This window comes from Tiliqua scincoides, chromosome 2 (genome assembly GCF_035046505.1).
Source record: "Tiliqua scincoides isolate rTilSci1 chromosome 2, rTilSci1.hap2, whole genome shotgun sequence".
Classification (NCBI taxonomy): Eukaryota; Metazoa; Chordata; class Lepidosauria; order Squamata; family Scincidae; genus Tiliqua; species Tiliqua scincoides.
In genome coordinates this window covers 269,548,696-269,611,148 of record NC_089822.1, presented here as the reverse complement: position 1 = coordinate 269,611,148, position 62,453 = coordinate 269,548,696, and the positions used below count along the sequence as shown (strand labels likewise).

The window sequence follows — 62,453 nt, the reverse complement described above, 5'->3', positions numbered from 1 at the left end:
TGGGGCAATGATCTTGACTTGACAGTTCATCTCTTAACTGCCACCCAGCTAGGTCCTAGCTGACACTGCACAGTACAAATCCTCCATCCCTAACAGACTGGCTAACCCAGCAGTGTCAGGCAAAAGGCCAACAGGCTGGACGCAGCTCCTGGAAGATTTTTGTAAACATCTTTAGGTTTTACGTAAAAATTTGGCCAGAGCACAGGGAGAAGATCAGTTACCTTCCAGCTTCATGACATTTTCAACTCTTAGATTCATCATGAAAGGATTATTGAGCCATCAAATGTAAAGTTCTTTCCTTCTAAAGCATGTGGGGGAAGGAGATGGCTTTCACAGGTACTGCCTGCACCTGGTTGAAAATGTCATTGTGGGGGGACTGGAGAATTATGGGCACTACCAGGCTTTGGGGCAGCAGCTTCCACTGCCAGGAAACCCCATAGCACTAGCATTTCTCCACCATTCATTTCTATGGCACCTTCTTCAAATGGGATACATAAGACTATAATAAGCACATAGGTAGAGCTTCTCTGGCTCTGGCCAAAGGCCCATCTAGTCCAGCTTCCTGTATCTCACAGTGGCCCACCAAATGCCCCAGGGCGCACACAAGACAACAGACACAACCTGCGTCGTGGTGCCCTCCCCTGCATCTGGCAATCAGAGGCGGCCTGGCTCTAAAACCAAGAGCATGCACATACCTTCTCTGACCTGTAACCCATGATGGACTTTACCTCTAGAAATTTGTCTAATCCTCTCTTCACAGCATCCACAAGGACCCCAAGATCTTTCTCCTGATCTGTCACAGACAGCTCAGAACCTATTAGCCTTTATGTAAGGTTTTGTTTCTTTGCCCCAATGTGCAGGACTTTCCATTTACAAATCCTCAAATGAGAAGACAGTTTCCTGTCGAAGGGGTACACAAATGGCCCAACAAACGAATTCAGAGAACTACTTACTGATGAAGAACAATTCCAGCCACAAGCAAAACAGCAACCAGGACCCCCAAGCTGACTGCCACAGCAATGAGCCAATCAGGCACTGAGGCTGAAACAGACAAGCACAGATTTACTCAGGAAGGAAGTGGCTTTCCAAAGTCCTGGGCAAAGATCCTGAGATTCTTCAACTGGAGATTTGGGGCACTAAAGCTGGAACTTCATGCGTGCAAACCATGGAACTCATACAAGCATTTGCTTTTTGGGCACTCTCAAGTCATTCATTCACAGCAATGAAAGCAGAAGTTTCAGCCTCTCACTCCCCAGGGTCCCTCTGCCTGCCAGGTTTCCAGCAGCCATATCCTTCTTCCAGCCTTAATCAAAGAGTTGCCAGCAGCTCTGGACCCCACAACATGAACTGGGAAAGCTGGTGTGTTTCTCCTCAGAGTCCCTCCTTGTGTGAAATTCAACCTTCCTGAATCTACCCATCACTCTACCCCCCTCCTCACAAAGACCCGAGGCCCCCCCCTCCCCTGCAGCCTCTCACCGGACTCCTTCATGGCCACGTCCAGAGGTTCCTGCAGCCCATCATGTTCCACATGGCACAGGTAGCGGCTCCTGTCCTTGGGATCAATCTCTATGCTGAGCCAGGTGTAGTAAGTTCCATCTGCATTGGGGCCAACAACTCCACGAAACGTGTCCCCTTCCCTGACCTCCCCATCCTTCCTCCAGGTAACATCAATCTCCTTGGGGTAGAAGCCGTGGACCCGGCAGAGGAGGGTCTCCAAGCCCTCATGGCTGTCCTTGCGGGTCACCTTCACCACTGGGGGCACTGCAAAGAAATGGAACATCACTGAGATTCTTGGCTGGTTGCCAGGTTGACTGTTGTAATTTAACCTAAGGAAAGAATCCCCCACTTCTACCGTGACTCAACCCCCACATCCCAGCACTGATGTCCCACACTGCAACATCCTCAGAAGATGAATGGGAGCCAACTGGGAAAACTCTCCAAGACAATAACTGGCAGTTCTGGGACTGCCCAGTGAGCTCCTTTAGGGCTTTGGGGCAAATATCACAAGCCCTCCTCTGAAGCTGAATTGGTTCAGATCCAGCTAAACGGAAGAGTATCAGGTGAACATCACTCCAGGGATCTTGGCAGGACTTTCCATTTACACTTCACTTCAAGGGAACTTCAAGGGAAGGATTTTGAAACTGTCACTATTGGTTGTTTCAGAACTATCAACTTTCCTGCATTTTCTTTCTTTTTATGAAGTGCAAGTCATGTCCATGAGCTGAGCAAACACGCACTAAAGAATGACCAAGACTTTTGTGTACTTCGACTGGCTCCTCTGAGGTTTAAATTGGCCACCCCAAATTTTCCACTGAAAAGCTACTGAGAAGAGAGGCAACCCAGAGTCATAAACAGCCTGGTTGGCACTTGAGAACTAGAAATACTTCTTACAGGATATCATTCTGGAAGAAGAGAATATTCACAGGGTTCTCTGCACCTGCTCCAGGCTCTCCTTACATGACATGGATCTTTTCTTCCCAATCTGCTTCCTGTCAGAAGGGGAAAGATATTCTACACAAGGTGAGATGCATCAGTGGAAAGTGTCTGAATTTTTGACCCAAAGGAATGAGAACCCTGCTCAACCTGGAGGGGAAAATACCTGCAGAGAAGAGAGAAAAAAAATCACCTGTTCCCTTCCTCCTCCTCCACTTTCTGGAGTACCCAATTTAAAGTGGGGGGAAACCTTAACCTGCCAATCTTGGGAGATGGAGAGCCACCATGGGGAGGGGGTGTCCATCAGCTCAGAAGCAAACAGTACAAGGCAAATGGAACTTTCCAGATGCATGGAGGAAGAAAGGTTTTTACTTTCCACGTGCAGTATGTCATTGTCCAGTCTAGCAAAAGAACTGCTTGTGGGACTCTGAGCATTGTGTTTCTTGCCATCCAGCATAAAAAGGTGGGAGGTTCCCACTTCAGGAACCACTACAGTGGACTGTATCCAGAGGTGTTTGTTTTTATTCATAACTGAATAAAAACATAACACTTTTCAAACATCACAGCTAATGAATAAGCAACATGGTGTGCTCCCTGGGGCATTTGGTGGGCCGCTGTGAGATACAGGAAGTTGGACTAGATGGGCCCATGGCCTGATCCAGTGGGGCTGTTCTTATGTTCTTAACTACAATTCCCAGGAGGCCTTGCAGGTCTCTTGTTATCTGGTGTGCTCCCTGGGGCATTTGGTGGGCCGCTGTGAGATACAGGAAGTTGGACTAGATGGGCCCATGGCCTGATCCAGTGGGGTTGTTCTTATGTTCTTATGTTTGTTATGGGAATCGTGTATTCAGTTGTGAATAAAAGCACAAAACATCACATTTTGCATTTAAATTCAACTTTAAAAAATAGCACTGTTTTCGAACACCTCTAAGGATATCACTTCATGCAACAGCAGGGGAGAAGGACTGTTGGAGGATGTTTCAGTTCTCAGTTAAGGCAATGAAATAGCAGTGAAAACAAGATCCCCAAAGGGCCATCTCAATCTCATACAGTGACTGGTGTTGATCATTGTCCTAAAGGGTCTATATTTTGTGCATTTCTGGGTCTGTTTTGTCTATTTTCGTACGTGAGAACCAGCTTAAAAGTCCACTCTGTCATACAGAGCTCAGATGCAAATTGCAGACAGCTTGGAGCAGAGGAAATGCACATTTGATTCAGCTGCTAAGATCAGCAGTAGTAGGAAGTACATACCTTATGTCAAAACTATCTTTGACAGCTGGTCCCGCCCCTTTTTACTGGAAATCCCGCCCCCTAAGGGGGTTCAAGTGACCCCTCAAGTGACCCCTCAAACAAGTCAAGTGACCCCTCAAACAACTCATCCCACTGCCCCCCACCACTGGGGAGGGTTTTTGGGGCACCCCGACATTTGGTTTGGCAGGAAAAGGAGACCGCCAATAAAGTGTGGGAAAGGGGGTTCATGTGACCCCTCAAACAACTTGCCCCGTTCCCCTCGACCGCTAGGGAAGGGCTTTGTAGCACCCTGACATTTGGTTTGGCGGGAAAAGGAGCCCGCCAATAAAGTGTGGGACCGCTAGGGAAGGGCTTTGTAGCACCCCGACATTTGGTTTGGCGGGAAAAGGAGCCCGCCAATAAAGTGTGGGAAAGGGGTTCATGTGACCCCTCAAACAACTTGCCCCATTCCCCTCGACCGCTAGGGAAGGGCTTTGTAGCACCCCGACATTTGGTTTGGCGGGAAAAGGAGCCCGCCAATAAAGTGTGGGAAAAGGGTTCATGTGACCACTCAAACAACTCGCCCCATTCCCCTCGACCGCTAGGGAAGGGTTTTGTAGCACCCCGACATTTGGTTTGGCGGGAAAAGGAACCCGCCAATAAAGTGTGGGAAAGGGGTTCATGTGACCACTCAAACAACTTGCCCCATCGTCGCCGACCAATAGGCGCAGGTTTCATAGCTCTCGGACCACCGTGTGGAGCCAATGGGAAAAAAAGGGGGAGTGGGAACAGGTCCGGACATGTCCTTGTATTTAAGGCACAGGTCCTTTGGGGGGGAGGGAGAAACCCATTCAGCCTTTTGCTGTTGCTGCTGTTTCTGCCATGGCCTCCCCTCTGAAAAGCTCACCCGCTTCGCCTTCTGAGACCGAGACTCCCCAGTTGGAGTGCGAATCCCCTGCCGGGGAGGAGAGTGAAAATCACACTATGGTGGTGGTCAAGATGGAGAGCCCCGAAGAAGAGAAGGAGAACGTGCCGCCTTCTGAGTGGGGGGAGACACCGGTCAGACCCGTGGATTCTCAAAACTACGTTCGCAAACTGCTCAAGATGGAGAGCTGCGATGAATCAGAGACCCCAGACAGGCCCACTGATTCTCAAAGCCTACCGCAGGCACCTATGAAGAAGAAGCAAAAATGTAGGCATTATGAGGATGAAGAGGATGATGTGTTACCGTTTCCATCTTTGAACCTGGTTTACCAATTTGCAATGGAAGAGCCACCTGTACCTAGAGAAACTGAAGCAGAGGTAAATCACTGTGCTTGAGTGCATACGTGAGTGTGTTGCCTGAAATGTAAAATCAAAAAATACTTATTTGTGTTTTTTTGTAGGCTATTCCAAAGAAGGATGTGAACCAAGACGCTTTCAAAACGCTACGGAACATTTTAGGGGTTCTCCCGCTGGACAGACAGAACAAAAATCTGACATCACAGACAAGGCAGAGAATCACAAAGAGTGTGCTGAGAGCAAGTTTGTTCACCATAGTGAAGTATTGTGTATCAAAATTTCTCGAAGTGTCCTGTGACGGATGTCAAACGAAGGCCCCAAACCAGGACGCCCATGTCTGCTTGGACTGGACTCAGGAGTTTATTCGAGACATGCTGCGCAGGGTTATGAAGAAATTGGACATTAGAAGTCTGTTGCACACGTGTATCTGTATTGCATTTTCATTAGGTTGTCTGGAGATGAAGCAGGAATTTCCTGAATACGTTATGTCATTATTGGATCATGTATATAAATTTGAATCTGAACCCCATAAAATAGCCGCTAATCTGCTTCAGCCGCAAGATCGTGTTTTTCTTTTTTCTGTTGAAAGAGTGGTCAAAGCCAAATCTTTTTGGTTTTATCTGATGTAATATTATTGGAATAATAATGGAGTGGAATGGAATATTAATATATGGATCTTGCATGACTAGGGAAAAAAAGTAGAGAGAGAGAATGCTTATTTAAAAAAAAATGTGCATGTTTAGGAATAAATTGCAGATCTTGCATGACTAGGGAAATGATGCTTTCAATGGAATTTTAGAAGTAGAGAGAAGACAAGTGAGAGAGGGGATTGCTTATTGTTCTATGTATGGAAATAAAAAATCAATTTTTTTTTACAAGGTCTTGTGTGTTTGTTGCTTACAAGGGGGGGTTTATTTCAATTGAATTTTAGAAGACATGGGCTTGGGGGAGCATGGGAGAATAGAACCTGCTCACATAGGGGTTACACTAAAAAAAAAAAAGGACTGAAAATCAGAAGCTGATCAGACACATTTTTATATGGGAAAACAATTTCAGCTATTTTATATTCCATGAGACTGGGAATCAGAATCTGTGTCTGGATTTTTACACGTGCAAAAACCAGATACAGGTCAATGGGTTAATCCTGAATGATTGCATTCCATTAACTTGGAAATATATCAATTTTTTGGCCTGTGTCTGGATTTTTACACGTGCAAAAACCAGATACAGGTCAATGGGTTAATCCTGAATGATTGCATTCCATTAACTTGGAAATATATCAATTTTTTGGCCTGTGTCTGGATTTTTACACGTGCAAAAACCAGATACAGGTCAATGGGTTAATCCTGAATGATTGCATTCCATTAACTTGGAAATATATCAATTTTTTGGCCTGTGTCTGGATTTTTACACGTGCAAAAAACCAGATACAGGTCAATGGGTTAATCCTGAATGATTGCATTCCATTAACTTGGAAATATATCAATTTTTTGGCCTGTGTCTGGATTTTTACACGTGCAAAAAACCAGATACAGGTCAATGGGTTAATCCTGAATGATTGCATTCCATTAACTTGGAAATATATCAATTTTTTGGCCTGTGTCTGGATTTTTACACGTGCAAAAAACCAGATACAGGTCAATGGGTTAATCCTGAATGTGCACGGCACAGTTTAGTTCAGACAGATGTGCTCCCCCATGCAAACAGGGGGACTCACAGGGGAAGTGATGAGGATGGGGAAGTGATGAGGATGGGCCAGGACAGAAGCACTCCATGACCAAGCCCTGCCACATGGGGGGGGGGGGGGTCTGATCCAGCTGGCTGTTATTGTATGTCATGAAAAGAGGGTGAATTGTTGGGTCCTCCTTCAGTGTGAGGTGACACCACCTGAACTTTTCTCCTCAGTGACCCAAATAGCCTCTTGCTTTGCTTCCAAAATACGAGTACTGATGCTTTTCGATGAAGTGACTCTCTAAAGAACTGACATTAAAACGAACAGAGGAAGATCAAGAAAACATCGACCGCCTGCCCTGGTCTGAGAGCAACAGGTGCAGCCCCTCGGCTGATGCTCAGTGGGGCAGGTCTGGTCAGGGTCTGACTGGGGGCCTAGCTCTCTTCCCTCTCCCCACAGGCTGCAGGCAGATCCACAGCAATCTCTGAGCAGCACCTGGGGAGAGACTCTGGGGCTCCTGCTTGACAGTTGGACCTCTCGCTCTGAGAACGGAGGAAGCAGGAAATGCGGGGAGAAGGTTTCAAAGGACCAGGGGAAGCAGGCCTCGGACCTGCCTGGCAGTTGGAGAAAGATGGTGGCTGCTTCAGCAAAAGGGTGCAGTCAAAGGGGGGGTTGACACTCCACTTTCAAGGAGGAACACCAGCACAGGGGCAAAGATGGGTGGAGGGAGGAAACACAGTTGGTCCTACAGCAAAATACGTCCCCCCACTCTTCTTTGAAGGTGCATCTGCACCATCTGCATTGCTCCCCTCTGGCACAAAAGAATCTGATGCACTTGTTTATCAGCACTGACGCCTCACTCCACACTTTTGCATGGACACTCAGCCAAAGCAACTGGCCAGAAGAGGAAAGAGCACGGAATCATCCTCAAAGCAGGTCCAAGTGCAGCCAGACCAGACCCTTCTGGAGCAAACTGCGCACAGCTCCACACCCAACAGCCGAGCCCAACTCTGGAGACGCAGGTATCAGCCCACACTGCAGGGGGATCCCTGTCACTCCCCCCTCCCCCCAGCCAGAAAAGGGCTTCATGGGACATGTTGGCTGCTGTGTTGTCCATGCGCTGGGAGTACCTCCGTAGCCCAGGCCAAGCTGTTGAGCCCCACCTTGGTTGGTGCAGGTGAAACCAGTGGGCCATTGGCACACTGTCAAGTTCTGGTGTAGGAAGAATGCCAGGAACTGTGGCTACTGCTTATTAGGTAGAATACACTCTTTGGACTCAGGTAGTAGTTTGGGGGAGTCTCAGGTGAACTCTTGCGGAGCAGTACTAATGTAGCTATTCACTATCAATCACTGTGATTTATATTCACAAGTATTGAACCTTACACCTTTATTGTGGGTATCTGAAGGCTGTGTGTGTGAAAACAGCTGCCTGAACACTGGATGCAGTCAAATCAAATCAGAGTCTTGGGATGGGGTGTGGCGATCACTGCTAACAAGAAAGCATCCCTTCCAGTAGCTGCACAGAGCAAAAGCTGGAATGGAAAGATGCAGCACAAATTCAAAGACAGAAGCCGCTGCCACATCAGATTTAAAGACCTCCCTTTCGGTACAGGATCCTTCACCAGAGACAGAACATGCAAAACTCACACTCTGGTCTCCATGGTTGTCGGACCGCCCAACCCATTCCAATACATGAGCAGTTGTGCCCTTCAGCAGTGTACTTCCGAGTACACTATCACTGTCACCGATTGCCTCTGAAAGAGCCTTTGGCTAACACGGTCCACTGAGGGCCTGGAGGAGGGGTAGGAAAAAAGCAGCCTCAATTTTGAACTTGCAACCAAGGACAGCAAAGGATTGTGAACTCTGTGGAAGCATTTGGTCTTCTTGAACCTGACAGATGATGGAAAGGGGTGGGGGGGATTCTGTCCCACTTCCAACACAATGACATTCCAGTCCCACCTTTGCTTTTGTACTCTTTCACCCCATGAATGCCCTGCTGGTGCCTCCAAAGTCCGACAGGAGAGGAGGCTGTCTTGAAGAAACGAACCCTCAAATGATCCAGACAGTCCTCAGAGTTAACCAAGAGGACTCTGTACACGGAAATGTGTGACTGCCAGAAGGGGAAAGGATGTGGGAGAAAGCAAATAGCCAGCAAGCCAAGGAAGGGGGGGGGTCACGAGCTCAGCAGGCAACTTGTTGCCATTGGCCGCAGCTTCTGAATGCTTTTCAAGGGCAGAAGGTGGCAGAAACCTTATCTGGAGGTGACCTGGAGCTGGAACTGGAGCTGGCTGGACCTGCCTTTTCCAGGAACAGCTGCTGGGACAGCTGCAGTTGGTGCAGCAGCCGGCTCAGGGGACTGCAGGGGCTTGGGGGAGGGGTGCAGGGAGCCTGGTGTGAGCTCCCCACAGCAGGGCTCTTCTTATGTCCTCATAGTGCTTCTTCAGCTAGGAAAGCTTCTTTGTGGACAGGCCTTGTTTCTATTTTCTTACCTACTGTATTTCTAGGCTGCCTTCCTCCCCAGCAGTCATTGGAGACCACTGATAACAGAAAGGTGCGGAAGGGACTGCCCGGAAAGCACCCAGAAGGGACCCCCCCTTTTAACACCTCCATTTCAAAGGTAGCACAGAAGCCGGGGTGGGGGTGCGTGCATTGCATGGGAGGGTGCAAAGCGCTTCAGCCCTGCAACAGGCGCTGGGCTTGTGCAACATCTGTAGCGGGGGAGGGGAAAGTCCATCACTCCGACGAGGACCCACTCCAAGGAGGACAGGCGGGAGGACTTGGGGGGAGGGAGACGTCGCTGGGTTCAGGCGGGCAGCAGCAACAGAGGAGCGCCTGCCCGACATTCGGGTTCGGAGCAGGGCTGGAGCCCGGAGACCCCCCCCCCCAATGCTAGCCACCCTTACCTGGGAGTAAGTTCCCCTGATTATAATGGTCCTTGCTTCTGAGCAGACCTGCCCAGGACTGGGCTAGGTTCCGCTCCCTGCCAGCAGGGGGGGGGGCGTCGCCCTGAAGACACTCACCGGAGCACCCTCCGCTCAGCAGAAGCAGCAGCGCCGCCAGGAGCCCCACGGGCCCCATCCTCGGTCCTCTGCACTCCTCTCCTCCCGCAGAGAGACAGGAGGGGCGGGGCAGGGGGCGGGGCCTGTGGGCACGGTGGCTCTCGCTTCCACGCAGTACAATTGAGTAGCCCCACCGCGGAGCCACTGGATTGACCCGGGTAAGGGGACCCAAGCCCCCTTCTCCCGAGGAGGGGCAGCGGCTGCCTGGAGCGCACTGGACGGGGCAGCAGCCCGCAAACAGGGCAGCTCTGGGTTAGGCTGCAATCCTATCCACACTTACCTGGGAGTAAGCGACATTGACTACGGTGGCACTTCTGCTAAGTCGACATGCATAGGATTGGGCTCTCAGGGCCCAATCCTATCCACTTTTCCAATGCAGGTGCAGCTGTGCCAATGAGGCATGCGCTGCATCCTGTGGTGGAGAGGCAGTCCCAGAGGCCTCCTCAAGGAAAGGGAACACTTGTTCCCTTACCTCAGGGTTGCATTGCAGCTGCACTGGTGCTGGAATGTTGGATAGGATTGGGCCCTCACTCATTGATCACAGCAGAAGTTTGTCTGGATCATGGTCCACTTCTTCAGAAATCCTTGTGAGCATCTACAGAAACATGTGCAGAAAGAAAATTCAGTTGCACTGAATGGGGCTGGACTAAATGACCTCTAAGGTGCCTTCCCACTCTAACATTCTTCAATTCTATCAATAATCCTTAGGTGGGGCCGGAGGACTCTGGGGTGGAAGAGGAGCTGTCAGTCACCCTTCTGGTCATAGCTCTGCTATGTGGACAAAGAGATACCTTTCCAAGTGGTGCTCCTCTTACGTTTAGCAGGAGGAGAGTGTCTCTTTTCACCCCAGTGCAAGGTCTTGTCTAGTGGCTGTTCTTCTGCATATTTATAATTGTGAACCCTTTTGGCACAGGAGCCATTTAGGGCACAATCCTAACCTACTTTCCAGCACTGACATACGGGTAATGCAACTTTGAGATGAGGGAACAAACACTCCCTACCTTGAGGAGGCCTCTGACTGCCCCCCAACTGCAGGATGCAGCACATGCCCCACTGGCACAGCTATGCCAGTGCTGGAAAGTTGGTTAGGATTGCGCCCTTAGTTATTGGATTTTGTCTAAACCGCTTTGTGAACTTTTTTGTGGAAAACAGTGATGATGATGAGATGATGATGATGATGATGTCGGGTTCAGAGATGATTCACAACAAAGTCCTGTGTGATGCTTGCAAATCTGTCTTTGACCTCAGTGTAATACTGGCTGTTGGCTGCACCTCTTCCATCCTGAGCCCTTTAATCCTCCACCTCTCACCAGTGTTCCTTCTTGTTCTCTGGGTCCAAACATGTCAGTGCAGCGGAAGAAAACTTTTTGCAATGACGTGCAGTCAAAGAAAGGCCTTCCAGGTGCCAGACTGCAGCGAGGGAGGGGCCAACTGCATCCCACAAAACAGAGAGTTCCATAAGGGGGACACCACTGAGAGACCCTCTTCTGAGTTGTCATCAGGCAAATGTCAGAAGGAGCCAGAATCTGCACAAGGGTCACTTGAAAGAGCAAGGCAGATGGGGGGGGGGTTAGTTGCCTTCACCTCACCTCCTGCCTAGTTCCCTCAGGAAGACGCAGGGGGCATGGGGGCAGATGCCAACTGCTGATCACAAGGCACCACCCCTGGCCTGCCCGCATCTTCCCCTGCAAGGCAGGAGACCTGATGCCACAGCACTGATGTTAGGGTGGATGTGTCCAAGTCACATTCAAGGGCAGCCCCACCCAGAGTGTGCTGCAGCTCTCAAGCCGGAGGCTGCCAAAGCCTGACTCAGCACAGCAAGATGTCTTTGGCCAGAGATGTGGAAGAAACACAGGTAGTGAAAAGCACCCAGCGCCCCACTCAGATGTTCCCAGTGCCCCAAAAGCCCCATGTGACCTGCAAATGTAATGCTGTTGAAAGGGCTAGTCAGGTCAAAGGGGCAGGACTGCCTCTGCTGTCACTCTCTAGACAAGGAGCAACCATTGATTGGGGCAAGCAGAGCCCTAACAAAACCTGAGAGCTATTGGCTGGCATTGCTCTGTGTTCCTACTGCTAGTTAAAGCATTCTGAGTTCCTGCACTCCCTATTGCACCCTTTCCCCCACTCAGTGGTGGTGCATTGGGACAGATTGATAGGTGCAGTGGCATAGCTAGAGGGGATGCAAAACACTAAGTTTTGCAGGTGCCTGAATGTGCTGTGCAAGCGGACCCTCCCCCTCCCATTCCAGGTGGGTAAGCAAAATGGAGGCACCCAGAATGGCTTTGAAGGGGAGGGACCACTTGCATACTGAGGTGAGGCTCCCTGCAAAACTTAGTGCTTTGCACCCACTCTAGCTACACCACTGAATAGGCCAGATTCTCCTTGCCAGGGATGGGCGGGTCCAGCACGGCTTGACCTGAGTTGAGTCATGAGTCTCCAACCCCCCATGAAAACAAGTCTTAATGGGCAGACACTCCCCCCCCCCATAAGAACATAAGAACAGCCCCACTGGATCAGGCCACAGGCCCATCTAGTCCAGCTTCCTGGATCTCACAGCGGCCCACCAAATGCCCCAGGGAGCACACCAGATATTGAAATGAATGGGAATCCACCTGAAATTGGCTCATGACCCACCTAGTGGGTCCTGACCCACAGTTTGAGAAGCACTGCTTTAAAGTAAACAGGAAGTGCAGGACATACTGGGAGTGTTTCCAGGGTCCTCTGCACAGAGAACGTGCAAAGATGGAGCAAGGTGAGGGAGCCTGGATACATGGATATTTTGCCAGCTGTGGCCCTGCCAGCAAGTGGGTAAGGGGTTTGAGCCACTGCCAGATTGCTCCCCTTGTCCCCATCCTGGCCAAGTGGGCTCAGAGGAGGAGGTACAGCAAGAGAAGCAGGGATGGGGGTGGTGGGGGTGACAAATATTTCATGCCTCAGTCTTGACTTGCTCTTGGACCAGGCCTGAGTGTGCGAGCATTTCTCAACCTTTGTCCGCTAATATACCACTTATTGGAAGTACCACTGGAAGTAACTGGTAATGATGTTATTAACTGGCAATTAACTTCTGGGTTGGGAGGCCAAGCACGGCATGACAAACAGCAGTAAGAGGCTCAGGGCGAGTGGATGGGCTTTTTCAAGTGTGCAAAAACTGTACCCAACTAGAGCTCTGCCCGCCAAGCCAGTCCATCAACCGCTGTTTGTCACATTGTGTTGCAGTTCACTGCCGAGCAGCTTGTGTCCAGGGGTGCTGCGTGTACCACTGGACACCACCTCACATACCACCGGTAGGGAAAAGCTGTCCTAGAGGGAAGCACACCAGGGCCAGTTACTTAGCAGAAGCACATACCCCCAGCAAACAGAGCATGATCAGAGCACATTCACTTTCCACTCTCTGCACAAACAGTCAGTCATCAGGAACCTCAGTAGGTCCCACACCCCTGACAGATTTGGGAAGTCCACACTCTATTTCAGGGGTGGCTAAATTGCAGCTTGCGAGTCTTATGCAGCTCTTTGGCATATAATCAGTGGCATCACTACAGGGTGCAGGGGTGCAGGACGCACTGGGTGATGTGCTGGGGGGGTGACACCACTACTGGCCAAAATAGTTAAAATTGCGACTCTCAAGACACCTGAAGTTTATCATATGGGGCTCTTATGTGAAGCAAGTTTGGCCACCCCTGCCCTATTTCTTCTCCCCGCAGACTGCAGGCAGACCCACAGCAATCTCTGACCAGCAGCTAGGGAGTGGCAGGGGACACAGGAGAGAGATCAGTGCATTCCTCACAGTTGGTTCTCTCTGCTTTGAGAACCGAGGGAGCAGAGAATTAGGGAAGCAGACTCTAGAGGACCAGGAAACAGACCTTGGTACTAGAAGGAGCAGAAGAGCCTTTTGATGGGGGAATGACGGACACAGGTGCTTCAATGCAGAAAATGAAGCAGGGAGTGTGTGGTCCCGCCCCTCCCATCCAAGTCCTCTGTGGCTTTCCAAGGCTGCTTTCATCTCCCTCCCCAGCTGGCCTCCTGGGAGCCTGAAACCATTTCAAAGACCCCTATGCCCCTATGAAACTTACTGATGGTTTCCTCCTGCTTCAACACATGAGCTTGTACCTAACAGCCCCTCATTGCATCTGGGTGGAAAGCCTGGGAAATAATTCTTTGTGGCCAGGAGACAAAGACCCAGGAAGTTGGTTGCAGATGTTCCAGGTGAGAAATCTCAGGATGTGCCTGTTCCAGGTGCCCTGGGAACTTTTGAGGCCTCCTCTATGCTGGCCATGTGGTAGAGTTGCATCATTTGCATTGATGTGCTTTGTCCACACTAATACCTCACACTGCACTTTCTCATAAACGCACCCCCAAAGCAGCCGACTAGAAACACAAACAGGAAATCCTCCAAACAGCCTCAAATGCAGCAAGACAGGACTCCTTAATGCGACCCAGTGGAGTACAAAATGAACAGGCTCTGCATTTTTCCTGCAGACTCTGGTGACTGGGCACTTGAGCTCCAGCCTGCCTCACAATTCTGGTGCTGCGAAGGTGGGCAGGTGATTCTTGCTTCCTCCTCAGTTGAAAGGCTGGATCTCCAGACGGTTTGGCTGCTGTGTGGCTGAGATGCTGGGGGGACCACGCTGGGCTCTGCTCCAGTGGAGCTTCAGCACATTGTCCAGTTCTGGAGTAGGAAAGGGATACTGGGAGCTGGGACTGCTGCACCACCAGGGGTGTGAAACCGAGAGGGTGGGTGGGAAACAGGTGACCAGTTTCTGGCATGGAGTCTGAGGCCAGCCAAAAGTTGGGAACTACTAAAAAAGCTTTTGATCTCCGCTCACCTGATACCTGACAAATCTGAAAGGTGGGGGGGGGAAGCCTCACACTATTTAACCCCCCCCAAATTGCAAGTCCCTCTTTGCTGTACACTCTCTAACCCCCAAAACAGCCTGCTGGCGCCTCCAGAGCCCAACAGGAAAGAAGGCAGCTATCTCACAAAAACTCTAACCCTAAAGGGTAGAACGTGCTAGAGAAGAGAGAAAAACCCTGCAAGGAGGTATTTCAGCAAGGCGTCAAAACTAACCACTGGAGCCCTGCAGCTAGAGCAGTGTTTTTCCAACCACCAGTGGTACTTGAGGTGTTGTCCAGTGGTAAGTGCGGCTCCCAGGGGACACCTGCCACCAGCCAAGACTGTGATGCAACAGGACAAACAGTGGCAGCACAGCCTCCCACTTGTAGCATCATGTCTGACCTCCCAACGCAGAAGTAACTGGTGATGATGCTGTTGCCACAGTACTTAAGGTAGACTGTGAGATGTGGTACTTCAGGGGACAAAGGTTGAAAAACACTGATCTAGAGCAATAAAATTAACCATGGAGTCCACCCGGTCCTGGGAAGGTAGTGCAAGAGTCCAATTCATTGGGGGGGGGGGCTGGGGGGGGAGCAAGGTGATGGCCTCAGAGGTGATCCAGGGGAATTGGGCAGGGGGTGGTGGCATAAAATGGTAGATTCAGAAGGCTGGTCCATCTCTGGTTTTGCAGGAGGGAGCTGGTCGGGTCCCCCTCCCCCAACAGTTTGTACACTTCTAGTTTAAGCCACCTTGGGTTTCATCTCAGGATAGAAAGACCAGGTTGAAATGTCTACCGTATATACCTAGAGTACATTCCCTCCCTCCTTTAGATAACATTCTCATCAACCACAACCAGCATCATCAACACAGCACCACTTTGAAGGAACAGCCACAAATCCAAACTGCCAACAGTTGTAAAACAGCCTTGAAAAGCCACATCTTGACATGGTGCTGAAATGTGTCTAGGGCAGAAGTCTACCAGGTCTGGGGGGGGGGGGGAGCATTCCAGCACCTGATGAAAAGCTCCTCAAGGCCACCTGCCGTGCTTCCAGTCAACCAGCACCCAAAGAGGGCATCTATGAGACCTGCAGCATGCAGGGAAGTGACTATGGAGACAGAGGCGCATACAGGCACTTGGGTCCAGATGCTTCTCAAGGGCAGTGTTCTATCCAAATTTGTGAATGCTGCTCACAGCGCCAATTTGTCCCCTCCAAATATCTCAACTCCCTTCTAGTGTCCGCTTTTTGGCTAATTAACACCCTCTTTATCTCTAGAACAACCGCTGTGGTGTGCAAAGGAATGAACACAGAACTCCTTATCTATAGCAACTAACCAAATTTATTGCTATGAACACAGACAGCCTCTGCAAGTCTTCTTGTCCAGAGGCTTTCCCTCCCCAAAACTCCACTTTACTCAGTGGGTAAAGGTCTGAAGCCTCCAATTCAAGTCCAATCAGGTCTCCAAAGCACAGTCCAGTTTCACCAGTCTTCTGTGTCCTCCAGCAGAGTCCTGGCAGTCCCCTTCTCCTGTAGGTGTGGGTCAGGTAGCCCTCTTGGTCTGGTTCCTCCAGGTCAGGGTTCAGGTTTCCCTCTGGGTCAGGGTCTGGCTGGGTCAGCGTCCTGCTCCTTTGGTCCTTCTGAAGCTGCCTTTTTTCCTGCAGCCCCTTGTTAAGTTCAAATGCAGCTCAGCTGTGAACTACCTCCTTAGCTCATTCAAAGCCCATCAAGGTCAAATGAAGCTCAGGTGACCATCCAGGTCTCCATTGGCCTTGATTGATTACAGCTGTGGAGCCAGCCCTGCCCTTCCCAGAGCTATCAAACAGCTGTCAAAACATGGGATCACCGTCAACACCACATCATCCACCTGATGATCTTCTGATCTTCCATTACAGGCAGCACATGACAGGAATTTGATCCAGAGGTGACCAGAGCATGGAGAACCAGGGCTAGGCATTTCTTCTGCTATGAAAAACAGGGTTGTCCTTCTGGATGAAGAGTTTATAACAATACCAGTAATGTACTGGTGTACAAGGTGTGGTACAGAAAGGACCCAGGATTGACCCCAGGGAAAGATCCAATGAGAGAGGGACCCTCCCGCCTGCACTTGGGCCCAGTTCCAAGTTGCCTTGAGGAGTTTCCAGAAGCATTTGCAGCAGATTTATAGGGCCAGACATGACTGAATGGATCATTCGATTCGAACACCCAATCCTGGACCTGCCTACTCAGAAGTAAACTCCATTGACTGCAATGAGGCCAAAGGAAAGTATGCATAGAATTTCAGCCTAAAAGAGCGAGAGAAAGGAGGACTCCTTACTGGGGGGGGGATACCATCATCGCGGGATGGTGCTGCCCCAGACTGCCTGAGTCGGATTCAACAGTCAGCAGAGGAAATCAGCATTTCAGGAGGAGATGAGACCCCCCCCCCTTCTGGCACTGGCAGCCACTGACATGGGGGGGGGCTGGGTGACGGTTTTCTGGGTCGAGCTGCCTGCGTGCCAAGTGCTGTAAAATGGTCCCTGCCCCAGAGAACCTCCAAAAGCCTGACGTCTGGGGACGGGGATCTGCCAGGAGAGCGGGTTGGCTCTTCTGTGGGCAGAGACTTCCCCAACCCTCCAAGAAATGCTTGGCAGAGAGAACCCAGTCGCCCCTCCCTGCTACATGCCTGTGCACTGGCGCAGCCAGAGGGGGTGCCAAGCGCTCAGTTTTGCAGGGAGACCCACCACGTTGCATAAGCAGCCCCTCTCCATCAGAGCCAGGCTGACCCCTGCTGACTTCATGCTAGGTCTTCAGCCTAGAAAAGAGGCGCCTGAGGGGGGACATGATTGAAACATACAAAATTATGCAGGGGATGGACAGAGTGGATAGGGAGATGCTCTTTACACTCTCACATAACTCCAGAACCAGGGGACAACCACTAAAATTGAATGTTGGGAGAGTTAGAACAGACAAAAGAAAATATTTCTTTACTCAGCGTGTGGTCGGTCTGTGGAACTCCTTGCCACAGGATGTGGTGATGGCGTCTGGCCTGGATGCCTTTAAAAGGGAATTGGACAAGTTTCTGGAGGAAAAATATCCATTATGGGTTACAAGCCATGATGTGTATGTGCAACCTCCAGATTTTTAGAAATGGGCTATGTCAGAAGGCCAGATGCAAGGGAGGGCACCAGGATGAGGTCTCTTGTTATCTGGTGTGCTCCCTGGGGCATTTGGTGGGCCGCTGTGAGATACAGGAAGCTGGACTAGATGGGCCTATGGCCTGATCCAGTGGGGCTGTTCTTATGATGATGATAATGATAGGCTTCATCTTCCATCTGTCAGAATTCCTTAGCAGCTAGACCATGAGCCATTCCCCATAATATATCTTCCATCCCTTCCTGGAGGAGAAGGGAGAGGTACAGCTCCGCATCTCAGGGGGAAGATCCTTCTGCAGCACCTGGGATTTTTGGGGCCGCTGCTGACAAGACCCTGCTTGCTTCTGGGAGTAGTGGCAGTTCTGGCTGGACGATGGTCTCTTACAAAACGGAAAGCCCACCTTTCTCACCAGGACTCAAGGTGGATTGCATGAAAAGCAGGGCAAGTGAAATGACAGGGCCACGTCTTCGTCACAGTTCTAATGACAAGCTCCACAATCTAATGGCACCCTGTGGAAAGAAGCACCTGGATCCCCATTCCTAAATCTCCCGCCAATCAATCGGATGACCCAGTGTTGCGATTATCTACTCAGAAGTACTTTCTGTTGTCTTCAAAGGGGCTTACTCTCAGGAAAGTGTACATAGGATTGCAGCCTCTTTCAGATTCCTCCTTGGTCACCTTTTTTCTAAACACTAAACATAAATGCCTCCAACATAGTAATCTTCTGACACAAGAACAGCAGAGGAGCCCTGCTGGATCAGAGCAAAAGCGCACCTAGTTCAGCTTCCTGTATCTCACAGTGGCCCCCCAGATGCCTCCAGGAACACACCAGACCACAAGAGGCCTGATCCTGCTGCCACCCCCTTGCACCAGGCATTCTGAGACAGCGCAGCTTCCAAAACAGGAAGGAAACCCATCCTGGTTCGTAATCTCCTGGTGATGGAGTTTTCTTCCACAACTCTGTCCGACCCTCTGGAAAGGCATCTAGGCCAGTGGCCATCACCACACCCAGTGGCAAGGAGTTCTACAGATTAATTGCACGCTGGGTAAAGAAATACTTTCTTTTCTCTCTTCTTTCCCATCTCTCAGGGGATGCCGCCACTGGAGCAGAAGGTGTCCAGGTATTCACACACATGCTCCGCAGCCACACACTTTGTGCATTTGTGTGGCCCCCCAAGCATAATTGCCCAGGGACCCTGTAGTCTTGTTCTTGCTTCCCACAAACTGTCACCATAAGACCAGCAGGAGGCAAGGAAATCACTCGGAATCCACTAGTTGTGAACAATGAGTATTGGCAACCTTCAGTCTCGAAAGACTATGGTATCGCGCTCTGAAAGGTGGTTCTGGCACAGCGTCTAGTGTGGCTGAAAAGGCCAATCCGGGAGTGACAATCCCTTCCACACCGGGAGCAAGTGCAGTCTGTCCCTGGTCTGTCTCCCTGGCTATGGGCCTTCCTTCTTTGCCTCTTAGCCTCAGACTGTTGGCAAAGTGTCTCTTCAAACTGGGAAAGGCCATGCTGCACAGCCTGCCTCCAAGCGGGCCGCTCAGAGGCCAGGGTTTCCCACTTGTTGAGGTCCATCCCTAAGGCCTTCAGATCCCTCTTGCAGATGTCCTTGTATCGCAGCTGTGGTCTACCTGTAGGGCGCTTTCCTTGCACGAGTTCTCCATAGAGGAGATCCTTTGGGATCCGGCCATCATCCATTCTCACGACATGACCAAGCCAACGCAGGCGTCTCTGTTTCAGCAGTGAATACATGCTAGGGATTCCAGCACGTTCCAGGACTGTGTTGTTTGGAACTTTGTCCTGCCAGGTGATGCCGAGGATGCGTCGGAGGCAGCGCATGTGGAAAGCGCTCAGTTTCCTCTCCTGTTGTGAGCGAAGAGTCCATGACTTGCTGCAGTACAGAAGTGTACTCAGGACGCAAGCTCTGTAGACCTGGATCTTGGTATGTTCCGTCAGCTTCTTGTTGGACCAGACTCTCTTTGTGAGTCTGGAAAACGTGGTAGCTGCTTTACCGATGCGCTTGTTTAGCTCGGTATCGAGAGAATGAGTGTCGGAGATCGTTGAGCCAAGGTACACAAAGTCATGGACAACCTCCAGTTCATGCTCAGAGATTGTAATGCAGGGAGGTGAGTCCACATCCTGAACCATGACCTGTGTTTTCTTGTGAACAATGAATTTATGGAGAAAAAGGAATACTTACAGTATACAAGCAGATATATTATTATGTTATACAATTATATCAGATATAAAAACAGCACAGAGAAAGAAGTCAAAGGAGACTGTTAAATTCTCGTATTCCAAGAGAATTTCTCCCAGGAAGAACAAGAGATTCCTGGCAGTCAGCATATCATGGGGGGAAATGACCAGTTCTTGGAGAATTCAGTACCAGGCGGGAGGAGGAGTCAGTGGAAGCCGTCCCTTCACACACAGGCTCACACTCTTGCTTCTGTCCCAGATTCCACCTCCACACACATTGTCTCCGGCATGCTTTCCCTACAGCTCTTGTTTTGGGGAAAGGCACTTTCTTTTACAGGGGGGTTGGGGAGATAAAGATCTGGGAGTAACTATCGCACAGGCACCAACTGCCCGGTTTAGAGGCGCCACAGGGACACTCTCTTTTGGGTCAAGGATGTGCAACTTCAAAGGGCCATGAGACAACTGGTTGCCAGAGAACAGATTTCACAAGGGCCACAGATCCCTTGTCTCTGGAAGCACAGAGGGGGCTTGGCTCTTCTGCTCACACAGATCAGGCTTCATGTGCAATGCTGAGAGAAACCAAAGCTTGGTTCAGGGGATCCAGCAGCCCATCTGGGGTTTACGCAGCCCTGGGATCATTTGGTACCTTTTGTACCTTCCCCAATTCTACAACATCCTTCTGGAGATGTGGAAACCAAAACTGTGGGCATTGTAATGGAAGATCAGAAGATCATCAGGTGGATGATGTGGTGTTGACAGAGATTCCCAAGTTTCAACAGCTGGTTGATAGCTCTGGGAAGGGCAGGGCTGGCTCCACAGCTGTAATCAATCAAGGCCAATGGAGACCTGGATGGTCACCTGAGCTTCATTTGACCCTGATGGGACTTTGAATGGACATGGACTGAAGAGATGGCGCAGCTGAGCCTAATTTGGACTTAACAAGGTAGCTCACAGCAGAGCTGCATTTGGATTATGGGACATCCAAGGATAAAAGGCAGCTTCAGAAGGGACCCAGAGCTACAATGCTACCTGACCAAGAGCTACCTGATCCAGGCCTACGCTAGCTGACCCAGAGGGACGCTGACAGAGCAGGACCTATGGGAGAAGGGAACTGCCAGGACTCTGCTGGAGGTGACACTCTGCTGGAGAGGACACAGAGGAGGGACTCTGATTCAGAAGTCTGGACTGGGAAGACTGGATTGTGCTTTGGAGACTGGATTGAACTTGGACTGGAGGCTTTGGACCTTTACCCACTGAGTTAAGTGGAGTTTTGGGGAGGGAAAGCCTCTGGACAAGAGGACTTGCAGGGAGTGTTTGTGTTCGTAGCAATAAATTCTTGTTAATTGCTCAACTGATAAGGTGCTCTGTTCATTTCTTTGCACACCACAGCTGTTGTTCTTGGAAAAGGAGGGTGTTAATTAGCCAAAAAGGTGAGCATTAGAAGGGAGTTGGAATATTTGGACGGGGCAGGCTGTATTTCCAATGGTTAAATAAAATGTGCTCCAAGTAAATAGCCCCTGAAATCTAGTTCTAGTTGGCAACCTTCAGTCTCGAAAGACTATGGTATCGCGCTCTGAAAGGTGGTTCTGGAACAGTGTCTAGTGTGGCTGAAAAGGCCGATTCGGGAGTGACAATCCCTTCCACACTGGGAGCAAGTGCAGTCTGTCCCTGGCCTGTCTCCCTGGCTATGGGCCTTCCTTCTTTGCCTCTTTGCCTCAGACTGTTGGCCAAGTGTATCTTCAAACTGGGAAAGGCCATGTTGCACAGCCTGCCTCCAAGCGGGCCGCTCAGAGGCCAGGGTTTCCCACTTGTTGAGGTCCACTCCTAAGGCCTTCAGATCCCTCTTGCAGATGTCCTTGTATCGCAGCTGTGGTCTACCTGTAGGGCGCTTTCCTTGCACGAGTTCTCCATAGAGGAGATCCTTTGGGATCCGGCCATCATCCATTCTCACGACATGACCGAGCCAACGCAGGTGTCTCTGTTTCAGCAGTGCATACATGCTAGGGATTCCAGCACGTTCCAGGACTGTGTTGTTTGGAACTTTGTCCTGCCAGGTGATGCCGAGAATACGTCGGAGGCAGTGCATGTGGAAAGCATTCAGTTTCCTCTCCTGCTGTGATTGAAGAGTCCATGACTCGCTGCAGTACAGAAGTGTACTCAGGACGCAAGCTCTGTAGACCTGAATCTTGGTATGTTCCGTCAGCTTCTTGTTGGACCAGACTCTCTTTGTGAGTTTGGAAAACATGGTAGCTGCTTTACCGATGCGTTTGTTTAGCTCGGTATCGAGAGAAAGAGTGTCAGAGATCGTTGAGCCAAGGTACACAAAGTCATGGACAACCTCCAGTTCATGCTCAGAGATTGTAATGGAGGGAGGTGAGTCCACATCCTGAGCCATGACCTGTGTTTTCTTCAGGCTGATTGTCAGTCCAAAATCTTGGCAGGCCTTGCTAAAACGATCCATGAGCTGCTGGAGATCTTTGGCAGAGTGGGTAGTGATAGCTGCATCGTCGGCAAAGAGGAAGTCACGCAGACATTTCAGCTGGACTTTGGACTTTGCTCTCAGTCTGGAGAGGTTGAAGAGCTTTCCATCTGATCTGGTCCGGAGATAGATGCCTTCTGTTGTAGTTCCAAAGGCATGCTTCAGCAGGACAGTGAAGAAGATCCCAAACAAGGTTGGTGCAAGAACACAGCCCTGCTTCACGCCGCTTCGGATGTCAAAGGGGTCTGATGTGGAGCCATCAAAGACAACAGTGCCCTTCATGTCCTTGTGGAAGGATCTGATGATGCTGAGGAGCCTGGGTGGACATCCAATCTTGGGGAGAATCTTGAAGAGGCCATCCCTGCTGACCAGGTTGAAGGCCTTCGTGAGATCTATGAAGGCTATAAAGAGTGGCTGTCGTTGTTCCCTGCATTTCTCCTGCAGTTGTCTAAGGGAGAATACCATATCAGTGGTGGACCTGTTGGCTCGGAATCCACACTGCGATTCTGGATAAACGCTCTCTGCAAGTACCTGGAGCCTCTTTAGTGCAACTCGGGCAAACAACTTTCCTACAATGCTAAGGAGAGAGATGCCACGGTAGTTGTTGAAGTCACCCCTGTCGCCTTTGTTCTTGTACAGCGTGATGATGTTTGCATCCCTCATGTCTTGAGGTACTCCACCTTCTCTCCAGCAAAGACAGAGGATTTCATGCAGCTCAGTGACAATGATCTCTTTGCAGCACTTTAGGACTTCAGCAGGGATGCTGTCTTTTCCTGGTGCCTTGCCAAATCAAACCTGGTGCCAAATCCCCTGAAATCAGACAGGTGAAAAGGCCCTGCACAAGGTTCACCCATGAAAGGCATACAGAATACTATTTTAACTTTCAGCATTGCGAAGCACAAGGAATAAAGCACTTGATGCTGTTCATTGACAAATTCTCTCTTGACACTTCTCAAAAGAGACAGAACTAAAAAGTCAGTCTCAAGGGATCTTCAGAGATCATCCAATCCCACCCTCTAGAGCAGAGGTGTCCAAACTTTTTGGTAGGAGGGCCACATCATCTCCCTGACACTGTGTTGGGAGCCAGGGGGAAAAAAGAATTTACATTTAAAATTTGAATAAAGTTACATAAATGAATATATTTGAGATGGAACTTATATGAATAAATGAAGGTCTCAGGATAGCTCAAGGCCTATAAAAGGCCTTGCACAAAGCAAGTCTGGCCTTTCCTTTGCCGCCACTGCTGATTCAGATGTAAAACAGCAAACCCTTGGTCCGCAGATCGCGTGAAAGGTTGAACAGTTGGCCCTTCTGCTGAGAGACGTTTTCTTGGGCCAGTGTGGGTTCCAGCAAGTCTCCAGTGGACCAGAGGCTCATTGGAGACTGGGGGCTTCTTGTGAGCCAGACTGGGGGTCCCTAAGGGCCGCAAATGGTCCTCAGGCCAGGGTTTGGGCACCCCTGCTCTAGAGGGAAGCAGGGCAGTCAAATTCCAAACACTCCGTAGCAAGTGCTCAGCCAGGATGTGGTTCCCCATCTCCAGGGAAGGAGATGCCAGAGGTTTCCCCTGCAAGAGCACTACAAGTCTTTCACAGTGTTGATCCTTGATCTGCTGGCTCTGGTTTTGCTCCCTGGAATGACGCTGGAGAACAGCTGGGATCAGCATCCAAGGAATTAGGGTAGATTGCAGGAGGCTCCGTTGAGAGCAGAGACCAAAAGTATCCCTTGCCCACTCCTGAAAAGCAGCAGAGAATATAAATATGCATTAACGAAAACAGGACAGCAATCTAAGAGATATGGTCATGGAAGAAATTTCAAGGTGGGTATGAAAAATATGGACAAACTTCTGAGTCAGGGAGTCTCAAGTACATCCAAAGTCGTTGAAGTCTGGATTGCAGGATCTGGATTTTGGAGATGTATCATGAGAGACAGATTTAACCAGCACACGGAGAGAAGTTTTCTGCCAAAGCATGTGCAGGGATTTGATGGCTTCCTGGTACTCTCAGGCCAGGTTCAAAATGTTGCTTATGGCAAGGCAGATTGTGGTAGCCTTTGGGGTACCAACCTGCACAGCCAGGAAGCCTATGCAGTAGTGTAGCTAGTGAGGGAAGGGGGGGCAGTTCACCCTAAGTACAAATCTTGGGAGTTGAGACCACAAATAACCGAAATCGCTAGAATCATGGAATACCATCATGCTATATGCCACTAGATGTGCAATTTACAGCAGAATGCAATGAAAAAACTGGAGAGAAATATCTGAATTTTATCAAATGTTATGGCCAAAAAACCGGAAAACAAAAAATGCAGGGAGCCCTACGGAAAGGGAAACTAAGGGCGCAATCCTAACCCACTTTCCAGCTCCAATATAAGGGCAATGCAGCTCCAAAGTAAGGGAACAACATGCCCTTACTTTGAGGAGACCTCCATGAGTGCCACCTAACTGCAGGATGCAACACATGCTCCAGTGGTACCGCAAAGCCAGTGCTGGAAAGTAGGTTAGGATTTGGGCCTAAGTCATACTGTGCATTTACTCATGAGTAGGCAACCTTGCCTTAGTCCGTCGGAAAGGGCAGGCTGAGAGGAATCCAACAACACCAGAATGGTCCTGATCCAATGAATGTAGCTCCCCAAAAACACCGGAGAAAGAGGTCCCTCCCTCCAAGCTGGCAAATGTATTGAGCCCTATGGAAAGCAAAACTAAGCCACATGGTTGTGTTTACTCACGAGTAAGCAAACGTGCCTTGGCTCATGGCTAGGCCAGGAAAAGGGGAATGTGATGCCACCTGAATGGTCCTGATCTGATGGAACTGGAGCTCAACAAATGCTGCAGAGGGCCGCCCCTCCCTAAAAAGGATGAAGCAGAAGCTTAACAGGGTAAGGTGAATTTTTCTCTGTTCTAAAGCCTGATGGGTCCTGATAGTGATATGCCTGAAATATAAGAACTTAAATTGAACTGGGTACTGGGTAGGGCTGAAAATCTTACTGATCCTTTTTTTTGGGGGGGGGGGGAGTGTTATTGCAGGTAGACTACAGAGGAAATTCACTTGGTGGAACAGGGCTGACTTCTCCTTATTTAATTATTTGTTTTACTGTAATTATTTTAATTTGCTTTATGATGTCACTTCTGGCCATGACATCACTTCTGGTGGGTCCTGGACAGCTTGTCATTCTAAAAAGTGGGTCCCAGTGCTAAAAGTTTGAGAACTGCTGCAATAAGGTGTTCGGAAGTTGACACCCTGGGGGAGGGGTGACACAACTAGTGACCAAAATCACAGTTTGGAGGAATAATACCATCATGTTATATATCAATCAATGTGTAATTTCATGCAGAATGCAATGAAACAAACCGCGTTGGATTATCTTTATTCTATCTAAAGGTACAGCCAAAAAAACCGTGGGGGTGGAGCGAAGGTAGATCACCATGCCCACCACCTGGGGTGTTGCTCCGCCCACTGTATGGGGTGATGCACTGGCCTCCCACACCAGGTGACATGAACTTTAGTGACGCCACTGCTTAGAGGGGATAAGACAGCAGTCTTCCAGTATCTGAAGGGCTGTCAGTAAGGGTGGTTTGGCAGTGGAACAGACAGTTGAGGGAGGTGGCAGATTCTCCAGCAGGGCCTATGAGAGGAATTTTAGCAAGGGGTACAAAGTTTCTTCTGAGGAAGGGGGGCAATGGGGGCAGGCAGAACAGGGGGGAGGGGAAATTGGGCAGGGAAGGGTGCTGACAGCCACAATAGACTTTGGAGCTCAGGTCTACTAGGCTTCTTGATGCAGAGTCCAGGTCTACTTGACCATGTTGCATTAGCAGCTAGAAAAAGTAATATGGAAAACCAAACACTCCTCTCTAAAATTTTTGAAATGCCAAAGAGCTCCTGTAGCAGGCCTGTTTCCTCCCAGATTTGACACTGTGTTAAGGAGCGCCATGGATGCATTCCTGGGCCTGGTGTGTATGGTTGTGCCCCAGCATTATGCGCTAGCAGTTAATTCAGGTAAGACAGGAAAATGTCAGGTTCCAGGAACTTTCTGGGCCCCCTCCTTTGGCTCCTGGGTCCCCTTTCCAACCCTAGGCCCGGGTACAAATTACCCCCTTTACCCCCCTCTCCTAGGCCCTGTTCTCCAGCACTGGAAAGCTTCAAGCAGAGACTTGGCAAGTGCTTGCTGGAGATGCTCTTCTAGGAGGATTTTCTGCTACAGGCAAAGGGCTGGAGTTGACGGCCTATCAGGTCCTTCCAACGCTATGATTCTAGGAACACACATACAGAGTTTCGTATAAAGATATATGACTATTCAGAGTGGAAGCAACTCTTCAAAATCTGGACAGTGAAGTTGGGACATCACACAAGCAAACCTTCTCTTCAGCAATCCTAATCTAGGGCAATTCCCACCCCCCATGAAGACCCACCAGAGCTCAGCATTCCAGGCTACCAGAGGAGCTGGTGAGGCCTCTTACTTTATAAAGACCTCGACTGAATTTGTGGACCAGTTTTAATTCAGAAAATTTGGGTGGATATTCCAGCCCCGTGACATTGGGACTGAGGATCTAGATTTTGTAGGTTCATCCTGAGAAGATTATTGAACCACCACAAGTAGAGAGTGTGGCTCTAGCACAGATGAGAGGGAAGGGACTGGGTGGCTTCCCATTACTTCCTAGGCCATGCTTGACACGGCATTTATGGGGGGAGTTCTAGATACTCGCCAACCCCACTGCTGCCAGCACATGGCCACCACTATCACCGTCCATTTGGAAGCAGCCATCTGTGTTCATGACACATGGCATGGAAGGAGAAGACAGTTCCACGTCCCAAGAGGCTCAGAATCCAGACTGTATTGCACAATGATGCACACCTGGCTTAAGAAAGACATTCAGGGATCTACTTACTGGCATATATGGCAATCGCAGTCATGAGCAGAACCAGGGCCCCCAAGAGGCCTCCCACAATGAACCAAACAGGCACCGAGGCTGAAATGGAAACAGAGTTTTATGTTTCAAAATCTATGAGTAAGCAGAGCGGAAGTGAATCTGGACAATGAAGGTGGAACATCACACTCGCAAACCACTGAGCAAAGTCCCTCTTTAGCAGTCCTGATCTCTTTAGCAATTCCCTCCCCATGGAGGCCAACCACAGCTCAGCATTACAGGCTTCCAGAGGAGCTTGCAAAGCCTCTTCCTTTGCCAAGACCTCAACCAAATTCATGCACCACTTTTATTTTCTTGCATTCTTGTCTGATCCTTTCATACCCATAAAATGCCTCTGTTCCCAGGGCTCCTCTGCCCACCCTCCTGCCAGCAGCTACATCCTTCTTCCAGCTTTCAGTGCCCGGGTACATCAGCAGTTTTGCACCCCAAGGTACAGACGGGGCCTACTGAGAATTGCTGGTGTGTTTCTTCTTTGGCAACCTCCCTGGGTGAAAATTCACCTCCCTGATCTGCCCACCACTCCAGCCCCCTCCCCACAAATGCCCCCCATCCTCCTCCCTGCAATCGCTCACCAGACGCCTCCACGGCCACATCCAGAGGTTCCTGAAGCCCTTCGTGTTCCACATGGCACCGGTAGTGGCTCCTCTCCTTTGGATCAATCTCGATGCTGAACCAAGTATAGTAGGTTCCATCCGCATTGGGGCTGACAGCCCCATGGAACGTGTCCCCCTTCCTGACCTCCTCATCCTTCCTCCAGGTGATGTCTATCTCTTTGGGGTAGAAGCCGTGAGCCTGGCAGAGGAGGGTCTCCAGGCCCTCTTGGCTGTCCTTGCGGGTCACCTTCACCACTGGGCGCTCTGTGGGAAAGTGGCAACATCAGGGAGATACTTGGCTGGCTGGCAGAAGAGATGCCGCAAGACCAGGAAGAAGGGGCCCCACAGCTTCAATGTGATCCACCCCCTTGTCCCAAAGTTGGATGCCCCACACATGCAGCATCAAGAGATGAAAAGTGAAGGAGACAGGGATTCAGGTTGCAATCTCATCCACATTTACCTGGGAGTAAACCCCATTGACTACAATGGGATTTACTTCTGAGTAGACACGCATAGGATTGGGTTCTCAGTGACATCCTTCAGCACCTAGTGAAAAAGCCCTATTATTATTATTATTAACAGTATTTATATACCACTTTTCAACTAAAAGTTCACAAAGCGGTTTACAGAGGAAAATCAAATAACTAAATGGCTCCCTGTCCCAAAAGGGCTCACAATCTAAAAAGATGCAAAAAGAACAGCAGCAGACAGCCACTAGAAAAGACACTGCTGGGGTGAGGTGGGCCAGTTACTCTCCGCCTGCTAAATAAAAGAGGAGCACCCCACTTGAAAAAGTGCCTCTTACCCAATTAGCAGGGGACTACAGCCTACTAAAGAGGCTGACTGAAAGGCTTACTTCTGGTGGGGAGCTGGGGGGAGTGGCACCTGACATGGGGTGCCCTGCTGCCCCCTCATGTCTGCTGCTTTCCCCCTCCAGCCTTGCATCAACATAGCTGCTAAGCACCAATGGACAGAGGACCAGGGCAGCTGCAGCTCAGCTTGTCTCTAGCACCACTGGAGAAAGAATAGCTAAAGAAAAAAGGGGGGAGCTGCTGTTCCCACTCTTTCTGCTTAGCCAGTTGTTTTAGGAAGCCAGCTGAGTGGGTGAGAAGAAGGGCAGAGAGCTATCTAAAGCCTACTCCTTGCTCCCTGGCTATCTGCTCAGACAGGAAGGCCTTCTGTGCTCATCCAGCATTTCAGCAGGTAGGGTGCTAAGGAAAGAGGCAGTGATCCGGGGAGGAATAGAAGGGAGCGGGAAGCAGGCTCTGGATTGCCGCACTCTGCCTCTCTTTGGCCAGCCATCAGCAGGAATGGTTCCTGGTGGGATGGGGGAACCACACCTGGACTGTCTCAGGCAGTGGTCCACCTTGGGCCAGACCTGCCTAAGGCAAAAAAAAAAAAATTGTGCAGTGGACTCCTTCACAGATTGGACACAAATATCAGGCAGCCTCCTCCATAGCAGAACTGGGTTAAAATCCCCAAAGAGGAAGGGTATGAACCAAACCTCCCTGCAGGAGGATCTTGGCTTTCGCTCCAAGAAAGTGATGCTGGAGTGGCCATTTTCCATTGTTCCAGAACAATCGCCCATCCTTTCCTTCCTGTATTTGCTTCTGCTGTCTTTATGAAGCACAACATTCCTTCTAAAGAGCTAAGCAAACAGACATGATGAAGCAGAACCTCTGACGCTTGCTTCAACTAGGTCCTCTGAGGTCCAAATTGTCCACTCACTTCTCCCCTGCAGAGCTAAATGAGGAGAGACAAACTCAGGGTCACCCCTGCCCAGCGCCAAAGAGCCAGAAATGAAGCGTCAATTATTTCTGTACTTTAACCAAAGAAAGAAAATGGCTCCCTTCATAAGGGGCACTCTGCGCATGATCCAAGCCACTCTCACCTTTCCTTGAGTTTTACTTAATGTTTCTTTTAAATTGGTTTCCTGTCAGAAGGGGAAAAAGGACTCTGCACAGGCTGAGTGCATCACTGAAGGGGGCTGCATGTCTGACAGAGACTGGGACCCCTCCTTGACCTCAAGGGTCAAATTGTCAGCTTGAGTTCTGAGTGAAGCAGAACCACAGCTTACCATGTTGGTTCAGGGAGCAGGTGTAGAGGATGATTCAGCAGAATCAGCAAGCACCTGGGACCCTGGATGTGACCAAAGCCAGTACTGATTGGCTGAGGTGACTATATGAGGGTTAGTCAGAAGGAGCCTCAAGAGCAGCAGTAGGGGAGTTGATGGAGTAACTGTGAGACTGCTGCCAGTGACTGAGGAGGCTGGATACTGTATGTATATGATATTAGTGATTTATGGACTGAACCTTTGACTGTGTATTATTGGAACTGATTTGGACTTGTTTATACCGGAATTGACTGCTCTTCGTGCTGACTCTTGGACTGTTTAATGACTACTCTGAATGTGATATCCCTTGCTCAATACAACTGCTGAAAGTACTCTGCTGTTGTTGAAGTGTTGTTCTTGCAACCTGCTCATATTGGGACAAGTCTGGCAACCTACTCCAATCCTCTCATAATTTATACAAAACCTTTAACCTTAACACAAACCTCAGCTGAGAGAAGAGTGTGAAGACTTTCCTCCTTAACTCTTGGGGGACCCCCTTCTCAGGTGGAGAAACACCTTAGCCCGTCAGATAGGGTCCACACAGGAGGGTGTCCTTTAGCGCCAAAGGAGGCACTCAGAGGAGGGGTCTTCCTTCTTCTGTGCAGGGGTGTGGGGATTTGCATCTGAAGCACAGCCCCCCCCCCCCCACAAATGGTCCAGCCTGGTCACAGGACTCTGCCTAGCTTGATTCCTGTTCCATTTTATGGTCAGATTAGGGAGAAGGATGCATCTGAATATATCCCACACTTAGGAAAATGAAGAAGATGATGAGAAAGCAAAAGAGAACATTCTTTCCCAGGGCAGTCTCTGCTGTGCCAGGGTGGTAGTTTCTGTAGTCTCTACTGGGGCAAGCCTCAGACCCCTTCCAGATGCATCAGGGGCAGCTCCTCATTTGGGTCCACCCAACAGGAGGGTGTCCTTTAGCGCCAAAGGAGGCACTCAGAGAGGGGTCTTCCTTCTTCCTGTGCAGGGTGTGGGGATTTGCATCTGAAGCACAGCCCCCCCCCCCCACAAATGGGTCCAGGCCTGGTCACAGGACTCTGCCTAGCTTGATTCCACCTTATAGCAGAAGGCAGTGGGAGAGTCAATGGGAGAGGACTGTTCCATTTTATGGGTCAGATATGGGAGAAGGATGCATCTGAATATATCCCACACTTAGGAAAATGAAGAAGATGATGAGAAAGCAAAAGAGAACATTCTCTCCCAGGGCAGCCTCTGCTGTGCCAGGGCAGTAGTTTCTGTAGTCTCTACTGGGGCAGTCCTCAGACCCCTTCCAGATGCATCAGGGGCAACTCCTCAATTTGGGGATCCTCCAAGAGAAAGTGGAGCTGGAAGGCACAGTCTCTCTCTATTCCTCAACCCTCACCTCTCCTCAGCAGGGCCTCCTTCCATAGCGCAGGTATTTCTGCAGCCACTTAATACAGATCTCTTCCACGAAAGATTCTGTGTTCTGATTATCTGCAGCATTAGAATCCCACCTCCTCTTGGCTGCTTGGTCCTTGGCCTCAGCTGCCATCCAGGTGAGAGTCTCCTTGTCAAAGGTGAGGAAGTCCCTTCCCGTTGAAGCCGTACCGGACAAGCCCTGTTCTGTGCCCAGCCGCACTCAGCTGACAGCTGAACACAAGTTGCAAAGTGTGAAGGTCTGAAGGGAGACAAAAGGTGGGGGGGGGGGAATCAGAGGTCAGTCACCCCCCAGCCCTCTCCCTCTTTCCCTGCAGGGCCTGATCTTGCCCAGGATGCTACACCCCACCTGCTCTTCCCCAAAATTTCGAATGAGGAAAGTGTTGGGGTGATGGGGGGGGTGATGTGTCTTGGTCTTCCTGCAGATCTTCCCAGGCAGGCACCTGGGTCTCCCTGTCATGGACTCCCTGTTATTCATCGCATCGGAAAGGGCCTACAGATAGTTGGCATCACTAGGGTTCACATCATCCATGGCCGGAGGTCAGCGTGTCACCCCCATGCAGTGGGCAGGGCAACACCATCGCCCTGCCCCCACTGGTTTTTAGGCTGCACCTTCTGATAGAACACAGACATTTCAATGCAGTTTTTTTCCCATTGCAATTCTGCATGAAATTATGCATTGATTCATATATAACATGACAGTATTATTTCTCAAACTGTGATTTTGGTCACTAGTGGTGTGCCCTGTCCCCCTGGGGGGGCAATTACTAACACTTTATTGCAGCAGTTCTCAAGCTTTTAGCACTGGGAACCCACTTTTTAGAATGACAATCTGTCCAGGACCCACCAGAAGTGATGTCATGGTGGAAGTGACATCATCAAGAAAATTAAAATAATAATTGCAATAAAGTAAAACAAATAAATAAGGGGAAGCCAGCCTTGTTCTACCAAGTGAATTTTCTCTGTAGTCTGCCTGCATTACCCTACCCCAAAAATCTGTTAAGGTTTTCAGCCCTACCCAGTGCTCAGTTAAATTTAACTCCTGTTTAAACCAGATCACTGTCAGGATCCACTTGGTTTGCAAATCTCAAAAGGAAAAAAAGTTCCCTTTATCAGCTGAAGCCTCTGTTTTTATCCTTTTTAGTGTGTGGGGCCGCCTTCTGGAGCATTTGCTGAGCATTGCCAGGTGCATGGTCTGTGGCCCTCTCACCATCTTACAGTCTAGTCCAGAGGTGCTCAAACTTTCAACTTTAGGGATCCTGGACCTTTAAAATTGTGTAGGAGAGATAATTTCAGCAGGTGCAGCTTGTCATCTGTGGATGACAAAGTTGCATCTGCTGAAATTCTCTCTTCTATACACTTGTTAAAAGTGTTTCACATTAAAAATCACATTAAATAACGTGAGATAAACAAGTTACCCACGTGACACTGTATGCCACTTCCATTTCCTTATTGGGCATATTATGACAGGTTTGGTGCATGGTCTCAGCTCTAACGAGGAGGTCATTCTGCCCTGCCTACAACCCTGTGTCCTGGCCTACAACTCTGGTTACACAAGATCCTGGAATTCTCCCTTTTGGAAAGTTATAATCTACATGTTCTGCCAATCATGATCTCTTAAGGTCACTTTGACATAATGACCTTCCTATCTTGTTTTTAAAGGGAACAATACTAACTAATCTTCCCCTTAATTATTGGAACAATTAATGTTATTTAATTAATAAATAAACAACAATTAACAAAAAAGGGGAACAATTAATTAATTGTTCCCCTTAAAAACAAGATAGGAAGGTCATTATGTCAAAGTGACCTTCCTATCTTGTTTTTAAGGGGAACAATAGTCATTCTCTTGGCTCCAATTTCAGTTATTTTTCTCAAACAAGAGAAGATAAGTTAACCCTCTAAAATCTGTATCAAGCACAAGACCTGCTAGTGTGAACACTCCAGAAAGTTCAGGGAAAAAAGTCTTGGACAAAAATGGCTGGAGAAGGCAGAACTCCCTGCATTCCTCTTAAACTGCAGCACCCAGAACTGGACGCAGCATTTCAAGTGGAGTCTGACTAAAGCAGGCCACAGCAGCCCCCCTTATCCCTCTCGACACTAGACTTCTGTTGATGCCTCCTAGAATCCATTCACTTTCTTTGCCACCACTTCATGCTGCTGGCTCATGTTTCCTTTATCATTCACAATGAGCCCAATCCTATCCCCTGCCATGCTGCAGGACGCAGTTGTTCCAAAAAGGTTCATCACACACTAGGGTGGATCTCAGGGCATTGGTGTCCACCATATCCAAACCCCTGTCCTGAGCTCGACACACCCTGGAAGGCTCCTCAAATCTAGGCCAAAAATAGGATGGGGGTGTCATCAACAACTCTGGTCCTCCTGGCCATCATGAGGAAAGGAGTGGGGGGAGGGGGTCAAGGAGCTTCTTTCCCCATAAGCTCTCCCCTCCTGGTTGCCCAGCAACCACCTCTCCTCACCTCCACTCTGGTTGTAGAGATCCCTCAGAATCACCATTTCCTGGTGGACCCTCAGCTCTGAGTCCTGTGCGACCTGTGTGTGCCAGTCCCAGAACTGCAGGTCCTCCTCGCCCGCTTTCTCCATCCAGGCAGCTCGAGGCCAGAGCCTCCTGCCATAACTGTCATAGTGCTCAATGCACTGGTCATCCACGTAGCCCACAAGGCTGAATGCAGGCAGCCCCTGGGCTGGCTCCATCACCCCTGTCATTAAAAACGCCAGAGTATGGTTGAAGGAGGTGCCTGGGATGGAGAGAGAGAGAGAGAGAGGGTGATGCCCTGCTGCAATCACACTGCCACTCTAGAGCAGCCCCCCCCCCAAGGTGACCCTGCAAGTGTGTGACTGTAAGTGTGTTGGGAGAAGAGCCTAGGAAGAGGGGAAATGTCAACAGAAGTCTTTGGGGCCAATGAGAGGGTGCCACATTTGTGAAATGATCAAGGGATGACATGCTGTGTAGCAGCTGAACATGAAGAATGGATCACAAGTAGGATCCCTCTTTTCAAGGGCTGTGGTCAAACCCTGGCCAGTTGTCGATGAGGGGAGAAGACACCATGAGATGGAAAGTTGGGACAGGAACCTGATGAATGGCCTCATACAGCATATGGACACCAAGATCAGAAAATGGGCCTGGAGGGTCTGGCCCCCTTCCCCTGTAGGGTTTCTGATCTCATCACAGGGCTGGCCAGTCGCTGCACTGCAAGGGGTCAGGAGGATCACACTTGTCTCGGAGAAAAAAACTCAGACTTCTAACTGAAGAAAAGAGCAGTTTCATTTAGAGCAGACACGAACACAGAAAAGATCTTGTCAGAGACGCTTTGTGGTCCCTCAGACAGGCGCAAACAGACAGGCAACATAAACCCATTAGGCAAGCAGGCTGGAGGTGATGGAGCACCTAGTCAGAGTCAAGGTGGGTGGAAGGAGAGAAGCCCAGAATCTCGCTTGAGAGCCCACTTTTGACACCTGCCTACCCACCCTTCCAGGGCTGTTGGCTATTGCACAAGTGGGTGCAGTGAGGGCTTTCCCAAGGGTAGGGGTTGATTTGCGGGCTGGAGCGCACTGGCCAATGACCAAAAAGTCAAGAAGTACTTCTCTATCTGCAAGCCTTCCTCCATAACCACAGCTGGGGTTGGTCTAGTGGGCCCAGGGCTGCCCAAACCCAGGTCCACAGGCCATTTGTGGCCCTCGGGTTTTGCTCCCTCCCCACCTGTGTTCTGCTTGTCACCACCTTCCCCCACTCTGTTTTATTCCCTCTCCTTTTGGGAAGAGGCCCAAACAAAGCTTTGTACCCCTGATAAAATTCCTCCCAGAGGCCCTTCAACTGCTCATCACAGCATGAGTGTCAGTGAGGGAAAGGTGGGCCCTGCAGAGCCTTGCGCTGCTTGAGTGTGCTTGGGGGGGTCTGGTGCTGCAGGGGGGAGATTGTGGGGATGCATGTCTACTCAGCAGTAAGTTCCAGAGTCGGTAGTCAGTACTCCCAGGAAAGGCTCTGATTGGGCTGTGAGTGTGCGGGGGGGGGGGGGGCTGGCGCTGCAGGGGAGAACTCGTGGGCATGTTTGAATGGGGAGGAAGCCTGCTGCTATCGCTTGTTGGGATTGCTGGCAGAGGATGGAAGACGGGGGTCCCTCTGTGAATGGCCCTGCGGAGCTTTAATAGGAGAGCCGGAAAAACACAAAGCTCTCTGACTGCTTCGAAGTTTGTCTGGTACTTTCTGGTGCTTTCTGCTGTTTTATTGCTGTGCTGCTTTCATAGCGTCCTATGAGAATTATTTCATAAGAACTATTATTATTTCTTTATAAGATTTACAGCCCACCTTTCCTGTGCTGGAGCAAAGGCTCAGGCGGCTCACAGTTCAAGAACTCAACACAGACAATATATAAACCAAGAAAAACAACCATGAGGACAACCACAACCCTTTCCCCCCTCCTTGGGCACTGGGGAAGGGGAGATTCAGACAAGCAGTGGGACGAGAGGAGGAAGCCCAGTCCAGTTCTGGTCCAGTTCTGGTCGCCGCATCTCAAAAAAGACATAGTGGAAATGGAAAAGGTGCAAAAGAGAGCGACTAAGATGATTACGGGGCTGGGGCACCTTCCTTATGAGGAAAGGCTACGGCGTTTGGGCCTCTTCAGCCTAGAAAAGAGACGCTTGAGGGGGGACATGATTGAGACATACAAAATTATGCAGGGGATGGACAGAGTGGATAGGGAGATGCTCTTTACACTCTCACATAATACCAGAACCAGGGGACATCCACTAAAATTGAGTGTTGGGCGGGTTAGGACAGACAAAAGAAAATATTTCTTTACTCAGCGTGTGGTCGGTCTGTGGAACTCCTTGCCACAGGATGTGGTGATGGCGTCTAGCCTAGACGCCTTTAAAAGGGGATTGGACAAGTTTCTGGAGGAAAAATCCATTATGGGGTACAAGCCATGATGTGTATGTGCAACCTCCTGATTTTAGGAATGGGTTAAGTCAGAATGCCAGATGCAGGGGAGGGCACCAGGATGAGGTCTCTTGTTATCTGGTGTACTCCCTGGGGCATTTGGTGGGCCGCTCTGAGATACAAGAAGCTGGACTAGATGGGCCTATGGCCTGATCCAGTGGGGCTGTTCTTATGTTAACTACAATTCCCAGGAAGCCTTGCAGGTCTCTTGTTGTCTGGTGTGCTCCCTGGGGCATTTGGTGGGCCGCTGTGAGATACAGGAAGCTGGACTAGATGGGCCTATGGCCTGATCCAGTGGGGCTGTTCTTATGTTCTTAACTACAATTCCCAGGAAGCCTTGCAGGTCTCTTGTTGTCTGGTGTGCTCCCTGGGGCATTTGGTGGGCCGCTGTGAGATACAGGAAGCTGGACTAGATGGGCCTATGGCCTGATCCAGTGGGGCTGTTCTTGTGTTCTTATGGGAAGAAAACATGGGCCGCAAGGTCCTTTGACCAGCGCCTCACCGCCACCACTCCAAGGCCTTGCAAAATCAACAAGCCTTGTTTTAGGGGCCACAGCAATATTAGCCAAAGGAAACAATAGAAGATGTTCCAGAGCCACTTGAACATTTAACCCAATGTTTTGAAGGCTCCAAGCCGGAAAATGCCAACAGAACAGAATGTTGGAAGGAAAGTTTGGCCACCACATAAGATAACTCAAGAAACAGATACATTCAGATACTTCCAAATGAGGCTGCAATGGACAAGACAGGGGCCAGGCAGCATGTCCTGATCACCCTGCTGTGGCACCACTTTCCCTGGAGAAGAAGGAGCAAAACGAAATGGGGAAGTGGGACTGAGAAGCAGAACAGGCAGGCTGGTGACAAATGTGTGGTCTGGCTGGACAGTCACAGAGACAACTTGGCCAAAAAGGAACCAGGAACTGGCAGTGCCCAGCGGGGGAGGCTGTGAGGAAGAGCACAAAAAACACACCACACGTCAAGGGGAAGTTTGCAGGCTGGTTTGGAGAGGAAGCAACAAGCAGGGCAGGCCCATCTGTGAGGCCCACTGAAGCCATCGCCTCAGGCAGCAGATCAGGGGGGGCCCCACCTTTGTCTGCCCACCTGCCTCCACTGCTGTCCTTCTTCCACTCCCTGGACTGGAAAAGGAAGGAGACAGAGAAGAGAAAGAACTTATGGGGAGGGGAGGGGAAGGGGCTGCTGAGCCAGAACATTGGCAAGCGGAAGGGGTAGAGGCGGGCACGTCAGTGGGCAAGGGGGGCAGCCTCAGGCAACAGGAAGGCTTGGGCTGGCCAGAGAGCAAGCAAAACAAAATTAACTCCCTAACGCAGGAGAGAACAGCCGTGGGGGATGTTCAAGGCCTTCAGGGGTTGGCGGACTGTGGGGCTCTTGGGTGCAAAGAGGAAGGGGGTCTGGCCTCTGATTTCCCAGGGGGAGTCTTGGTTCTGTGTGTCACGATGTCTGTTTCAGTTGCCCAGAACGGCGTGCCAGGCGCTGTGCAGAGGAGTCTGCAGGAAATGGATTCAGAGGGAAAGAGGCTGAACCTGCAAAGACACGCCAGAGAGACGCAGCTGCTGCAGTGGGGGGACCTGTGACCCAGACCCCCTTCCTTCCTAACAGTGGCACTGCCCCCCAGCACTGGCATTCCTGGAGGGGGCAAAACACTGGTGGAAGGCGGCCCCACCTCTTCCCTTTTGCAGTGTCTAGTAGCCAGGCGCCTGAGGAAACTTACTGGAACGCCAGTGCCCCCCACAGACAGTCACAGTAGGCCAACCTCAGCCCTCTCCTTGGCCTGCAGCCTGGCAGGTGGGAGTTCCCTTGAGTGGGGGGGGGGGGGAGCTGGGTGTGAGACGGGCCGGGATGGAGCAGCAGGAAAGGAAGACCCGACCTGGAGTCACAACCAACTCGGACAAGGACCAGGACGCCAAGGGGTCCCTGCTCTGCCTGCAGGAGCTGTGCTGGGCGAAGGAGGGAGGGAAAGGTCTCTGCCCCGGAGAGACCTCTGAACCCCCCCCTTTTCCACCAGGCAGTGGGGTGGGCATAGCGCCCCCTCCCTCCTGCCCAGGGACTCCACTGGCTGCTGTGCGGTGGCAGTGAAGAAGGCCAATTCTATGCTTGGGATCATTAGGAAGGGTATTGAGAACAAAACGGCTAGTATTATAATGCCGTTGTACAAATCTATGGTAAGGCCACACCTGGAGTATTGTGTCCAGTTCTGGTCGCCGCATCTCAAAAAAGACATAGTGGAAATGGAAAAGGTGCAAAAGAGAGCGACTAAGATGATTACGGGGCTGGGGCACCTTCCTTATGAGGAAAGGCTACGGCGTTTGGGCCTCTTCAGCCTAGAAAAGAGACGCTTGAGGGGGGACATGATTGAGACATACAAAATTATGCAGGGGATGGACAGAGTGGATAGGGAGATGCTCTTTACACTCTCACATAATACCAGAACCAGGGGACATCCACTAAAATTGAGTGTTGGGCGGGTTAGGACAGACAAAAGAAAATATTTCTTTACTCAGCGCGTGGTCGGTCTGTGGAACTCCTTGCCACAGGATGTGGTGCTGGCGTCTAGCCTAGACGCCTTTAAAAGGGGATTGGACGAGTTTCTGGAGGAAAAATCCATTACGGGGTACAAGCCATGATGTGTATGCGCAACCTCCTGATTATAGGAATGGGTTAAGTCAGAATGCCAGATGTAGGGGAGGGCACCAGGATGAGGTCTCTTGTTATCTGGTGTGCTCCCTGGGGCATTTGGTGGGCCGCTGTGAGATACAGGAAGCTGGACTAGATGGGCCTATGGCCTGATCCAGTGGGGCTGTTCTTATGTTCTTATGTTCTTATGTTCTTATGTTCTCCCTCCCCGTCCAGGCTGGGCTGTGAAGGAGAGTCCGGCGAGAATCGCTCCGCCAATGAGGAGCGGGTGCGCTTGTTGCGTCACCGGTTGCTGGGCAGACCTTGAAAGGACCGGGCAGCTGGACTCCTAACCGAAGAAAGAAAGTTTGGTCCCAGAGGCTGAAAGAAAGTTTGCTGATCAGAGGCTTCCCCCCCCCCACTGTCCTCCTACTGGGGAGGGGCGGGGCGGGGAGGGCTGCCCACTGCGGCTGGAGCTGTTCCTGGGGATCCCCCCACCCCAAGGTCCCTGCCCCGGGACATTGACGAGGTGCGCAGATAGGAGTCCTGCGACGTGTACGCTCCGCTCTGGCTGGGGAACCTCCAGACTGTTGGAGATGGTACAACTCCGTCTGCTTCCACAGGTGGCAGGATACTGTCCATTGAAAGGGTTAAGCCATAGCCCAGGGACCCTACACTTTACCTGTCCCCTTTGGATGACCTGTGTGAGGGCGTGGCCCAGACCCTATAACCTTTCCCTTTGCTCAAGCACGCCCCTCTCTTCCTCACCGACCACTGACCAGACAAAGTGGCATCCAGCAGGGCTCTGCTGGTGACACCATCTTGACCACATGGCAGCAGGACATGCCATGGCCTTGTTGTCTTTTAAGTTAGTGTAACCTCTGATCATAATCAGATGCTGTAACATAAGCTACTAAGGAAACGTGAGTAAATGACTTCTTTGCAAACTTCAGCCAGCCTTTGCCGTTTGGTCTTATTGATTAGCAGTCAGCCGGTTGTGGGAGGCTCCCTGGGTTGCATCCCAGCAAGAGCGGGGTCTGCTGCTGAAGCTACTCTGCTTCCCCCATAAAGAGGAAACTAGTTTTAGATTCCTCCAACACAGACTCCCACCATGCCTTGGCAACTTCGGTGGCAGGGCACAGCGCCGCCCTCCCACCCGGGCACTCGCCTGGCCGCCCACCTGCCCTCCTCCTCCCTCCCCCTGCACATGCAGCCCCTGCAGGGACTCACCGGAGCAGCCCCCCAGCAGCAGGGCAGCTGCCCCCAGGAGCCAGGCGCGCCCCATCTGGCTGGGAGCCCTCGAACGCCCCGTCGCTGCAGCCTCCGCGCTTCTCTCCCCGTCCAGGACGGGCTCAGGGGGGGGGGGGGTCCACCAATAAGGAAACCGTGCGGGGCCCATCATCTGTGCCGGGCAGATTCTCGAGGACGGGGCGGGCGGAGATGCTGCGCTACAGACGGGGAAAGGCCTGGGGCTGGGGGGTCGGGTCGCGGGCGGCGCCAGGGCTCGTCTGTACGAAGGCTGGCACAGAAAGTGCGCCTGGAGAGAGCAGGGGGTGGGTGGGAGACAGGGTACACCAGTGGCGTAGCTGGGGAGTAAGCACTAAGTTTGGCAGGCGCCTGAAAGCGCCCTGCCTGTGGCCCCTCCCCCTTGGAGATCCTTCTCCCACCACCCAGAACGGCTCTGAAGGGGAGGGGCCACTGGCACCTTGTGTTCAGCCGCCTGCAAAACTTACTGCTTTGCCCCCTCCAGCTACAACACCAGGGCAAATCCTGAACTGGGTTTTTGTTTTTAATTAATAGTGTTTTTGTATTGGAGGGGTTGAGGAGGTCTTTAGTTGCAGTCATTGTAGATCTTCTGCAGCTTGCTGTCACTCCTCATCTGCAGAGAGGGCCCTCCTCACTGTCGTGGGCCTGGACGTGCACCCCCCCTGGAAAGACAGCTGTCCTCGGATGGGGTGTCTTTCAACCCCTCACTTCTGACGTGGCCAGGGGGGACTGTCACCACCAGCTCCCTCAGCTTCTGGTGCCATTTGGATGGGAACTGAAGGGGACAGGAAGAGGCTGGCGGGCCCAGGTGTCGCTCTGAGACCCACAGCCCAGGGGAAGAGGAGCCCCCTCCCCCTGAACTGCCATCCACAGCTGCGCTTTGATATTTCCGTTGGCTCTACCACAGATCTGAAGACCCCCAAACACCTGGGCTGAGGGAAAATGGCTGCCCTTCTCCACCCCCCACAGTCCCTCCTAGGAAGAAGCAGAAGGGAGGCCCTTTCAGGTGTGCCCTCTTCTTCCTGGTAGGGGTTGTTGGAAATTGTGCTTTAAAAACCCCCTTAAAAAAAAAAAAAGAAGGTTCATCTTGCAGGAGGAAGGCCTCTGGACAGCAATGAGGCTTCCCCACTTCTTGCCCCTTTAGCAGGATCATCTTCCTCTCTGGGGCCTCTCCAGACAGGGAAATCCAGTCCAAGGAAGCTTTACTGACTCCATCATGGCAGACAGTTGCAGTATATTGCTGGCTGATGCCCAACACACATTCACACAAACACACCCACTCTGGCCAACTCTCACCCTTGAAGGCGCTGCTCAGTCTGGTTGCAGGAAGCACACAGAGGATGCAGAAGCCAAAGCAGCAGTAGAACCCCCTGCCCCCCCCCCTTCAGTCCCTGGGCCCCATCATTTCTCCCTTGGCCCTTCACTTTTCTGTGGGCAAAAGAATGTTCCTCAGGGCCTCCCTCTACTCTTGGCTTCTGGTCTGGGAACCTTCACCTGGAATTTCCCACTCCTCCTCCCTGACATTTGGCTCTGAGTGTTCTCAAGACAGGCAGCAGCACCTCCTTATCCAAGTTAGGAGAACAGCTGCATTTGTGCCCTTCTCCCCCCCCCCCCACCACCCTTGGTCTTGTGAGAACTGTCTGATCTCCTTCCAAACTGGTTACATCATGGGGCCCCGCCCCCTATTCAGGTTGTCCATGGAGGCAACCAGGTCCTTTCCTTGTCTTTCAGTCCCTCCCACTCCCAGCCCTGAAAGTCAAAGAGGACCGTTCTTTCCAGGGCAGACTCCACTGGGCCTGCTTCCTTCTTCCAGAGGGTTGCCCTATCCAGATAATATCCAGGATGGAGATTAACTGGATGTTATGAAGGTGGCCAATACCCTCAGCTGCAGCCACAGACACCTCCCAGCAGCTCCACAGGCAGCTCCTCAATTTGGAGATCCTCCAGGGGAAGGGGAACTGGGAGGCATAGTTCCTCTTTTTTTTCTTTTTTCTTTTTATTTTAACCATCAAGTACAGCATTTTGTAATTAGTGACTCATAAGAACAGCCCCACTGGATCAGGCCATAGGCCCATCTAGTCCAGCTTCCTGTATCTCACAGCGGCCCACCAAATGCCCCAGGGAGCACACCAGATAACAAGAGACCTGCAAGGCTTCCTGGGAATTGTAGTTAAGAACATCAGAACAGCCCCACTGGATCAGGCCATAGGCCCATCTAGTCCAGCTTCCTGTATCTCACAGCGGCCCACCAAATGCCCCAGGGAGCACACCTGATAACAAGAGACCTGCAAGGCTTCCTGGGAATTGTAGTTAAGAACATCAGAACAGCCCCACTGGATCAGGCCATAGGCCCATCTAGTCCAGCTTCCTGTATCTCACAGCGGCCCACCAAATGCCCAGGGAGCACACCAGATAACAAGAGACCTCATCCTGGTGCCCTCCCTTGCATCTGGCATTCTGACATAGCCCAAAAATCAGGAGGTTGCGCATACACATCATGGCTTGTAAAATGGATTTTTCCTCCAGAAACTTGTCCAATCCCCTTTCAAAGGCGTCCAGGCCAGACGCCATCACCACATCCTGTGGCAAGGAGTTCCACAGACCAACCACACCCTGAGTAAAGAAATATTTTCTCCCAATATTTCCTAATCCTCCCAATAAATTACACCTCCCAGCAGCTCCACAGGCAGCTCCTCGATTTGGAGATCCTCCAGGGGAAGGGGAGCCGGGAGGCCCAGTTCCTCTTCTCCCCATTTTTCACCCTCCCCTCTCCTCAGCAGGGTCCGGGTCTCCTTCCCATCGCGCAGGCATTTCTGCAGAAATTGAGTGACTGCAGAATTCACAAAGGATTCTGGGTACTCATTGTCTGCGGAGTCAGCATCCCACCTCCTCTTGGTCCTTGGCCTCCGCTGCTGCCCAGGTGAGGGTCTCCTTGTGCAAGGCGAGGAAGTCCCTCCCATCAAAGCCATAGTGGACAACCCTCTTCTGTGTCCGGCCTGGCGCAGCCGACAGCCAATCCCAGGCTGCAAGCTGTGAAACCCTGTAGGGGCGACGGGGGGGGGGGCATGAGAGCCAAAGCAGGGCCACCCCCAGCCTTCCCGCTCCTGCGGGGTTTGATCTTATGGTGCGACACCCCACCTCCTCCACCATCCCACCAGGATCTGCCCAGTTCTTTCCAGCTGGTGCCTGGTGGTGTCTGTTCCTTTGTTCCCACCTGGAGCAGCAGGAGCAGGAAATGGTCCTCAGGCCAGAAGTTTGGCTCCCGGGAAGCAGCACGTCTCGTGCTAACGTGTCCAGACCACGCGTGATGGCTTCCAACCACCACGAGGCGCCAGCGATGTTCCTGCACTGCGCTGACTGGGGCGTCAGCATCCCTCGTGTGGTCCCCGGGATCTGGGGAGGCAGCCCTCCTCCGGTGGACCTGGACTCCCCTTCCGAAGGCCTGGAAGTGACTGCTCAGTGGTCCTCCCCAAACACGCGGCTCAGAGAGCGGACCGAGCAGGCTCGCAGGGCCCCAGGACGGTCCGGGAAAGGCGCCACGCACGGAACCCTCCCCCGCTCCGGAATCTGACTGGCTGCAGTCTGCCCCCCTTCCCCCCATAGGGGACTGCAGCCCCCCAGCAGCAGAAGGGCAGCTGCCCCCAGGAGCCAGGCGCACCAGCCCCCACCCCCGCCATCCCATCTGGCTCTGGCGCGCTCTCCAACTCCTCACCCCCCCAGGTGGGCTGGGCGGTGGAGGTGCTCTGGGAGAGCGGGAGAATCGCGCCGTGAGCGGTTGCTGCCTACAGGGGCGGGTGGAGGCGCGAGGGGAGAGGCGAGCGCTTGCAGCCCAGTCCTCTCAGCCCAATCCTATCCGCACTTACTTGGGAGTAAGCCCCATTGACTCCAATGGGACTTACTTCTGAGTAGACAGGCATGCGGCTGGGCCCTCAGTCGCTCGCAAAGCCGCCAGCACGGGACAGCGACGTCGCAGCCCCCCCCCAGAAGAGGCTCCCCTGCCCGCCCCCGCACGCAGAGCTGCCCCCTTCGCCGGTCGAGGGTTGCTGCCCCACCGGGGCCGCAGCACGAGGCAGCAGGGGAGAAGCAGAGGGCAGCGGGCACGAGGACTCGGGCGGGTCCGGGAGGGAGGGCTCTCAAGCCCCGCAGCCTCCGCGGGCGAGAAGAGCGTCCCCTCGCAGCCCCTCCGTCCTTCTGCCCTCCCGCAGGCGGCCTCCAGGCAGGCGGAGGCGATGGACGGAGCGCGGCGCTCAGGCCCCTTTGGACGGGATCCTCGACGGCGCGCGAGGTCTGCCTGCAACAGCAGGGGGCGCCGCGGGGAGTTTTCCTATTGGCCGTTCGCTCCCCCGCCCCGCCCCTGCCCGGGACTCTTGTGGGCTCGCCTCCTCCGAGGCTGGCTGGCTGGCAGCGGGCGCGCGAGAGGCTCGGCCGAGATGGGCAGCGGGGCGCGCTGGGTGGCCTGCCTGCTGCTGGGGGCGAGTCTTCTGCGGCGGGGCTGCTCCGGTGAGTGCCGTCGGGCGAGCGGGACTGGAGCGCTGCCCCGTCCCTGCCAGGTTTTGCTGGGCACGCGGTAGAGGGGGGTGGGGGGTCTCGGGGAAGGAAGAACCAGAGCTCGTCGTGAGCCGCCTTCCCGGAGGGAGCGCTTCGGAGGTGCTCTGCGGTGGAGGCTGTAGCTGGGGAGGCAGGAGAGGCAGCGCCTCCCCACTGGTCCTTCCAGAGGCGGTGCTGCTCGGGGAGGCAGGTGAGGCAGAGCCTCCCCACCAAGTGCTGCTGCCTGCCATAGGAAGCGCCCAAATCCACACACTGTGCGTGGCTCTGCCTCCCCACCCACCGCACGTCTCTGTTGGCTCGTGGCCCTCCCAGAAGTCTGCTGGCCCCCAGCAGCAACAGCTGCCTGTGGTTCCCTGGACTGGAGGAGTGCTGCTTCCTTGGCTGAGTCTGGGAAGGGGGGGCTTCCTCCCCCCCCCCCGCTGCTTGTCTGAACCTCCCCTTCCCCAGTGCCCAAGGAGGGGGGGGAGGGTTGTGGTTGTCCTCATGGTTGTATTTCTTGGTTTATATATTGTCTGTGTTGAGTTCTTGAACTGTGGGCCGCCTGAGCCTTTGCTCCAGCACAGGAAAGGTGGGCTGTAAATCTTATAAAGAAATAATAATAATTCTCATAGAACGCTATAAAAGCAGCACAGCAGCAATAAAACAGCAGAAAGCAAGAGGCGGCACACAAAATATGGTACATAAAAATGCAGCAGCACAGAATAAAAAAGGCACCAGATAAGACAGTGACAAAAGGCAGAAATCAAAGATGGAGAACTCTGATTGGTTTTGTGCCAATTAGCAAAGCTGATTCATGTTTTGACCATTCGGCTTGTGCTGCGTTTGGAAGCCTCCCCAAGCACAGCCTCTACCCCCTCCGGACAGCAGGCGCAGCACTTAGGCCGGACTAGGTGGTCAGCACCTTCACTCCTGGAGAGATCACGTTGAACCAGCGCTCGGGCCACTTCTCCTTTTCTGAGGGAGCTGAAGGAGGATGTCGAGGTTTCAGCACTGGAAGAGCAGTATAGAAATCTTTGAAATAAACATACACCCTTGTAGAAATATACGCAAGGTTTATTTTTTATTTTTTTTAAGGAAATGGCCACTTTAAGGGACAAGTTGCATGTTCTAGTCAGAAGATGAAATCTTTCCCACTTTATGAACATTTGGGTGGACACCATCTGGCCCAGGACTTGTTGTTCTTTAATTTTCCCATAAATTATGAAATGTTAGTCCTTGACTTCTACAGTATTAGACTCATGGCCCAGTCCTGCGGATGCTCAAGGCCAGCAAAATGAGTGTTCCGGTGGAGTTAGGTTTTTTTGGGCTGCTGCAAAAGGTGACATGCCAGAGCATACAACCTGGCCACAGGCACAGAAAGTGTGCACAGGGGGTGGGCAGAACAGGACAGCGATGGGGGTGGAGATGAGAGTGGATCAGGACCTTAAAGGGGCAGAATTAGATGACTTTTTAGTACACCGTTTTGATAGGGACAAGAATTCCAGGAAATGCAAAGGAGGAGGGCTGTGTGTGTATACTAAAAACAGCTGGTGTATGAATACAAAGATATTGCCTGTCATTGCTCTGTGGAGCTAGACTATATGACTGTTAGATGCAGACCCATGTACCTCCCAAGAGAGTTTAGTGTGGTTGTTATCACTGCTGTTTATATACCACCGGATGCAAATGCTGACTGCTCTGGGCTACTTGAGTGATGCCATCAACAGTCAACAAAATAGGTTCTCTGGCGCAGTACACAGTATTGTGGGGGATTTAAATCATGTTGATTTGCAATCTCCCTAAATTCCATCAGCATATAAAGTGTGCCACCAGGGGACTGAACATTCTGGATAAATTTTATTCTAACATCAAAAACGGCTATACAACTGCCTCATTTAGGCCAGTCTGATCATATGTCTTTGCTGTTAGCACCGGAGTTATCCCTTTAAGGAAGCAAGTTGGAACAACAACCAAGAATGTGAAATATTGGCCCGAGGGGGCCATTTCACAGCTGCAGGATTCTTTTGAAGAGAGGAACTGGGATATCTTGGAACATCCTGTTTTAGAGGAGTACACTGCATCGGTTTTGGGATATATTACTCACTGTATAGATACAGTTACGGTAGATAAATGTATTCGGATTTACCGTAACCAGAAACCAGAAACCGTGGATGACCAGAGAGGTCAGATGTCTTCTGCATGTGAGAAACAAGGCCTTCAAATATGGTGATGTTGAAGTACAGCATTGCTAGGGCTGATCTGAAGAGGGGTATTAGGCAAGCCAAGGCTGATTATAAGAGGAGGATTGAAGATGGTTTTTCGAGTAACAATATGAGGCAGGTGTGGCAAGGGGTTCAGCAGATTATTAATTATAAAACGAAAAATGCTGCCCCCATGGATGGAGAAGCTCTGTTGGCGGAGGAGCTGAATAACTTTTTTGCCCAGTTTGAGGTAAATCAAACCAAAGTTGCCACACTGCAGTTATCAACTCAGCACGGCTCCCATGAGGAAGACACTGAAAGCAGTAAATTCAAGGAAGGCCGCCGGACCTGATGGCATTTCTGGCCGGGTGGTAAAAGACTGTGCAGACCAATTGGCTGGGGTTTTGACTAAGATTTTTAATCGGTCTCTATCCCAAGCCATTGTTCCCTCATTTCTGAAAGCTTCCACCATTGTTCCATTGCCAAAGAAGTCCTTTATAAGTAGCCTCAATGATTATAGACCAGTGGCACTCACTTCTATTATTATGAAGTGTTTTGAACAATTAGTTCGACAGTACATCATCTCCTATCTTCCAGACTCATTTGATAGATATCAGTTTGCATACAGTGCAAATAGATCAACAGAAGATGCTATAAACACCATCTTACACACTGCTTTAACTCATTTAGAGCAGCGGGGGACCTATGTAAGAATGCTCTTCGTGGATTTTAGCTCTGCATTTAATACAATTATACCATACAATCTGATATCTAAACTTAAAGATCTTGGGTTTCCTGATCCAATCTGTATGTGGATCTTGGATTTTCTTTCAAATCGCCCTCTGAGGGTGAGATTAAGAGATTTTGTTTTTTCTGACAAGATTCTCAATACTGGTACTCCACAGGGCTGTGTGTTGAGTCCACTATTGTGGACTTCAGTATCCTGACCTGGGTCCACATGGACTTGCGCCAGCTCTAGAGCTGGTGTAGATCTGTCAGTACCTGGCAGCCCAGTGCAGGCCTACCCCATGGCAAAGAAACAAATGCTCCCCTGAGGAGGCCTCCAGATGCCCAAACTCTACTGTGGGGGATAAAGCAGATTGGTGTGACTACATTGGTGTGATAAACATTGGTGTGACTACATTGCCGCGATGCAGTGGCGTCACTGGGGTTCATGTCACCCTGTGCGGGAGGCCAGCGTGTCACCCCATGCAGTGGGCGGGGCAACACTCCAGGTGGTGGGCATGGTGAGTCCCCACTGCTTTTATTGGCTGTACCTTTTGTTAGAAGAAGAGTATTTCAATGCAGTTTGTCTCATTGCATTCTACATGAAATTGCACATTGATTGATATATAACATGCTGGTATTATTTTTGCAAACTGTGATTTTGGTCACTAGTGGTGTCACCTCCCCCCAGGGTGTCAACTTACTAACACCTTATTGGAGCAGTTCTCAAACTTTTAGCACTGGGACCCACTTTGTCAAATGACAATCTGTCCAGGACCCATCATAAAGCAAATTAAAATAAATAATGGTAAATAAATTAAAGTAAAATAAATAAATAAGGGAAAGCCAGCCCTGTTCCACCAAGTGAATTTTCTCTGTAGCCTGCTTGCAATAACCCCCCCCCCAAATAAAAAAGAATCAGCAAGATTTTCACCCCTACGCAGTACCCAGTTCAATTTATGTTCTTATATTTCAAGCATATCACTATCAGGTCCCACCTGGCTTTGCAAGTCTGAGAGCCCAATCCTATGCCTGTCTACTCAGAAGTAAGTCCCATTACCCTGCACATGCCTGATCTCATCTGATCTCAGAAGCTAAGCAGGGTCAGGCCTGGTTAGTACTTGGATGGGAGACCGCCTGGGAATACCAGGTGCTGTAGGCTTATACCATAGTCTTTTGAGACTGAAGGTTGCCAAACATAGTCAGTGGGGCTTACTCCCAGGAATGTGTGGATAGAATTGCAGAAAAAACAGAAAAAAATTTCACCTTACCCTGTCAAGCCTCTGTTTCATTCATTGGGGGGGGGGGGCTGCCTTCTGGAGCATTTGTTGAGCTCCAGTTGCATCAAATCAGGACCATTCTGGTGGCCTCACATTTCCCTTTGCCTGACCTGCCCAAAAGCCAAGGCATGTTTGCTTATTTGTGAGTAAATTCGACCATGTGGCTTAGTTTCACTTTCCCTAGGGCTCAATACATTTGCCAGCTTGGAGGGAGGGACCTCCTTCTTGGGTGTTTTTTGGGGTCTACATTCATTGGATCAGGACAATTCTGGTGTTGTTGGATTCCTCTCAGCATGCCCTTTCAGACAGACTAAGGCACGTTCGCCTACTCACGGGTAAATGTGCGATACGACTCGGTTTCACTTTCCATTGGGCTCCAGGCATTTTTTGTTTTCTGGTTTTTTGCCAATAACTTTTGATAGAAAGGAGATAGTTCATTACCGTTTTTTGCATTGCGTTCTGCTGGAAATTCCGCATCCAACGGTAGATAACATGATGGTATTACTCCTAACCACCGCAATTTTAGCGCATTACCCTCCCAGTGCGCGTCACCCCTCTTGCACGTCACCCGGTGCGGCTCGCACCCCCCTAGCGATGCCACTTCCATGATGTGGTGATGGATTGGGGTGTCAGGGCCCAATCCTACCCAAACTTCCAGTTCTGGTGCGGCTGTGGTGCAGCCCTGGGCAAGGGAACAAACATTCCCTTACCTTGCGGAGGCCTCTGTGACTACCTTCCCACCACAGAACACAGTGCAGAGCCCTTTAGCAAAGCTACACCAGGGTTGGAAAACTGGGAAGGATTTAGCCCTAATTCTTTGGTCGGGAGGGGCCATTTGAGCAGAGCGATCTGCCCACGGTCTTCTGCTGTGAAGAGAGACGCAAAGAACTCATTTAATTTCTCTGCCATCTCCAAGTCTTCTTTTGTCTCCCCTTTCCCTCCCTCACCATCTAGAGGGCCAACCACTTCTCTGGCGGGTTTCCTGCTTCTAACAAATTTGAAGAAGCTTTTATTATTCCCCTTGATGTTGTTGGCCATATGCCCCTCAAAGTCTTTTTTAGTGGAAAGAAAGGTGGAAAAACAGGGCTGGGAAAACAGGGCTGGAAAAACAGGGTGGAAAAAAAATTCAGGACTTCTCTCCTTCCATCCACCTTGATGCTGACAGGGTGCTCCATCACCTCCAGCCTGCTTGTCCAATGGGTTTATGTTGTCTGTCTGTCTGTGCCTGTCCGAGGGACCACAAAGTGTCTCTGACATGATCTTTCCCAGGTTTCTTGTCTGCTCTAAATGAAACTTCTGTTTTCTTCAGTTAGAAGTCTCAGTTTCTTTTCTCCAAGACAAGTGTGATCCTCCTGACCCCTTGCAGTGCAGGGACTAGCCAGCCCTGTGGTCACCTAAAAGGGCTGTTCTTGTTTAGGGGCATTATTTACACAGTCCCATTGGGACATTTGGACCTTAGGCTGGCTAACAAGATGGTGTCATGCAAAGAAATACCTTTTTGCTTAAAGAGAGAAAACTTTTAATAAAAGATTATGTTTTTATTACAAAAGAACAAAGGTTAAAATAATGCACATGGAGAAATGATAGGGGTGTGTTTCTTGATCCTAATAGTCATGGAATACAGTTTACATGTATACTGTATACATGTAGTACATGGTATGTAGTATATTGAACGTAGTATGTAGTGTATTGAATACATTATAGTAGCTTTCATGGTGGTTTTGTGTGAAGTGTGTTTGGTGTACCGTCCCAAATCTGTACCGTCCCCTGAGGGCTGGGGATAAGAATAGGCCCTCGGTTTGGCTGTACTTGTCGTAAGAGGCGACTGAACAGCCACCGGGTAGATGGGACTCGTTAGCCTGGGAAGGCAGCTCATCTGAGAGAAGGAAAACTCTGATCCCAAACCTCCACTGCCTTGTGGCTACGTCCAATTATGGAAAAGGCTTCAGGAGTCAACCTCGAGGCAAAATCCGGAGCCGGAGTCCCTGAGGCAGTTCATGGCTGAACACAGTCACATTCTGGCAACTCCTGCGACGCCGCTGGAACCAGCCGTATTGGCCTCTGCCTTTCCATTGGACCATTTCAGCGATGTGGAGAGGGGGGATTTGCTGCATGGGTAACAGTCTATCCTCCATATCTACTTTACCCAGGCTTCGCGCACTGGAGAGGACACTCTGTTCCAGAGCCACCATTCAGAGCGCGATACCAGAGTCTTCTTAGACTGAAGGATGCCAACAAGTTTGGTGTACCTGAGAGAAATCAGAAAAGGGAAGGGGGTTGTATGGAAGGATTTTAGGGGTCCCTGCTATGCCAACCCCAGATGCTAGCTAAAGATGGGGAGAGAAGCAGAAAAGGGGGGATGAGAGAAGTGAAAGTGTTCAAGGTGCAAGATAGCTACCATTCCTGTAGAGCAGTTCTTGACATGACACAAGTGTGTTGGGCCTGGGGAGGGGGAGAGACCTCTCTGATAAGGGCTGGTAGAGATAGTGCCTAGTGTGCTGATAGTGCTTGAACTGGAAGGTAGCTCAATGGCTGGGTGCTTAACTAAGTGCTGGGTGCTTGGGGTGCTGCTTTCATAGGTACAAGTATCCCTGAAGTCTGAACGGGGATCAGGATGTAGGTATCAGTTATCAGAAAAAGTCAGGCAGGGTATGGATGACTGGCTTCCTAGAAAGGGGAACCTAAAGAAGACTGTGGAAAAAATGCAGACTGTAGGTACAGTGGAGTCCATAATAGAGCACAACCAGGTATAGAAAGAAAATCAACACTAAAAAACAAAAAGGGGGATTTTGACATAACACTGTGATAAGTTCAGAAACCCCACAGGGGAAGAAGGCCAGCCCTTCCAGGGCCCATTTTCTAATCTTGGTATCCATATGCTGTATGAGGCCATTCCTACAGTCACATACTTGCAGGGTTACCTGGGGTGGGGGCTGCTCTAGGGTGGCAGTGCAATTGCAGCAGGGCTTCTCCTCATTTCTCTCTCTCTCTCTCTCTCTCTCTCCCCCCCCCCATCCCAGGCACCTCCTTCAACCACACACTGGCGTATCTAATGACAGGGGTTTTGGAGCCAGCCCAGGGGCTGCCTGCATTCAGCATTGTGGGCTATGTGGATGACCAGTGCATTGAGCTCTACGACAGTGATGGGAGGAGGCTCCAGCCTCGAGCTGCCTGGATGGAGAAAGCGGGCGAGGAGGACCTGCAGTACTGGGACCGGCGTACACGGGCTTCACAGGACTCAGAAATGCGTTTCCTTCAGCAGATGGTGATTCTGAGAGATCTCTACAACCAGAGTGGAGGTGAGCACAGGTGAGGAGAGGTGGTTGCTGGTCAACCAGGAGGGGGGGCTTATAGGGACAGAAGTTCCTTGACACCCCCCCCCCCGGGCTCCTTTCCTCAGGATGGTCAGGAAGGGCAGAGCTGCTGATGATACCCCCATCTCTTTTGCTGGCATAGATTTCAGGAGCCTTCAGGGCTGTGTCAGGCTTAGGACAGGGGTTTGGATATAATGGACACCAGTGCCCCTGTGATCCACCCTAGTGTTTGTCATGCTCCTTCTTGGTGCAACTGCATGCTCTAGCATGGCCAGGGATAGGACTGGGCTCATTGTGAATGATAAATGAAGAACATAAGGAGAGCCCTGCTGGAGAAGGCCATAGGCCCATCTAGTCCACCTTCCTGTATCTCACAGTCCCACCAAATGTCCAGGGAGCACACCAGACAACAAGAGACCTGCATCCTGGTGTCCTCTGGCATTCTAAGGTAACCCACTTCTAAAATCAGGAGGTTGCACATACACTTCATGACTTATTAACATCCCCTCTTAAAGGCATCTGGGCAAGATGCCATCACTAATCCCTGTGGCAAGGAATTCCCCAGACTAATCACACGCTGGCTAAAGAAATGGTTTCCTTTGTCTGTCCTGACTCTCCCAGCACCCAATTTAAGTGGATGTCCTCTGATTCCGGTGTTGTGTGAGAGGGAAAAGAGAAACATGAGAAACTGGCTCTGGTCAGATCAGACACACCCCCTCCCACCTTGACATGCCTGCTCTCCTCCCCGGTCTCTGCCCCATTCCTCCCTCCCCGCCAGCTTACCTGTGTAGAGCCAGGTGCCAGAGCACGCCACAATTGCTGCTGCCATTTTGGATAGCAGACCCAGTAACCTGCTCTGTGCAATGCTGTATGGTCTTTCCAATGTTGTAATGAACATTACAACGTCACAAAGGGCCTGACAAGACTAGGTTGTAAGATGGCTGCAGACCATGCCCTAGGTCAGCGGTTTTCAAGCTCTCAGGGAGAGTTTGAGCCACTCTAAGTTCTTGCAGGGGCAGGGTGAGGCAGCAAGGGCGGGGGCAGGGCAGCGTTGTGATCACCAGGATTGCACAGCTGAGGGGGACTGCAGGGGCTTCTGTACACTTACCTGAGCCTCCTGCAGGCCCCCCCCCGGGGGTGCCAGGAGTCCTGCGCGACCTTCTGCGCAACGTCCCCGCAGCTTCAGAAGTGACAGTGGAGCGATCGTGCTCCACTTCTGCTTTAGCGGAGGCGGGGCGCAATAGATCCACTTTTGCTTTCAAAGCTGCGGGGAGCCCTGCAGAAGGTCGCACAGGGCTTCTGGCACCCCTGGGAGGCTGCAGGAAGCTCTAGTAAGTGTACCCAAGACCCTGGAGACCCTCTGAGTGGCACAATTCTGGGGATTGCACTGCTGCCTCCTCCCTGCCTCTTGGCTGCCCCCGCCCCTTAAGGGGGCAGAGGTCAGGGTTGTCACAACGCCCCAGTCTGAAGAGCCGTGTCCTAGGAGGATAGGTTGAAGGAGTTGGAAATGTTTAGTCTGGAGAAGAGACAGTGAAGAAATGTCATGAAACCTGCCTGCAAATATCTGAGGGACTGTCGTGCGGAAGGTGGAGTGGATTAGGCCTGTGGAACTCCTTGGCATAGGATGTGGTGACGGCATCTGGCCTGGACGCCTTTAAAAGGGGATTGGACAAGTTTCTGGAGGAAAAATCCATTACGGGTTACAAGCCATGCTGCGTATGTGCAACCTCCTGATTTCAGAAATGGGCTATGTCAGATGCAAGGAAGGGCACCAGGATGCAGGTCTCTTGTTATCAGGTGTGGTCCCTGGGGCAGTTGGCGGTCCGCTGTGAGATACAGGAAGCTGGACTAGATGGGCCTATGGCCTGATCCAGTGGGGCTCTTCTTATGTTCTTATGGGGAGGAGCAGGTGGGGTGTAGAATCCTGGGCGAGATCAGGCCCTGCAGGGAAGGAGGGAAAGGGCTTGGGGGTGGCTGATCTCTGATTTCTGCCCTGCCTCTTGTCTCCCTTCAGGCCTTCACACTTTGCAACTTGTGCTCAGCTGTCAGCTGAGTGCAGCTGGGCACAGAACAGGGTTTGTCGGGTATGGCTTTGACGGGAGGGACTTCCTCACCCTTGACAAGGAGACTCTCACCTGGGTGGCAGCTGAGGCCAAGGACCAAGCAGCCAAGGAGCAGTGGGATTCTGACTTTGCACTGAAACAGAACAGCAAATTCTTCGTGGAAGAGACCTGCATTGAATGGCTGCAGCAATACCTGCGCTATGGGAAGGAGGTCCTGTTGAGGAGAGGTGAGGATGAGGAATGGAGAGAGACTGTGCCTTCCAGCTCCCCTTTCCCTTGGAGGATCCCCAAATTGAGGAGCTGCCCCTGATGCATCTGGAAGGGGTCTGAGGCTGCCCCAGTGGAGACTGTAGCTACAGTTGAGACTACAGAAACTACCGCCCTGGCACAGCAGAGACTGCCCTGGGAGAGAATGTTCTCTTTTGCTTTCTCATCATCTTCTTCGTCTTCCTAAGTGTGGGACATATTCAGATACATCCTTCTCCCTAATCTGACCCATAAAATGGAACAGTCCTCTCTGTGACTTCAGGACTCTCCCACTGCCTTCTGCTATAAGGTGGAATCAAGCCAGGCAGAGTCCTGTGACCAGGCTGGACCATTTGTGGGGTGGTGGGAGGGGGGCTGAGCTTCAGATGTAAATCCCCACACCCTGCACAGGAGAAGGAAGACTTGTTGGACTGGCTTTCCCTTATTTAATTATTTGTTTTATTTTAATTATTTATAATTATTTATTTTAATTTGCTGGATGATGTCGCTTTCGGCCCTGACATCACTTCCAGTGGGTCCTGGATAGGCTGACATTCTAAAAAGTGAATCCCAGTGCTAGAAGTTTGAGAACGGCTGAAATAAGGGAGCAGGAAGCAGGCCCTGGATTGCCACACTCTGCCTCTCTGTGACAGCAGGCTGGATCTGGCTGTAGGGCTTTTGCACTGAGTGCTGAAGGATGTCACTAAGAACCCAATCCTATGCATGTCTACTCAGAAGTAAATCCCATCATAATCAATGGGGCTTGCTCCCAGGTAAATGTGGATAAGATTGCATCCGGAGTCCCTGTCTCCTTGACTTTCCATCTCTTGATGATGCTGCATGTGTGGGGCATCCAACTTTGGGACAAGGGGGTGGATCACATTGAAGCTGTGGGGCCCCTTCTTCCTGGTCTTGCGGCATCTCTTCTGCCAGCCAACCAAGCATCTCACTGATGTTGCCATTTTGTCACAGAGCGCCCAGTGGTGAAGGTGACCCTCAAGGACAGCCAAGAGGGCCTGGAGACCCTCCTCTGCCAGGCTCACGGCTTCTACCCCAAAGCGATAGACATCACCTGGAGGAAGGATGAGGAGGTCAGGAAGGGGGACATGTTCCATGGGGCTGTCAGCCCCAATGCGGATGGAACCTACTATACTTGGTTCAGCATCGAGATTGACCCCAAGGAGAGGAGCCACTACCGGTGCCATGTGGAACACGAAGGGCTTCAGGAACCTCTGGATGCGGCCGTGGAGGTGTCTGGTGAGAGACTGCAGGGGGGGAGGATGGGGGGCATTTGTGGGGAGGGGGCTGGAGTGGTGGGCAGATCAGGGAGGTGATCAGGGCAACCCAGGAAGGTTGCCAAAGAAGAAACACATCAGCAATTCTCAGTAGGCCCCGTCTGTACCTTGGGGTGCAAAACTGCTGATGTACCCGGGCACTGAAAGCTGGAAGAAGGATGTAGCTGCTGGCAGGAGGGTGGGCAGAGGAGCCCTGGGAACAGAGGCATTTTATGGGTATGAAAGGATCAGACAAGAATGCAAGAAAATAAAAGTGGTGCATGAATTTCTTTGGGGTCTTGGCAAAGGAAGAGGCTTTGCAAGCTCCTCTGGAAGCCTGTAATGCTGAGCTGTGGTTGGCCTCTGTGGGGAGGGAATTGCCCGAGATCAGGACTGCTAAAGAGGGACTTGCTCAGTGGTTTGCTGGTGTGATGTTCCACCTTCATTGTCCAGACTCACTTCCACTCTGCTTGCTCGTAGATTCTGAAACATAAAACTCTCTTTCCATTTCAGCCTCGGTGCCCGTTTGGTTCATTGTGGGAGGCCTCTTGGGGGCCCTGGTTCTGCTCATGACTGCGATTGCCATATATGCCAGTAAGTAGATCCCTGAATGTCTTTGTTAAGCCATGTGTGCAACATTGTGCAATACAGTCCGGATTCTGAGCCTCTTGGGACGTGGAACTGTCTTCTCATTCCACAGCCACACTCTCTACATGTGGTGGTTCAATAATCTTCCAATGATGAACCTACAAAATCTAGATCCTCAGTCCCAATGTCACGGGGCTGGAATATCCACCCAAATCTTCTGAATTAAAACTGGTGTACAAATTCAGTCGAGGTCTTTATAAAGTAAGAGGCCTCACCAGCTCCTCTGGTAGCCTGGAATGCTGAGCTCTGATGGGTCTTCCTGGGGGGCAGGAATTGCCCTAGATTAGGATTGCTGAAGAGAAGGTTTGCTGGTGTGATGTCCCAACTTCACTGCCCAGATTTTGAAGCTTCCACGCTGAATAGTTATATATTTTTATACAAAACTCTATATGTGTGTTCCTAGAATCATAGCGTTGGAAGGGACCTAACAGACCATCAACTCCAACCCTTTGCCTGTAGCAGAAAATCCTCCTAGAGCATCTCCAGCAAGTACTTGTCAAGCCTCTGCCTTGCCATAAGCAACATTTTTAACCTGGCCTGAGAGTACCAGGAAGCCATCAAATCCCCCCCACATGCCTTGGAAGAAAAGTTCTTTCCATGTGCTGGTTAAATCTGTCTCTGATGATGCACCTCCAAAATCTAGATCCTGCAATCCAGACTTCAATGACTTGGGATGTGCATGAAACTGTCCCTGACCCAGAAATTGTCCATATTCTTCATACCCACCTTGAAACTTCTTCCATGATCACATCTCTTAGATTGTGTCCTGTTTTCCTTAATACATATTAATATTCTCTGCTGCTTTTCAGGAGTGGGCAAGGGATACTTCTGGTCTCTTCTCTCAACGGAGCCTCCTGCAATCTACCCTAATTCCTTGGATGCTGATCCCAGCTGTTCTCCAGCATCATTCCAGGGAGCAAAACCAGAGCCAGCAGATCAAGGATCAACACTGTGAAAGTCTTGTAGTGCTCTTGCATGGGAAACCTCTGGCATCTCCTTCCCTGGAGATGGGAAACCACATCCTGGTTGAGCACTTGCTACGGAGTGTTTGGAATTTGAGTGCCCTGCTTCCCTCTAGAGCAGGGGTGCCCAAACCCTGGCCTGAGGACCATTTGCGGCCCTTAGGGACCCCCAGTCTGGCTCACAAGAAGCCCCCAGTCTCCAATGAGCCTCTGGTCCACTGGAGACTTGCTGGAATCCGCACTGGCCCAACAAAACTTATCTTAGCACAAGGGCCAACTGTTCAACCTTTCACGCGATCTGCGGGCCAAGGGTTTGCTGTTTCACATCTGAAGCAGCAGTGGCAGCAAAGGAAAGGCCAGACTTGCTTTGTGCAAGGCCTTTTATAGGCCTTGACCTATCCTGAGACCTTCATTTATTCATACAAGTTCCATCTCAATTATATTCATTTATGTAAATTTATTCAAATTTTAAATGTAAATCCCCCCCCCCCCGGCTGCCAACACAGTGTCAGAGAGATGATGTGGCCCTCCTTCCAAAAAGTTTGGACACCTCTGCTCTAGAGGGTGCAATTGGATGATCTCTGAAGATCCCTTGAGACTTGACTTTCCAACTTGAGAGTTGGCTGTTCATTGGCCATCAAGTACTTAATTCCTTGTGCTTTGCAATGCTGAAAGTTAAAATAGTGCTCTGTATGCCTTTCATTGTGAACCTTGTAGAGGGGCTTTTCACCTGTCTGATTTCAGGGGCTATTTATTTGGAGCACATTTTATTTCACCATTGGAGATACTGCCCACAGTTTTGGTTTCTACATCTCAAGAAGGATCTTGTAGAATTGGGGAAGGTACAAAAGGTACCAAACGATCCCAGGGCTGCGTAAACCCCAGACGGGCTGCTGGATCCCCTGAACCAAGTTTTGGTTTCTCTCAACGTTGCACATGAAGCCTGATCTGTGTGAGCAGAAGAGCAGAGCCCCCTCGGTGCTTCCAGAGACAAGGGATCTGGGTCCTTGTGAAATCTGTTCTCTGGCAACCAGTCTTCTCATGGCCCCTTGAAGTTGCACATCCTTGACCCAAAAGAAGGTGCCCCTTGTGGCACCTGTAAACCGGCCAGTTGGTGCCTGTGCAATAGTGACTCCCAGGTCTTTATCTCCCCCCCCCCCCCGCAAAAGAAAGTGCCTTTCCCCAAAACAAGAGATGTAGGGAAAGCATGCATGAGACAATGTGTGTGGAGGTGGAATCTGGAACGGGAGCAAGAGTGTGAGCCTGTGTGTGAAGGGACGGCTTCCACTGACTCCTCCTCTTGCCTGGTACTGAATTCTCCAAGAACTGGTCACTTTCCCCTCCCCCATGATATGCTGACTGCCAGGAATCTCTTGTTCTTCCTGGGAGAAATTCTCTTGGAATATTCAGCAGTCTCCTTTGGCTGCTTTCTCTCTGCTGTTTCTTTTTATATCTGATATAACTGTATAATATAATATCTGCTTGTATACTGTAAGTATTCATTTTCCCCATAAATTCATTGTTCACAACTGGTGGATTCTGAGTGATTTCCTTGCCTCCTTCTGGTCTTATGGTGACAGTTTGTGGGAACCAAGAAGAAGACTGCAGGGTCCCTGGGCAATTATGCTTGGGGGTCCACACAAATGCTCAATCTGTTTGGCTGCAGAGCATGTGTGTGAACACCTGGACACCTTCTGCTCCAGTGGCGACATCCCCTGAGTGGTGGGGAAAAAAAGAAAGTATTTCTTTACCCAGCGTGCAATTAATCTGTAGAACTCCTTGCCACTGGGTGTAGTGATGGCCACTGGCCTGGATGCCTTTCCAGGGGGTCGGACAGAGTTCTGGAAGAAAACTCCTTCACGGATTACGAACCAGGATGGGTTTACTTCCTGTCTTGGAAGCTGAGCTGTCTCAGAACACCTGGTGCAAGGGAGTGGCAGCAGGATGAGGCCTCTTGTGGTCTGGTGTGTTCCTGGAGGCATCTGGGGGGCCACTGTGAGATGCAGGAAGCTGAACTTGGTGAGCTTTTGCTCTGATCCAGCCGGGCTCTTCTGTTGTTCTTGTGTCAGAAAATTACAGTGTTGGAGGCACTTATGTTTAGAAAAAAGTGACTAAGGAGGGATCTGAAAGATCTGATTTAGGAATGGGGATCCAGGTGCTTCTTTCCACAGGGTGCCATTAGATTGTGGAGCTTGTCATTAGAACTGTGAAGAAGACGTGGCCCTGTCATTTCACTTGCCCTGCTTTTCATGCAATCCACCTGGAATCCTGGTGAGAAAGGTGGGCTATCCATTTTGTAAGAGACCATCGTCCAGCCAGAACTGCCACTATTCCCAGAAGCAAGCAGGGTCTTGCCAGCAGTGGCCCCAAAGATCCTTGGAGCTGTAGAAGAATCTTGCCCCTGAGATGCGGAGCTGCACCTCTCCCTTCTCCTCCAGGAAGGGATGGAAGATCTATTTTGGGGAATGGGTCATGGTCTAGCTGCTGAGGAATTCTGACTGGTGGAAGAAGAAGTCTGTCATCATCAGCAGGAGGCAGGGGGTCTGGTCTAGAGCCTCCATTAGCCTCCATTAGAGCCTCCATTAGCCCGAAGATAACATCAGAAGGTCACCAGTTCGAGGCCACCGACACTGTGAACGGCGAGATCTTGAAGCAGCTGACAAACCGAGCCGAGTTATGCGATCTGAAATGTTGTATTTCTTGAAAGACAGAACCTTCTTTAATTGTAAAAATCCCTATGTGCGGCCTTCCTGGTTCTCTGAAGGCCTCTGAGGCCTCTGAAGGGCCTTTACAGTTCATTTCCAGCTTCCCCCCCAAATCTGGAAATGACATTAAAGGCCTTCAGAGGGCCAGAGGAGGCCATGCGCTGCTGCCAGGAGGTCTGGTCTAGAGGGTAGAGCCTCTGTTAGCCCGAAGATAACATCAGAAGGTCGCCAGTTCGAGGACACCGGCAGCTCCCTGAATGGCTGAGAATGGCGAGAGCTTGAAGCAGCTGACAAGCCCAGCTGAGTGAGTCCACCTGCTGTTGGTGTGAGCAAGAAGCATCTTGGCTGCCCTCCATGTGAGAGATGGGGCTGCTTGTCAGCCTGCGTGAGAGAACTGGAGGCCAGAAGTGAGACCAAACCAGGAAGATCCTTTCTGAAATGTTGTTGGTTCTTGAAAGAGAGAACCTCTATGTTTGTAAAAATCCCCTTGAGGGATTTAGAAACGCCTGCCTGTGTTAACCGCCTTGAATAAAGTCAGAGGAGTAATCCGATGACCAGAAAGGTGGTATACAAATACCTAGTTATCATCATCATCATAGTATCTGCTGCTTCCATCTCTTGTCTTTCACGGTTTACTCCACATCTTTGCTCTGAATGCTGCATCTTTCGTGGAAGCTGCTAGAAGTTTTAGAAAACCAATCTGAATATACAGCCCCTCTTCTCTCTACATGGGGTTGGCCCCACCTGCCAGCCAGAGGGATTCCTCTTGCAAGGCCCAAAGTGGCAACTTCAGTGGGCTTCCCGTCACGGCTTTCCTTTCCCCCTGGCCTTGCTCAGAGCCTGCCCCCCCCCACTATGCCATGCAGGCCCCAGGAACCACTTCCTTGTTCTCTCTGAACAGTGCTTGGCTTGCAGTTGTGCCAACAACCTTTGAGAGTTGCCAGGAGCACCAACTGTTCATGGCAAGTGGGGAAGCGGGTTTCCTCCCACGCGATGCTGCTTTCCTCAGCAGGGTCTGGGCTGAGATGTTTGGATGAGACTTTGTTCTGCTTTCCTGCTGTTGGAATTGGTGCAACTCCGTATGCTCTCAAAGGGTGGCAGGAGACTGTCCTAAAAAGGGTTAAACTCAGGCGACCTCTACCTGTCCACTTCTAATGACCTATGTGGGAGGGGCGTGACCCAGACCCTATATAACTCCTGAGCACGCTCTCCTCCCTCTCTCTTACCTCTTCCTTCCCTCACTGATCGGACAAGATGGCTCGCAGCAGGGCTCTGCTGGCGACGCCATTTTGAGAGCACATGGCATGCAGGACGAGGCAGCTATAGGGCCTTGTTGTCAAAGTTAGACTACCTCTGATCTCAATCAGATGTTGTAACCATGCTCCAAAGGAACCCTGAGTAAATGAAACTACTTTGCAACTTCAATCAGCCAATGTTGTTTGTGTTTTCTTGACTAGCAGTCAGCTGGGTGTGGGAGGCTCCTCGGGTTGATTCCCAGCAAAGGGGGGTTCTGCTGCTGAAGCGACTCTGCTCCCCCCCCCCAACAGAGGAAAACGGTTGTAAGAGATTTCTCCAACACCTGCTCCTTGTCTGAACTCAGTGACTCCCCCCCACTGCTGAGTCCTGTTCTCTTTAACTGCTGCTGATGCTTCCTCTTCCAGATGCCCCTCAAGCCAGCCTGGAATTGGGGCTGGGGGCTGACCAGGGAGGGGTCGCTCTCTCTGTGGCTGCCTTAAGTTGTGTCAGATCCTGGTTGAGGAAGACAAAAGTTGCTGAAGTCAAGTCTCCCTTTGCAGAGGGGAGGGGGCTGCTGTGCCTCCAGGCCCCCTTCCTCCCCAGCCAGACTTCTGGGCCGCCTCCCAAATGGAGAGCAGGGACTGGAGCTGCTTCTGGGTCCTTTCTGTGCTGCTCCTACTGCACTCGTATACAAGCATCAGACTAGGTAGGTGGAATGTTGGCATCCTTCAGTCTCGGAAGACTATGGTGTCACGGTCTGAATGGTGGTTCTGGAACAGAGTGTCCTCTCCAGTGCGCGAAGCCTGGGTAAAGTAGGTATGGAGGATAGGCTGTTACTCATGCAGCAAATCCCCCCTCTCCACGTTGCTGAAATGGTCCAATGGAAAGGCAGAGGCCAATACAGTTGGTTCCAGCGGCGTCGCAGGAGTTGCCAGAACGTGACTGTGTTCAGCCATGAACTGCCTCAGGGACTCCGGTTCCGGATTTTGCCTCAAGGTTGACTCCTGAAGCCTTTTCCATAACTGGATGTAGCCACAAGGCAGTGCAGGTTTGGGATCAGAGTTTTCCTTCTCTCA

The 62,453-nt window shown here is 51.0% G+C and overlaps 1 protein-coding gene and 1 pseudogene across 1 annotated transcript; both read left to right on the top strand.

Moving 5' to 3' along the window:
* Positions 1–44,612: 44,612 nt before the first annotated feature.
* Positions 44,613–58,965, top strand: LOC136640472 (major histocompatibility complex class I-related gene protein-like). Its single transcript, XM_066615635.1, has 6 exons — positions 44,613–44,695; positions 51,950–52,228; positions 54,258–54,533; positions 55,525–55,809; positions 56,340–56,420; positions 57,284–58,965. The coding sequence occupies exons 1-6, from the start codon at positions 44,626–44,628 to the stop codon at positions 57,427–57,429; spliced, it is 1,137 nt and encodes a 378-aa protein (XP_066471732.1). The 5' UTR covers positions 44,613–44,625; the 3' UTR covers positions 57,430–58,965.
* On the top strand, positions 48,693–48,811 carry LOC136642842 (5S ribosomal RNA; annotated as a pseudogene).
* Positions 58,966–62,453: the final 3,488 nt, after the last annotated feature.

What these genes read in the sequence shown, in the direction of transcription:
- LOC136640472 (XM_066615635.1), top strand. Translation starts at nt 44,626, where the DNA reads ATGGGCAGCGGGGCGCGCTGGGTGGCCTGCCTGCTGCTGGGGGCGAGT. An exon ending in TCTGCGGCGGGGCTGCTCCG is followed by an intron (nt 44,696 to 51,949) that starts GTGAGTGCCGTC and finishes CCCCCATCCCAG; the next exon opens with GCACCTCCTTCAACCACACA. An exon ending in GGAGGTCCTGTTGAGGAGAG is followed by an intron (nt 54,534 to 55,524) that starts GTGAGGATGAGG and finishes ATTTTGTCACAG; the next exon opens with AGCGCCCAGTGGTGAAGGTG.